Source organism: Lepidochelys kempii, chromosome 19 (genome assembly GCF_965140285.1).
Source record: "Lepidochelys kempii isolate rLepKem1 chromosome 19, rLepKem1.hap1, whole genome shotgun sequence".
NCBI classification, from domain to species: domain Eukaryota; kingdom Metazoa; phylum Chordata; order Testudines; family Cheloniidae; genus Lepidochelys; species Lepidochelys kempii.
Genome location: NC_136398.1, coordinates 7,869,124 through 7,938,148, shown reverse-complemented (window position 1 = coordinate 7,938,148; position 69,025 = coordinate 7,869,124). Strand labels below are relative to the sequence as shown.

The 69,025-nt window shown below is 51.9% G+C and overlaps 2 protein-coding genes and 1 long non-coding RNA gene across 6 annotated transcripts in view; 1 reads left to right on the top strand and 2 right to left on the bottom strand.

The window, feature by feature from the left end:
• MFSD2A (MFSD2 lysolipid transporter A, lysophospholipid) overlaps positions 1-18,380 on the bottom strand; it is a 23,230-nt gene extending 4,850 nt beyond the window's left edge. For 2 of the 4 annotated variants that reach the window (XR_012155618.1, XM_073317657.1), the window contains exons 1-9: positions 18,195-18,380; positions 15,276-15,401; positions 13,383-13,507; positions 5,374-5,497; positions 4,703-4,781; positions 3,755-3,927; positions 3,115-3,205; positions 1,386-1,507; positions 491-574 (exon numbers count right to left, since the gene is read on the bottom strand). Coding sequence is in view for 3 of the 4 variants with exons in the window: in XM_073317657.1 (XP_073173758.1) it covers positions 491-574; positions 1,386-1,507; positions 3,115-3,205; positions 3,755-3,927; positions 4,703-4,781; positions 5,374-5,497; positions 13,383-13,507; positions 15,276-15,401; positions 18,195-18,284 (1,014 nt within the window). In the remaining variant the exon portion in view is untranslated. Of the gene's footprint in view, positions 1-490; positions 575-1,385; positions 1,508-3,114; positions 3,206-3,754; positions 3,928-4,702; positions 4,782-5,373; positions 5,498-9,315; positions 11,438-13,382; positions 13,508-15,275; positions 15,402-18,194 lie in introns of those variants that run through there. The other 2 variants (XM_073317658.1, XM_073317660.2) reach the window with 2 other exon arrangements.
• Positions 18,381-57,188: 38,808 nt separating this feature from the next.
• Positions 57,189-60,806, bottom strand: LOC140900410 (uncharacterized). Its single transcript, XR_012155619.1, has 2 exons — positions 60,357-60,806; positions 57,189-57,480 (listed from the first exon to the last, which is right to left on the bottom strand). It is a non-coding gene; the product is annotated as an uncharacterized LOC140900410 (long non-coding RNA).
• On the top strand, positions 59,668-66,741 carry MYCL (MYCL proto-oncogene, bHLH transcription factor). Its single transcript, XM_073317661.2, has 3 exons — positions 59,668-59,800; positions 60,323-60,852; positions 64,078-66,741. The coding sequence occupies exons 2-3, from the start codon at positions 60,339-60,341 to the stop codon at positions 64,638-64,640; spliced, it is 1,077 nt and encodes a 358-aa protein (XP_073173762.2). The 5' UTR covers positions 59,668-59,800; positions 60,323-60,338; the 3' UTR covers positions 64,641-66,741.
• Positions 66,742-69,025: the final 2,284 nt, after the last annotated feature.

Sequence of the window (69,025 nt, the reverse complement as noted above, 5' to 3'; positions counted from 1 at the left end):
CCCACACGGCTTTTATTCTCCCCCCTTTCGTGGTCAGCTTCAAATGCAGACAAAGGACTCGCTGTTCTTGCCAACTGGCCGTGTCTTTCCAGGAACCTCGAACTCGTTACCCCTCCCCCCGACTCCTGTGGCAACCTCCAGTCACCTTCTCCCACATGCCAGCCTCTTCCAGCCCTGATCTCCCCTCACCAGCCTGCTTCTCACCTGGGCACCCCCCCCCCCATCTCTGCTTTGGGCTCTTAGACCACTACAGTCAAGTCTCCACCCCCACCAACCAGTGGGCTCCCAAGTAGATAAAGGAGGAGACAGCCAGGTGAAGGGGACAGCGATTATTATTATTCATCATGTTTATTACTGTATTGCTAGGGACCCAGGGAGATAAGGGCCTCATTGTGCGAGGCACCGTACAGACAGTCTCACTGCCTCAAATTGCTGACAGCCTGCCTAGCCCAGGCAGACAGGGTTGGGGGAAGGGGTGCCATGTACTCACCATGATGGCCAGCAGGATGTTCTGGAATTCGTTGCGGAATCCCAGGGTGTAGGTACAAAACAAGGCAAAGTTCCCTTCCAGCAGCTGGGGAAGGAAACAGACACGGGAGGTCAGCAGAGCAGAAGGGAACAGGGAGATTCCCCTTTCTAGGGGGAAAATGTACTGAACAGCCCCCCCATGGAGAAACCAGATTCCCTGCAGCCCCCCAGACCCAGCCCACAGGGAAAACACTAAGCGTTCTCGCTGGACTCAGTGCACGGACGTACTCAGGGCTGGGGGCTGTATGAACGCAGCCTGCTGCTGTAGGCAAGCCTTGAGTGTGTTGTAGCGGGAGGGAACCCCCCTCCGCCCCTCCCTCCAAGGGGACTCAGCAAGCAGGTCTAGTCTAACACCCCTTGCCCTCAATGCACCAGCTCAGGAATTCCCTCTCTGGGCAGAGATTGTCCTGACTCATCCGTAAACGAGACCAAGAGCGGCAGGGCCAAAGAAGGGCTAACAGGCCTAGGTCACAGGCCTAGGTCATCATACTGCGAACGGGCCCGATAGTTATGGCAGAAGCGTGCCGGAGATGGGAGGAAGATGGAATATGGATCCCATCAGTCCTCTGAGCAGAGGAAAAGAGCGAGCAGGCCCAATCCACATTTACCAGCAGCATGAAGAGAAGCACATATTTCACCTCCCATCAGGGCAGAGGGCCCACCTCGGCTGCTGCAGGGGATGCCACAGGCCTTGATGTTATCTGCCTCTGTGCAGGTTTCTGGTATTTGACATCCCCCCCCCCCCCCCGCCCCGCCCTCCTACAGGTGCAGCTGACAGTCTTCAGCCAGTTCTGCATTTCTTTCCCCCCTCCGGGCGGGCTCTAAGCCACATTGTCCCTCCCCAGGCAGTTCCTCACCATGAAGGCAAGCGAAGTGAAGAGGAAGCCTGTAATCAGCTTGATGTAGGCACCGTGTTTCATCACCAACTTCAGCCCCTGGAAGAAAGAGATGGGCTCATCCGACTGGAGCTGAGAGGTATCTGGGGAGCAGAGCAGCATCAGCAGGTGATTAGAGACCTTTCTAAAGGCACCCTGGCATAACGGGCCCCAGTGCTATAACAGGCAGGGGGCCCATTCCTGCAGTACACTGAGTATGAAAAAGGCACCCGGAGACTCAGTTTTAGCCAGCCTTGGCACCTCCCCTGACCCCCATAACAGTGATCTTCCCAAGTATGGTGAGACATCCTCACCACTGTGAGGCAAGTCCCCATTTTAGAGATCGGGAAACTGAGGCACCGACCAGTTAAGTGATTCACCTAAAGCTACACAGCAAGCCAGTGGCAGAGCTGGGACTAAAATTCTGAAGTCCCCAGCACCCAGATCTTTGCTCCCCTTTGTCCCGTGATCAGCAGAGCGCTGCTCTAGTGCGGGTGTCCTGTTAGGGGTGGGGAGAGTGGGACGAAACCCAGCTGGGCTCAGAAATAAATCCCACTCCGCATTGTTATCGCGGCTATGGAATAGCCGGAGTCCAGCCAGCATGCTGGAGGCTAGACGTTGTCCGCCAAAGCCAGGCAGCAACACATTGACCCGGGTAAATACTGGGCACGAAGACAAGTTTTCCCAGGTGGTTTCCTGCAGTAACAGGGTCCCCTCGAGATTTTCCAGTGAGACATTCCGTCTTGCCACTGACACAGTCTTTCCATGGAGGTTTACACACATGAAATGGGTCTCTGAAGCTGCGTATCCCCCACCCCCACTCCATACCTATCCTGGTTTACAGTAACCTCGATTCCCACTTGCCCTAGTTTTGACTGATAAGCAGGTGTCAACAGCACCAGCCGGGAAGAGAGGAGTGGGAGCTGCAAGTGTGTCAACTCCCAGGGAGAGTTGGGATCCAGGCCTCAAACTGGGTGAAGAAACCGAGGCAAGAACCCATCAAGCCCAGGACAGGATCCTTTGCATTCGCACCATACACCCCGCCCCAGCCTTCGCCCTTGAATGGAACCCTACCCCCTCCAGGGCTTCATCTGTGTAACAAGCGCCCTGTTCTCTGCTCTTCACACTGGAACATGTTGGTTTAGCGCAGATGCTGCAAGACTGGCAGCGTCCCCAGTTCGTGCTGAGCTGAACTTCCTTCCCAGATCTGAACTAACTGCTTAAGAGCAGGGTTGGGAGCCAGCGTGGGGGGTGTTTGGTTAGCATAGCAGGGAGAGTGCCTGCCAGGGGAGGGGCTGTTTGAAGAACGTGCCTTTTAAACACAGCTCAGGTTTGAATGGCCTGGATGACTTCAGTCCAAAGGCACTTGGCTCACAATGGGGCCCATTTAAAGAGATCAGCGTTGTCATCTGCTCCTGGCCCACTGGTTAAAGCCAGGGTGTATGACCCTCCATGCAGCTTAGCCTAAAGCAAGTGATGACAGCTTTTAATAGGAATTCCCATCTCCTGCAATTTCCCTTTCCATGTTTGTTTCCCGCTTTCTGCCCCTATTATTAGGGGAGAGACACATGGCTAAGGAACCACTGTTCTAACCTCTCTGAAACAGGCAAGATGACCCAAGTACAGGGTCCAGCCTGGCCTATTGCTTGGGAAACCCTTCTGGACATTGCAAATGCCAATGTAAGGGGCTCCCTCCACTTCCCGCACTCACCTCGCTTCTCCTGCACGCCCAGAAACAGGACGACGGCGCAGAGTATGTAGATCCCACCAATGACTCCCGCTGCGATCATGTAGGCGTTTCTCTGTGCAAGACAGATGCGGATCCAGTTAGCAAGGCCGCTCCACCAGGCCCCTTCTACCAGTGTCTCTTGGGGAGCTCTAGACAATGGCGCAGCCAGTGTCACGCGTGCCCCAGCAGAACGGGACGGAGCTCTCGCTACAGACTGGGGTGGGACAGAGTCGATGCTGTGCTATGGATCCACATAAAAAGCTCCCTGCTGCACCCCCGCCAGTGCCAGGGGATCCCGAACAACAGGCTCCCCTCTTCGCAGCCAGTTCCCACCATAAACGAAGGGACCGTGCACCCTACAGGCACCTGGATTTGCTTCTGTGACAGAATCCAGTTCTGATGACCCACGAGGCTGTACTGTATTTCAGCCCCATACCTGTTGCAGAGTGATAGGTACCCCGAAGTTCCTATGGTTCCCCTAGGTACCCCTAAGTAAGTTCCTTAGTTACACAGCAGCTAGTGAGGCCCAGTCTCAGCCTGTAGGGATTACCCTGAAGCTGCAATGAAAGAGCAGAGTCCCTGAGCAGGGCGAGGATGAGCGGCCAGGGTGCCACAGACCTACCGTGTCTGTGAGGGAGCCGGCGTCACGGGTAATGTTCACCTCCTCCACGGCCACCGAAGAGTTAGTGACGCCGAAGAGGCGGGAGTCCTGAATGCACGGCGTGTCCACCTGGCCCACGATCTGCCCCTGGATGGCCGTGCCCAGCACGGTGCCCAGCACCTCCACCGTCATACCTGAACAGAGGAGTCAGGCGGGTCATTATCGCGGCAACGCCCTGGCCCAACAGAGCGAGGAGAGCGGTTGCTAACGCCTGCTCCTCCAGAGGCAAACATCTGGGTGTCGAGACATTCCTAACGCACTGCACCCACCCAGCCAGCCAGAGACGAGAGCAGTCGCTTCTCCAGATCTCCAAGCCTGTGGGAGGAAGATAACCCCACTGAGGGAAAACAGGCACAGAGAGGTGAAGGGATTTGCCCCAGGTCAGACATCAGCTCAGCGTCAAGGCTGGGAACAGAACCCAAGAGCTCCAGATTCCCAGTCTCCTGCTCTAGCCACTGTGCTGTCCAGCGGACAAACTATCAGCAGGCAGAGTCCTGTCCAGACCAACTCATGCCACAGGGCTGGTTAGACATGGGCATTAAACCAAGGGTCCCTTTAGTCTAAGAAGAGGGATCTGGTGGCTGAGAGAGCTGCAATGCAAAAGAGGCACAGGGAGCTTTGGAAGACTTTCAGAATGGGATCCTCACTGCTAATGTGTACATGTGCAAACACGCTTTGACACTTGGCTGTACACCTGCAGATGGTCTTACACACATCCTGCAGGAGCAGCAAGGGACACCCCCACGCACATGCCTGCACACGTAGTGGACAAGGTATGTAACGGAGAAACCTGCTGCCTCCCAGCAACCAAACCCCGGGAGCACGTATACTTCTGCAGCTGCACCCAAGCCGTGGGAGGGGGAAAAGCACTGATACTGCAATCGTAAGGGAGAAGGGAGGGGCTCTTACGATAGGCGGTAGCGGAATCCCGTTCGCTCTGCTCCCTGCTGATGAACATAGTGAGCGCTGAATAGGGAACGTGGAAACACTGCAGTGAGAAACAGGGCGGGGGGGGGGGGGGGAGAAGAGAGAGAAAGTTAAGCCTTTGGTGCAAAGACATTCATGGAGGTCAAGGGAATTCATGCTACAGACCGGAGTGAGATGCCTACAGCAGGCCATAGGTTGAGTGGGTTGGAAGAGTCTTTTGCGGGAAGGAAATTCCATCCAGGTACAGACTATATAGAAGAGTAAATAGGAATCCTCGCTCCCCTCCGGAATGCTCCACCGCACTCAGGGCGGGCCTTGTAGGGGTCCCCCAAACTGCTGGAGGGAGGAGGAGATGAGCTATGACTGGTCTCGCCTCTCCAATCCCCGCAGCAGGTCAGCCAAAAAGCTGGCCCCATGGCGAGAGACTTGTCTGAGAGTTGTAGAATCAGGACTGTGGGAAACCCAGACGACACTGGCGGTCCAAGGACAGCCTTTACGGATGCTCTCAGCCTCACTCCTTTCAGGATGGCTTATGCCGAGCCTGTCATTGTGGTACCACTCCTTGGCTCCATCGGGCAGGTGAGAAAAGGTTGGCCTCTTCCCCCCACCACCCCCAAAAGGAACCCAATTGTGCCCATGGAGGGCGGACTCACCGTCACAAGGGTCTGGAACGTGCAGTAGAAGAGAAGATACCACATCACTTGGCCACTCGAGATGTCTGGCACAAACCATACCAGGAAGTAGGAGATCACAGCAAATGGAGTGGAAAAGATGATCCTTTGGGGGAAATGAGAGAGAGAAAGAAAATAAAAAAATTAGGATGGAACAGTGACAAGCACCCACCCTCACCACAGCTAGGCTGATACAAGGGCCTTGCTCCTCAAGCTGCAGGGCATGAGCCAACCCAAGGAGCAGTTCCAGCCGTTGGGAGAAATATCGTGCAACTGGGTGCATTACATCAGGGAGTTCGCTTTGAAGTACCCTGCATTGACCACCATTGGAGACAAGATGGTCTAGTTGGACCACTAGTCCATTTCTTGGAGGTAGGCCTGTAAGAATTGCTGTATCCAATCAAACAGGAGCAGCTTTTCAGGCAGAGTGGGAACATGGGCACTTCTAACAGAGTCCTCCAGCCTGACTGATCACATCCTCTGAGGCTTTCCTCTTGCCTCCACCTCACTACACCAAGTTAACTCAAAGCCAGAGACTACTGAATGCCACATCACATGAGCCCTGTGGGAGGATGCAGGTCCCAGGATACCCTAATATTGTACTGCGACTGAGGACCTAACTTCCCAGGCAGATTCCCCTTCCTGACTGCTGGCTCATGACTTGATGTGCAATTAGGCACCTGACTGTCACGGAATTTCAAAGGGATCTGGGCACCTAAACCCCTTAGGCTCCTTTGAAAAGCTTGGTCTTAAATCTTTCCTCTGGCTCCCTCTAAACTCTGTGCTGTAATCCTGATCTCAGTCCCCATGGCCCTCTTCACAAAGGAGCTATTTAAAACACGACAAAGTACAGAACTCCAGGTCATTCGAGATGGGGAGGGAAGAAGAGAGCAGAGAGATAAAGAGCTGACTGAGGTTTGCAGAGAAAGGCTTTGATCTCAGAGACCAAATCCCCTGCCTGGAGCAGCGTAGGGCTGCTGGGCGAACAATCAGAGGGGATGTCAAGTCAATGGTTTGTCTATTTGGAGGAGGTGAAATGATGTGGGGCTGGAAAGGGGTGAGGGATGGGGCACAGCAAGGAATTGAGAACCCATCTGCTCCCACAGAACAAGTTTAAATGATTTAAGTTGTAAGCTTTCTGGGACCATCACCTACTTTTGTAGACCACAATGGGGCCTGATCCCAATGAAGACTCTAGATACTACCGTTACAAAACAGCACATGCAGCTGGGAGACTGTTTCCCAGCAGAAGCAGATCAGTGTCTGAGAGCCCCTGAAACAACTTGGGACCCTGTAGGGTGCACGGTCCCTTCGTTTATGGTGGGAACTGGCTGCGAAGAGGGGAGCCCATTGTTCGGGATCCCCTGGCACTGGCGGGGGTGGAGCAGGGAGCTTTTTATGTGGATCCATAGCACAGCATCGACTCTGTCCCACCCCAGTCTGTAGCGAGAGCTCCGTCCCGTTCTGCTGGGGCACGCGTGACACTGGCTGCGCCATTGTCTAGAGCTCCCCAAGAGACACTGGTAGAAGGGGCCTGGTGGAGCGGCCTTGCTAACTGGATCCACATCTGTCTTGCGCAGAGAAACGCCTACATGATCGCAGCGGGAGTCATTGGTGGGATCTACATACTCTGCGCCGTCGTCCTGTTTCTGGGCGTGCAGGAGAAGCGAGGTGAGTGCGAGAGGTGGAGGGAGCCCCTTACATTGGCATTTGCAATGTCCAGAAGGGCTTTCCAAGCAATAGGCCAGGCTGGACCCTGTACTTGGGTCATCTTGCCTGTTTCAGAGGGGTTAGAACAGTGGTTCCTTAGCCATGTGTCTCTCCCCTAATAATAGGGGCAGAAAGCAGGGAACAAACATGGAAGGGAAATTGCAGGAGATGGGAATTCCTATTAAAAGCTGTCATCCTGTCTGTACAAGATGAAGAGAAAAGGGACCCATCTCCATTCTGAGCTTTTCCTTCTGTTCCTGGCTCTCATCCAAGTCGAGCAGTGCTCTGCACAGGACGAGATGCAAGAGCTTGTTCAGCAGCCTTCTCTCCCTTCCCAGCTAAGCAGCCTGCAGGAGCAAGGGTGAAGGAACCAGTTCGGGCAGCAAACCCTCCCTCCACATCCTAGCCACCTGGAGGCTGAGCAGCAAGCAGCCTGGCTTGTCTTAGAAGGCAGAGCTGCAAGGATTCCAGAGTATTTTACACACACCAATCAAGCCTCCAGCGTGAGGGAGGGCAGGATAAGGCCCATTTCCCCAAGCAGAGACAGACATTGGTTAGCAAAGGAAGAGTGAACCTTCAGACCCCAGCTGGCTCTTTCCTTTGGTCCTGTCCAAAGTGGGGAGAGAGGGAAGTGGAAGTGGACCAGAAAGCAAGAAGCCTGTGCCTGGCTCCGGGAGAGACTCCCTACATTACCCGCTAGCAGAGCTCCAGGGAGCTGGTTCACTCGCCATTAGCCAGAACAGGAGACGGGAGCTGTTTTTAGAGCCCAAATCCTCCCCTCTACCCTGCGGAGTCAGCTGAGCAGCCTGGCACTACCTGGAGATACTGCAGCAGCTCGGAGGCTGGGCATGGCCCATCAGCCCCAACACACACCTTTTCCCTTTTCGCTCGGCTGAGCCACACACATCGCTGTCGCCTGGACCCAGTGCTTGGGGAGCGGCCAGCCTTAACAAAGGCGCTTATGTTAATGGGCGGCTAATTAAATGGCGGTTAAAAATCCCTCCAGCATAAACCTACCCAGAGAGAGCAAAGGAGATTCCCCACATCAGGAGAAGGGCAAGGGTGGGGGTCCTCCAACTTCACAATCATGCGAAAGGAGTGATTGGTCCCCTACCCATATGTCACCTGCACTGCAGGGACGGACAGACCACTCCCAGCGGCCCATTGGGGTTCAGGCCGTAACAGGGATAAGGCCTTTCCAGTTTCCATTTGGTATCACTGTATCCCAGAGGGGAGTGGGAAGGGGGGCGGGGGAACTGGTTCTGAGGGAGGATCCCTGTGACGGCACCACCAGCAAGAACCCACGAGGCGACAGATGAGGAGAATCCCCCTACATCAGGAATTTGGTACCTTGATCCATCCCACGTTTCTGGGAAGGCCTGAATGGCCCCCCCAATAATGTGGCGTGGGTGGGAGAGGGGGAAAGAAGCAGTTTCTTCTTTGGAGTAAAGCGACCCCCGCCCCGAATGTTGCGGCTAGGACTAGATCAGTCCCATGGGGAAATGGAGCCCAACACTCAGGCTGCGGGAAGGCCTAGAAGCCCCCCATCGCATTCAGTGCCCCATTGGGGTAGGTTTTGTACTGGCTGCTTGACAGTCCCTGCCTTGGGGTGTTTACAATCCCAGAGGAGTGCGAGAAAGGGACAGGATTTATTTTTCCCTGCGGTACGGAGAGGAGAACGGAGCTCTTTCCTTTCTTGATTGACCTGGCAAGAAACAGAGTTTAAATTTCAACTCCCGGGGTGAGACACACTGTACAGCAGCCACATAAGGGGGAGAGAGGGGGAAATACATGACACGATATTCACATTTTCCCCTGCATCGGTTATTTCCAGGCGGGGCGGGGAGCAGGCGAGCGTGTGATGACGAGGCCAGGAAGCAGTGGAAAGCACAGAGTCCTGCAGCCGCTCCTCTCCCATCACATGCTCCTCTCCCATTGCGCCTCGCGCACGTTGAGTCATTCAGAGTTTTCATAAACTTGTACGCAGATCCGAAGCTGCAGGAGCGAGCACATTCCCATGCCTGCTGCGGCAGGGCACCCGAACAGCCCAGCAGGGTTACAAACAAGGGTACATTTCTGATGCCTTCACCACCCTCCCCCCCCCCGCCCTCCACACTACTTGGACATCTGGGATTAGAGCCATGTGCCTGGCTGGTGTAGCTAAGGAATCAGTAGATCGGCTCACCCCGCCTGCCACCCCCAGCCACCACTCACGCTGCAGCTTTCAGCCTGGAGACTGACTCCTAGTAACCCCTGAGCAGGACTGTGGCAATTAGCTGAGACATCTGAAACAGACTCCACCAGGCTATGCCGCACACCCTGCCTCCCCATTGGCCAAGTGGGGATGGCATGTTCCTCTGAAAGCGACACACCCCCGGGCCCTTAATCTTTAACTCTTTCCTCTGCTTGAGCAGAATCATTGCCCTAGTCACGGCCTGGGAATGGGACACAGGACCTCGAGTTATCTGCAACTGAGGTTTGCAACAGGGCCTCTTAAATAAAGGGGATGCTGAGAGCCCAAAATTCCCCAGAAGAAGCGAGAGCAGGGCAGGGCAAGAGCAGAGTGAGCAGATCGCTGGCTGGGCACAGCTGTTAGGGTGACTTCAGTGAACAGAGAAGGAAATCCATGTGGGATGAATTTGGGGGCGCAGGGGAGCATATGGGGAATCCAAGCTTAAGAGACCAAAATTATAACAAGAGGGCACCAGAGAGGGACATTTTTATTTATTTATTTTGGTAAGTGAGCTATCAAGCCATTGTATAGCTTACAATTTTATCCTGGATTCCAGGGACACAAGCACTGCCCCTTGTCACCAACTCAGCAGAATTACAGCCAGATGTACCCACCAAGTGGACCTTATTCCACAGATTAAAAGGGTACGGCTGAGAGGGATATTTAGAATGGTCTACCAAGGAATTTATTGGTAATCTGCCTTGTTTATGAAGCAGGTTATAAGAGGATGTTGACGGGTGATCAGGGCTCATTAAAAGCAAGTCGTTCAAACTAACTGGGCAGAGATCTCAGGGCTATACAGATGAAAAATTAAGTATCATTTTTTTTACAGATAGGGAAACTGAGATACACAGTGATAGAGGGCCCAGCAGCTGGGCCACCCTTGCCCATGCACAGGGAGTCCTGTTTAAGTCAGTGGGACTGTCTATAGTTCTAGCTATTTAGGGTCACCAAAAGGTGGCCCAATCGGGCACCCAGCTACTTGCCCAATGCCACAGAGCAAACAAGCGTAAAAGCCATGACTTGAAGCCACCGTGCCCAGCTACTAGATGTGCTGCTTCCCTTCTGTAGCAACAAGGAAGGATTCCTAGGTCTAAGGCCCAGTATAATTTGAAGGGTGCAAGCATTGTGCATATTAAGTCCCCTGTGGCTGTTCTCCCTCACCCCAGCCTTAAAGGCACAAGACTGTAGCACACCAGAGGACTCTAAGGATGTCTAGATGTTCAAATATAGAGCAATTAAAGGACAGCCCTCTGCTAGCTCTGCCTTGGAACACATCCAGACAGCTGCTCGCTGCTTGCGCGCAGCCATTCCTCCAATTCCTAAGAGCTCACAACAGACGCTGTGGGGAGTGAAACTATTTTTGGTCTATGTGTGAAGCCTGGTTTAGATCAACAAAAACAGGACACCATGTTTTTCATTCGAACCCCAGGGAGCAGAGGGATGCAAGCTCCACCTGTGGGGGGGGGGGGGGGAAGGACCAGTCCCACTAATTTCCACCTCCCCACCCGCCCCCCTTCTCTACTTGACATTTCAGCAATGCTGCCAGGTGCTAGATCGACTGCCCTGGGGATGGACGTTAGCTCTTTACCCACAGGGCAGACGCAGGCCAAGCCTCCGAACCCTGCATGGGTAATGTGCCTCCACGCTCACCCGGAGAGGCAGCAGGTGGAGATCAAGGCCCCGGACACCGTCCTAATTTCTCTGCCGACCCCTAGTGCTATCGTGGTGCCGTTTTTGGTGGGCAGATACCTGCCTGCATGAAATCAGGTTAGGACCGGCTCATTCAACAGAGACCAACGAGCCACGGTTTTCACTTGCTAGCACCCTGCAGCGGACTAGAACCCGTGCTCCTAGAGGTGGAAGGTGCTGCATCCCCTCACCAGGCTCTCAGTGTGCTGAACCATCTAGCTCCTGTCCACTCCACACCCTGCTTCTCTTGGATGTATCCTGTCCGTGCCAGTGCCTAGCGTCCCACTCTCCAAAGTGGGAGGGCAGAGAAGCGCGGAGTGAGAACATCTAATTTTGTCACTGCCAGCTCAGGCCTGGTCTCCAGTTGCTTTCTCCCCCCTCCCCCCAAATCAGCTATAAATCATGTGGCTTCCTGCAACCCACTGACCCTGGCTGCAGGAGTCACAGGTGCAGTAGAAACAATCTTGGCTTCCCCCCACCCCTATACGTACCCCCCCAAATGGCCGGGAGGGACAATACTGCAATGCCACCTGGTGCTCCGGAGACAAACAGCTCTTACTTTCCAGCAGCAGAGCGGCTTCATTCCCAACACAGGGCAGATTTGCCAGGAAACCAGTCTGGACAAAAAGTCAAGCCCAACACCCAGCACACACGCATCTGAGCAAAGCCCTGCGGCTCCATCCCCCGGAGACAGGAGGGTCGAATGGGCTGCCCATTCGATAAATTGAGGGCCTGGTTCTGTTCTCAGCGACACCGGTTTTACATCGCCTCCAACGGAGTTGCTCCTGATTTACACAAGTGAGAGGCCCAGTGCGTGCTGGGGTGGGGGTGAGCTTGGTTTGAACCATCTTCGACTTCCTATCCTGACTCCTCCCCACCCCCATCCTTCCAAGTCAAACCAGCTCCAGGGAGAAGAACATAAAGTTAAAAGCTCTTCCTGCTCAGAAGAAGATTCAAAACAGGCTACAGCTCTTGGAAACCCCCCACCACTGCCAACACAGATTCAGTTCCAGCCGCGGTAGCAGCCCTGGTGTCCACAGATTTTTGGCAGGGTTTTCAGATATTGTGTGGATCAGACACGCGGGTCGGCTAGGACAGCCAAACAGTCCTGCTGCTCGGGATGAACTTTGGACGTTTCCTTCATGGGGACGCCTTCCCCGTCCCGCCAGGGCAAGTGGAGATAAAAGCAGCTGCCAGGGGGTGGGGCCAGTTACACCAACTTACGTTTCTCACCAGCTGCAGAGCGTGTGCGTGTGTATCAATACACAAGCCAGAGGGACCTTCCCCTCCTCTCACCCAGCACTGCGACAAAGGAACACGCTGTGCCTTCCGCCTGACAATTCACATGCCAATCTCCAGACACGTGGTCCCCTCCCCCGCAGCCTACTTTACAACGCTCTATCTGCCCCCCCAGCCCCTCCCGTCCCGTGTTCATACAGCACCTAGCGCAATGGAATCCTGGTCCACGACTGGCATTTCCTTTGGGTGCTACCACAATGCACAAATAATCAAGGGTCTGACTTATCAAGAGCCAGTTGAGTGCTCAGACTACCCCTTCCCCGGAGAGCTGGGAGGAGTGGCCGCATCAGGGTGGGGAAAAAGAAAAGCCACCCTGAAGATCCATCAAAGAACCCCCCACAGGAGCATGCCCACCACCAGAAACGCATTGTCTTATCGCTCAGGGCCACAGAGCTCGGCACTGCTGCAAGGCCTTGCCCCCGACCCCACACCAGGGAGTCCCATACACTCAGCTGCTCGTGAGTCGATAATCACAGCAAGGCACCTCAAGCACAGGGGCTGAGCTAGAGTTGTTTCTGGGCGAGTGAGGCCCACTTGACTATCCATCACTGGGTTCATCGATTCCCACGCTACAAGGTTTCCCTCTCACCTATCTGGAGGCTGCGAAAGGCCGAAGGCTCAGATAATAGAGTTTCCCTCCTTGTCCCTAGGGCCACTTCTCATCAGTCAGGCATTTTTCACAACTTGTTAAGCCATCTAGGGATTACTCAGCCTTCAGCTGACTGCCAAGCCTCTGTTCCATTCCATTCACTGCACAGACTTGAGATCTATTCCCAGCTCGGACTCGCCGTGTGACCTCAGGCAAGTTCCTTCCCTTTTCTGCACCTCTGGTTCCCCACATGTAACACAGGGATAACATTAACCCTTCTTTGGAGCACAAGAGGCAAATGCAGGGTAGCCAATGTGAGCCTCTACTCTCTAGAAGGCCCCCAGGATCCTAATGCTGACCTGGAAGGGCCCTGCTGCCGTTGTGGCCAAGGGAACCCAAGCTAGACCATGCTGAGCTCCAACCTCAGGCCGGGACGCAAAATCCCCTGCTCCAACAAGCTTCCCTTACCAGGGCATCAGGCGTCCAAGGCGGCTCCAAGGGGTTTTACTGATGAAGAAACCCACCATGGGGTCGGTGATAGCATCCCACGCTCGACCCACAAAGAGGATGATGGAGGCATAGAAAGGGTCCAGCTGTTATAGAAAGAGAGGACAGAATTCACTTGGATAGCAGAGACCCCATGACCCTGAGGCGGTCAGAGCCCCTTTCCCCAGCTGATTGCTTACCCTGAAGATCTTAGCCTCGACCTTTAGCATTTGGAAACAGAGCAGGTGCACATGGGCCCCTCCTCCACACATTTCCAGGGTGCCTCAGAGGCAGGGGGACTATCTGATCCCTCTCCCCCTCTTTGAGATGGCTACCCTAGGGGCTGGTTGAGGCTGGAAGTAGAATTTCAGTCCATCTCATCTTACCCATTCCACATTAAACTCCCGACAATTTCATTGCCACAGACACCAACTCAACACCTCCAGCGTCCTGTGGCAGCTTAAGTCTGCCCCTGGGCCTGCCCACCATCCCATTTGGAGATAAGGATGTAGGAGAAGCCATCACCTTTCCATCCCAGCTCCATCCAGAACATGCCACAAACATGGCCAGCAACAGCTTCCTTCCCAACCCGCTCCATCCATCATATCAGTATATATAGCTCTCTGCAGGTACCAGTCCCAGCGCCAGACCCTCCATCAGCACTGGAAGCAGAAGAGCGTCTAGGCCCAATAATACTACTTTGCATGTGCATAACAGATGTCATTAGATCTTAACACTCAGAGAGGAGGGTCAGTATTATCCCATTTTACAGATGGGGAAATGGAGGCACAGAGGGGTGCACCAGGTCACACAGGACAACGGTGGCAAAGCCGGGAGTAAAAACCCAGGAGACATTGCCTCCCAGTGCTGGCAACTGTAAATCCAGCTCTAAGCCCTCTGAAGAAATCACTCCAATCTGATCCATGCTTCCTTTTTTCTGGAGGGGAATTTGCTAGCATTTTAGAAATGCAAAGCAGAATTTTCAGACTCAAATGCTTGAAGTTTGGCACGTAAATCCATATGTAGGCACCTGAATTTCAGATCACTTCCCCCCCCCCCCCCGGCACTCACCTGATTGCATTCAGTGAGAATTCTGTACTTTGCAACTCATCCCCACCCAACCAAGCTTCTTCTACCTTGGGGTGAAAATGAGGGGTCACATGGCTCACTTTAGGCACCCAAGTTTGAAAAGTGCCTTTACTTTTTTTTGACAAAAATCCTCCCTGCTAAAAGCCCATCTGAAAGGGACACAGCACTGACTGGTGGGGGAACAGGGCTCATCTACGACTTGCAAGACTCATTCTAAGCCACCTTTATGGAACACTGAAAGTTACCGTGTGGGAAAGCCAGGGGGTTCCCTCCATATGACTCACAGCAGCTGAGCTCACTGACCACAAGAGCACCCTGTATTTAAATCTCCCCTCTCACCATCAGCTACCTCCTAGCAGTCAGTGGATTAAGGCACTGGCCAGCTCTTACACATGCAGCCCTCAGTGCTACACCTCCTAGGAAAGGAAGCTCCTCAGCTATAGCCAGACAGCCTGGGGGCATCTCTCTAATCAGGCACCTGCTCTATTTTATACATAGAGGGAAAGTCACTCCACTGGGCAAATAGAAAAATCCATCAGGGAAACCCCCTCCACACATCTCTCTCCATTCAATGCTTCTGCTGACCAGAGACCATAAGAGCGCTAAGCCCCAAACCTTTCCTCATCCCGAGATCAGGTCAGAGTAAAAATAGCCAAAAAAGACGACCGGATCACAGTGGATGGGTTTTGGGTCAAGAGAATCCCATGCTTGCATCCAGAGCCCCCAGGTATTACCCTTAGGCTGGCTACTCAGCGCCAGGCAAGCAAACCTGGCTGAAAGAATTACCTGCGCGACATCCAGCAGGTAGATCTGCAGGAAAAACCCCAGGGCGCAGCCAGTGATCTGGTAGGGAGCGCCGCCGACAGCATAGCAGAGTTTGTTGCACACAGACAGCTTCTCTTTGCTTTCCTTCTGCAAAAGCAATGAAAGGCAGCAGCTTAGTCGGTCTGGTCCTAGACAGTCAGATCAACAACCACCAAGTGTAGGGAGCTCCCCCACCCCCCCATCACTCCCCCATGTCCACCTGCAACCTAGGACCACAACAGAGATTACAAACAGCCCTCCAGCCTCCGCTGCAGATGAGTTGCCCACAGGTCTCCGCTTCGCTCGTTAAGAACGGAACAGCCCCTCACATTTCGGTTTGACAGTGGAGGAAACGCTGAACGTATGTTTACTCATCCAGGACAAAATGCAGCTCTTCCAAACTCTGCTCGTTTAAACTTCCAGCCCCCCTGTTCTTACCACTAGACCGTACTGCCTTCCACGGTCAACGATCAGCGTTTCTGACTGAATGTGCCAAGAAAGGGAAGCACAGACAGCAGGTTTCCACAGCCTGATTCGGTGGCTTTTAAGGCCCTGCTAGCACTGAATACAGACTGCTGATACCCTGCTTAAATTCAGCCCAACAGGCAATCCATCCTACTGCCATCCCAGGCTCTTCATTCCCTGATCCGTCTGTGTCTGTGTCGGTCTCGCAATCCAGAATCTACCCCAACTAGCCAGATCCTGAACTTCAAACAGAGGCCTTGGAATTCAAGGAGTCGTCGAGCAGCATCCAAATAATTTCCCCCACTATTCATACTCCGGAAGGCTGTACTGTATTTAACTGCTTGTTTAAGTGACCATACAGGCTCAGCACCTCCAGATTTACAGCTAACAGGGGGTTGGGTTTGCCCACCCCACAGAGTAAGCCGGAGCGGTTTCCATTAGCGTCTCACATCTGGCGGAATCTCTGAAGCTACAATGATCGGCAGGCGAAAGGGACAGGCGATGCGTGTGCAATTCCTCAGTCTCCCAATAAAAGCCTCAGAATCAGGAGAGTCACACCAGGGCGCCTGCTCCCCACCCCATCGGTTTGTGCGCCCTTCTCAAAATGATGGGTCTTAACTAAGAGCTGAGGGGTCCCCTGGGGAGGAGATGCAAACAAAGCCGAGAGCCACCAGGGCAGCTATGGACAAGCAAGCTGTTGAAAAATTAATTCTGCAAACTGATACCATCACCAAATTAGATCTACAGCTGCATCGAAACATACAGAGAGGGGAGACAAAGCCCCGGGGAATTTGGGTTAAAATAAAACAGGGAGCTTTGGTGGCACATGCAGAGTTCTCCCACAGGGAAGTGGAATTGCAAGGAGTGAAAGAAGACGGATCAACAACTTCCCTGGGGATGAAGTTGCTAGTTCACCACTTTACACAACTCAGACACACAACACAGACTGTGGCTATACCCTTAGCAGTACCGTTGGGAGAGAATCATTTTCATTAATTGTGCTACCAGACAGCTTATTATTGGACCAGGGCCTCATTGCGCCAGGTGCTGTCGGAACAGAACAAAAAGTCCTGGCTTCCAATCAAAGTATAAGACAAGGGACAGACGGATACAGACAGACAGGGAATACAAGTGAACAATCAGACAATCCTGGTCAGCATAGGGTTTCCGGTTTTGGTGGGACGCGTTCCTGGAGACTCAAGGACAATCCTGGAGGGTTGGCAACCCTAGCTAGGCAGTCTATTGCCCACAGGAGCATCAGGGACTCAAAGCTACAGCCAGCTGGGATGGTGATTCACCGTGTGGCCTGGGGCAAGTGCCTCAGTTTCCCCTTTTGTATCAAGGGGACGGGGATTTATCTACGTCGCAGGAGTGTTGCGAGGATTAGATGGTGCTTGCAGAGCTCTCTGAAGATAACAAGCGGTATATAAAGCGTTTAGTGCTAGGCTTACCCGCTGCTAGGAGCGGGCCGGTGTCACCACCTCTTGGCACGCTTACCAGGCTGCGTAGGGGATCACCTCACACCTCATTATAAGGGGCCCATCAGACCAAGCCTCTGGGTGCGCCAGGGAAAAGTGATAACACAGCCGGCCCCCTCCCACACACTCCGGGAGGGCTTGTCCAGAGACTGAAACTTAATGCAAACAAAGCCCCGAAGCGGAGGCCAACAGCGACCAGCGCCTCAAGCTCCAGCGCAGCCCCGATGCTGTCCCCAAGCCCAAAGAACCGAGCCGAGCCGAGCCGGACCGGGCCGGGCCGGGCGTGTGTGTGGGGGGTGGTTCGTTTCCAAGCAGCGCTTTGAAGCCCCTCTCCCCACGAGCGGGTTTGGCTCGGAGAGTCTCAGATCATCGCCTTGTGCCTCCCCCAGGACCCCCGCCCGCCTCCAGCCAGGGGGAACCGGCTGCTGACCCGGTGGAGGGAAAAAGGACGCGGCTCCTTTAAGAAAAGTTTGCCCTTGCCTGTGATGAATGAACTTGGGCTCGAGCCAGCGGCGCGCCTGATCCCCGAGCTCCAGCCGGCCGGGTGCGCCCGGGCGCGGCCAAGGGCGAGCGGGGCTTCCTTGCACCCCCGGGGCGAACGAGCAGCCGCCGGCTCCCGTCCGGCCCCAGCCCGCACGGTTCCGACCCGACGCTCCCCGCCCAGAGGTGGGGTGCGGGAGGGGGCTACACACCGGGGCGTCCAGCCGCATCCTCCCGGCCGGCTCTCCCCCCACGGCCGGCTCGGGTGCGACCCCACTCGCGCCTGCCCCCCCACTCGCGCCTGCCCCAGGGGCTGTTCCGAGGAAGTTTATCCCCCCCCCCCATCAATCCCCCCCTTCCCCGCATCAGGCTCGCTTCCCTTCCCCTGGATCCGCCCCGCCCCCCAGGGGATCCCTCCCTCCGCATCCACCCCCCTCTCCCCGGACCCCGCGTCCGAGCCCGGAGCGGCTGCCCGCACCTTGGCGTGCCGGAGCTCGTCCTGCTTCAGGAGACCCGGCTGCAGCAGCCCGGTGGACGACGCGCTTTCCGCCCCTTTGCCTTTGGCCATGGTCCCACGAAAGTGGCTCCGGAGGGCGTGAGCGAGCTTCCAAGCGTGGTGCGGGGGCGCGGCCCTGGGAGGAGCGGGAGCCAGGCAGCCGCAGGATGAATGAATGGGCCGTTTCTGTGCTGGGTGGTTGCATTTAATTTCTCTCCCTCTCACCTCCCCTTTTCCAGAGACACACCCCCTGCCCGGCCTCCCAAGCCCAGCCAACCCCCGACGCTGTTCACCTTCCCCTTGGCGAGACCCACATGTAACAGACTCAACGCTACACCAACCCCCCCCCCCCCAATATTCAGCCCTAGGCAGGCACTGGGCGTGGGAAATTTCAGCCCAGAGCGTCTGGTAAATAAGCAGCGGAGGACAGGCTCTTCTAGGCCATAACCTCAGTACAGCTCCGCTTGTGTAAGTTGTAATATACATACAGGCCCAGGGACTGTCTCTTCTTTCATTCACACCCTTGTAACTTCAGCAGGGTTTCTCCCAGTTTGCACCTAACTGAGAGGAGAATCAGGATCTGCAGCCAACTGACATAAGAAAGGCCAGACTGGGTCAGACCAATGGTCCAGGTAGCCCCATGTCCCATCTGCTGACAGTGGCCAAGGCCAGGTGCTTCAGAGGGAATGAACAGACAAGGTGACCATCCAGGTGGGAGAACCCAGGATGGTGAGGGAGGTAGTTCTGAAAACTTCCAAACTTTCCTTTAAGGGTGGGGTTCTTTCTGACACAGACTACAAATGAAAACAATGGTTCCTTCAGTTCTTCTAACCGTGACTACGGCCTATGGAATTGAAAGTTTGGATGAATCCTGAAACTCAGATTTAATCTTAAATGGATAATTAACATTTCAATGCAAACCAAAGGGAAAGGCCTCCGGGCATCTAACAAACTACAACACAACAGCGGCATGCTCCACAAAGGCAGATACTTCAGTGATGGGGCCACCTAAGTACCTAGATATAAAAAGGATTGAGTATGGCACCGAATGCCCAGCAGTCCTGAGTTCTAATCCCTTCTCTACCACTGATACAGTGGGTAGCCTTGGGCATATCAGTTAACTGTTCCCTTGTATCTGTACAAAGGGGATATTAATACTTACCTGTTTCCAAGGGGGTTAGTTGCTTTCTGAAGACAGGACACTGCTATGAAGTGTCCCATTTTAGTAAGACTCTTTGGCTTTGAATATTTTTATGTATTTTATCTCCAGAGCAGCTCTTTCCACCTTGTGCACCTGCTGCAATGGTTTGGCTCAATGGAAGGTCCCAGGTGCAATTGTTGGGGGGGGGGGAATTAGTGATCCCAGGTGGAACAGAAGCAGTGATAGTGGATTGGTTTGGAGTGATTTAATTTATCAGTGATAGTTATCTCACCTGCAGTTGGTCGGGTCAGGGCTAGGTAGGGGTTTCATGCCTGTACTAGGAAGTACTGGTGAGCCCTCACCTGTAAGAGGATATGACATAGGGAACAAAGATGGCTGGGAAATTTTAGGGAAAGCTTTCTCTTGATGCTGTACTGTCTGACTGACTCCGAGGGACAATTTGCATGAGTGCAGATTCTGAGGACTGGTTTCAGAGTAGCAGCCGTGTTAGTCTGTATCCGCAAAAAGAAAAAGAGGACTTGTGGCACCTTAGAGACTAACAAATTTATTTGAGCATAAGCTTTTGTGAGCTACAGCTCACTTCATCGGATGCATTCAGTGGAAAATACAGTGAGGAGATTTATATACATAGAGAACATGAAACAATGGGTGTTACCATACAGACTGTAACCAGAGTGATCACTTAAGGTGAGCTATGACCAGCAGGAGAAGGGGGAGGGGGGAACCTTTTGTAGTAATAATCAAGGTGGGCCATTTCCAGCAGTTGACAAGAATGTCTGAGGAACAGTGGGGGGGGGGGGGGAGGGGGGAAATAAACATGGGGAAATAGTTTTACTTTGTGTAATGACCCATCCACTCCCAGTCTCTATTCAAGCCTAAGTTAATTGTATCCAGTTTGCAAATTAATTCCAATTCAGCAGTCTCTCCTTGGAGTCTGTTTTTGGAGTTTTTTTTCTTGAAGAATTGCAACTTTTAGGTCTGTAATTGAGTGACCAAAGAGAGTGAACTGTTCTCCAACTGGTTTTTGAATGTTATAATTCTTGACGTCTGATTTGTGTCCATTTATTCTTTTACGTAGAGACTGTCCAGTTTGGCCAATGTACATGGCAGAGGGGTATTGCTGGCACATGATGGCATAGATCACATTGGTAGATGTGCAGGTGAACGAGCCTCTGATAGTGTGGCTGATGTGATTAGGCCCTATGATGGTGTCCCCTGAATAGATATGTGGACACAGTTGGCAACGGGCTTTGTTGCAAGGATAGGTTCCTGGGTTAGTGGTTCTGTTGTGTGATGTGTGGTTGCTGGTGAGTATTCGCTTCAGGTTGGGGGGCTGTCTGTAAGCAAGGACTGGCCTGTCTCCCAAGGTCTGTGAGAGTGATGGGTCATCTTTCAGGATAAGTTGTAGATCCTTGATGATGCGTTGGAGAGGTTTTAGTTGGGGGCTGAAGGTGAGGGCTAGTGGCGTTCTGTTGTTTTCTTTGTTGCACCTGTCCCGTAGTAGGTGACTTCTGGGAACTCTTCTGGCTCTGTCAATTTGTTTCTTCACTTCAGCAGGTGGGTATTGTAGTTGTAAGAATGCTTGATAGAGATCTTGTAGGTGTTTGTCTCTGTCTGAGGGGTTGGAGCAAATGTGGTTGTATCGTAGAGCTTGGCTGTAGACAATGGATCGTGTGGTGTGGTCTGGATGAAAGCTGGAGGCATGTAGGTAGGAATAGCGGTCAGTAGGTTTCCGGTATAGGGTGGTGTTTATGTGACCATCACTCATTAGCACCATAGTGTCCAGGAAGTGGATTTTTTGTGTGGACTGGTCCAGGCTGAGGTTGATGGTGGGCCCATCTGCTCTGCTCACCTGTCTTATCTATCTTAGCAAGTGAACTGCATCCATGGGCAAGCAAACACTGCAATCACATGTTGCATTTGAGAGCTTTTTCACATGTCAGATGAGCCAGACCTTCTTTAAGGCCTAATGTATGATCCACCCTTTTGCACAAGCCTTCTTTCAGTGACCATGGCAGAAGCACAGAGTCTGTGGAGGTTTACGATAGACCAACGGCAGCAAGGTAAGTAACGGGCTAAAACAGGACATGCTACAGAGTGGGTGACCTTTGCACATGGAATAATGCAATTCTCCTTTCTGACCTTGGAGCCTAGATGTTATAGGGATGATGCTTAAGAAATGCCTAGGACGAGACTCTCTGATCTGTCCAAGTGTTCTGCAATCCTCAGTCCTAACAGCTGCTCACTCTTCCTCCCATGTGAATGGATTATGGAATGGATTATTCCCATTTTGCCGGTGAGTACAATGAGGCATTAAGTGACTTTCACATGGAATCAGTGTGGCAGAATCAGGAATAGAATCTAGGAGTATCGGACTCCTAGTCTACCCCCTTCTCTAACCACCAGATCCCACGCCTGCTCCCACAACCCAGGAATAGAACCCTAGGGTCCTGGCTTCTAGTCCCCTTCTCTAACCACCAGATCCTATGCCTCCTCCCACAACCCAGGAATAGAACCCTGGAGTCCTGGCTTCTAGTCCTTTTCTCTAACCACCAGCCAACGCACACACTAGATCTCACAAATGCATTGACTATGTCTACACAGCTTTCTTTTTTGCTAAGAAGAATCCCAATGTCAAAAACTAGGGATTTTAAGCATTAACTCCTTTAGGAATATTTCCGCTAAAATACCCATGACATCTGGTTTCCCCTTCTTTCCTTCTCAGTGAGGCTACAGCCCGATTGTACATAGGAATTTGGAGAACCGTTTCTGGGAAAGGGGTAGAATGTGACTTTGTAACAACCCCAGGCATTACTGCTCAGCCTCCGCCGATCACATTCCGTGCTCTGAGCACCTGTCAAGGGTTAGCAGGTGGCTCCTGGGAGGTTCATCTTTCTGTCTTTTAGCTCTGCAAAGCTAGAATTTCCACTTGACGTCAGCCAATGACTGTGCCCTCATCCCCCACAGTTCTTCTATTGAAGACCTGACCAGAATGTTCCACCAGAAAATATGGAGTTTCCTCCAAATGCCTGTTAGTTTCACTTGAAATTCTGCTTTTAACTGCAGTGAAGCCTAGATTTTTGTGCCAAATGCTTCTTTTATTGTGGTCATCGTGCATAAGTGGGATTCTTTTTTGGAAGGGTGACGGGATAAGGAGAGACAGGGCAGGAACGGGAGGGGATCTGAAAATATTTAAATTCAAATTCTTTATTCTCTGCGATGAAATGCTCCTGCCACTTCCTAGTTCAGAACACATCAGCCTGTGACAACCATGAATGACAGTGAGATTTCAGTTACCCAAGACAGCACAGAATGACGTGGGCTGTGTTCTATTTAGCAATCTAGGAAATGAGCCCATTTCAGAGGGAAGTGAAAATGGATGATGTAATAATATCTAGCTCTTTATAGAGCACTTTTCATCACTAGATCTTACAAAGGTGATATTGTTATCTCCATTTTACCGATGGGGAAACTGCGGCACAGAGCTGAAATGAGTTGCCTAAGGTCACCCAGCAGGCCAGTGGCAGAGCCAGGAATAAAACCTAGGTCTCCTGAATCCCAGTCCAGTGCTTTACTCACTAGGCCACACTGCCTGAAACCTGTTTGTATGCCCATGTCCCTGCAGAGCCCGGGCAGTGGGGGCATTTGGTACATACACCTGAGTTTAACCTCATTTCCACTCATCTCGAAGGGCTGGTCTGCAGACATATGCTTTCACATGGCTTCGGCTGATATCCCACAGTGCGGAAATGTCACCCTGTGGGCTGGGTGGGTCGTGACTGCAGAGGCCTCAGTGAGATCAAACCTCCTGGAAATATTGCCTTCTTCATTTGTTGGTACTGTGTGCATCTATCTGTCCTAATTCAGGAAACATAATTGGCCCAAACGTCAGCCCAGACCCTGAACCTGAAATGTTTACAATGTTCAGATTAGTTTGAAGAAAGACTCTCTCTTCTCCCTGACTTTCCACATGGCTCTGACCCTTCCCTAGACCTGTTCAGCAAGCTTTTGGCTTTCTCTGGACCCTCTCATGCCCTTCTCAGCATAAGATCCCTCCCTGGTCCCCCCCCAGTGAGCCTCATGTTCCTTCAAGCCTACTTGCAGGTGAAGATCCCACCTCTAGTGGCCTCTGAAGGGTGCGGTGAACAAAGCTTGAGTTCTGGGCTAGCTGGGAGTCTGCCAGAACTACCATGTCCTGCAGAAAACTAATTAAAGGTAGGAGAGGCCTGTGTGGAAGGGAAGGAAAGCTCTATGGACCTGTTGATAGGTTGTGCATTGGGAAGAGCTGGGACTTGTTTGTGGGATGGGAAGGAAGCTGAAGGCATTTTGGAGGATCACACCCGAGGAGGGGGCTGGGGCAGGGGGTCCGTTAGAGAAGGAACGGAAAGGGGCCCAGGAGCTTCATGAGGAATAAGGGTCCAGCTTTAGAGCCACAGCCGAACTTTTGTCCACTAAGCTTACTGGAAGCAACACAAGTCTCATGAGCGTCCCCCTTTGTCACTAGTTCACACAGCAGATCGTGAGGCTTAGTCACCAAACCTATCTAGGAGCCATCAGCTTCGTTCTTGTTGGTGAGGAGCCAGAGGAAATCACCGTGACTGGCGCCCAGTTACAAGAGCAAAGAAAACCTGTGAACTCCTTCAGGCTGAGATCTGGCCACGTTGCATTGGGGTCTTCCTCAGCAGCAACCGCACTCACTCAGCCGACCTGCTGCTGCAGGGGCCCTCAAGGCTTCAACTGGAGACTCTGGTGTGCTTAGAAAATAGCCCACATGCAGCATAACAGGTGGAAGGTCAACTGCAGGGTTCAGCACAGCCGGGCTGAGGTCAAGCTCCAGCACAGTCCAACTGACCATGCTCCTTTTATAGTCCACAAGAAGGTCCAAGGTTTGCCTCAGCCACAGGCCTGCAGTGACCGAAGAAGAAGATGGTGACGCTCATCGTGCAGCCTGCAACAGAGAGATGTGCTCCCTCTAGCTTCCAGTTCTTCCTCCTTCTCAGCACCCTTCCTCTAGACTGGCATCCCCTGTCCCACCAAAGAGACTCATCAGCACACCTGATGGGAACACCTGCCCAACCAGCCATTGCTGGCATTTGGCCGTTGACATCTATAGCCCCAGGATCAAACTTCCTTTCAGCAAAATATACGGGTGGGAGGAAGAGAAGTTTTGACACCCTCCCCACCCCCCACTCCTTTCCAGAATCTGCCTGGGGTCCTAACAACTTGCTGCTCTCTGTGCTGTTGTCACGTGTTGTTGCGGCCATTCCGGGGAACCATTGCACTGTTGTACGGCCTTTTTTAGCACAGTGGCCGTGGCTCTCCCGCAGCATTCCAGCGAGGATACAGTTTCTGAGTTGTGAGAACTCAGCTGATAGAAAGCATGCCGCTGGGAAGAAAACTTCCTCTCGCTCCCCCCTCACTCCCCCCTGCCCCCCCCCCCCCCGGCACACACAAAGCTTTTGTTTCAATGAGGCTCAAGGATTTATTTTTCAAGTCAACTGGGGATTACGTCCCTTCTCTTATCATGGTGATTTCCCAGGGTTTAAACCCAGCTTGGCTCAGATTCCATGCTGATCTCATTTCCAAGAGATGGATGGACTGACTGACCAGCGAGGGTGCACGTGTGTCTAGGGGCCTCTCTGAAATAGGCCGGGGGAAAATCCCTAGCTTGTTGGATGTCAAAGGAGGGTGATGGTAGAATTCCTGTGCTTGTGAAAGGCTCTGGTGGCAGTCGTGCCTTAGAACCCGCGTCTGCGCTGTGATGCCTGCCAGCGGACCCTGGTCCATGGGGGATCCAAGCGGGCCCATCACATTGCAGGATCAGGGCCTTAGACTGTAATCTCTGCAGGGCAGGGGCTGCATCTTCCCTTGTGCATGTACAGAGTCGAGTATAATGGGTCCCTGTTCTGGTCTAGGGCTCTGGGCGCTACAGCAGTAGAAATGACGTAACATTAATACTGACTGGGCCAGACTGGTTGAAGTCTCCATTTCATCCCTAGAGCGGGGATGGCACAAGCCGTGGCATTGCAGACTCCTTCACACTGCCCCTCTTGTGCGTCATCCCTGCTCTGCAGAGACTCCTCTAGGGCTGAGCTCCATGGCCTTAGGCCTCTCTGCTGAGTTATGCAACAAGGGGAGCCATGAATGCTAACTGGGATGGTGCAATTTGGGAGGTGGGGTTGGCCTCTGAGAACCCGGCTGAGACGCACCAAACTCATGTCACGCAGGCCCCCCCCCGCCATCAGAGGGTAAGGGCTTGAGGTAAAAAGGCTCTTCGGAGCCTTTTGTCTGGAAGGATCGTGTGTGTGTGCGTGTGCGTGTGTGTGTGCGTGTGCAAATGTGAATGGGTGGGTGCACTTGTGGTGGAGGAGGGGTAGCTCAGTGGTTTGAGCACTGGCCTGCTAAACCCAGGGTTGTGAGTTCAAGCCTTGAGGGGGCCATTTGGGCAAAAATTGGGCGTTGGCCCTGCTTTGAGCAGGGGGTTGGACTAGATGACCTCCTGAGGTCCCTTCCAACCCTGATATTCTATGGTCTATGGTCTATGGTCTGGAGCCTGTGTGTGTTTGTGAGTACGGACTGTCTGAATGTAGAAAAAGGACCCCAGGACAGACTGGGGTGGTGCGGGACACAGGTTGGGATGGGCTAGTTCTGGGCATGGCAGTCGCCATCTGGGGTGACCAGATGTCCCAATATTAGGGGCTTTGTCTTCTATATGCAACTATATCCTACACCCCGAAAAAGAAGGTGTCCTGATTTTTCACACTTGCTATCTGCTCACCCTATAGTTGGGACAGGATTCCTAGTGCCTTCCTTTTCGCTGCTGCGTTTTGTACCTGGGAACGTTGTCTCTCCACCCGGCTATGTGCTCCTTTCTCCTCCTGATAGGACCCCCCCCTCCCAGCCTGCAGGCTTGGAGCACGGACCCCCTCTTTCCAGCTCCTGTCCCAGCATCAGCCCCATAGTGCTGGCAGCTGACAGCCCCGCAGGGTCTCTTGCCTAGGCTGAAGGGCTGGGATGCTTGACGCTGGACTATCCAAGCATGGTGGTTGTTTGGATGCAGTCGCGCCTGCAGGACTGGCCTGTGACTGGGCCCCATTTGTGCCAGGCGCCGCACAGCGAGAGACAGTCTGTGCCCAAAGAGCTCCCAGGAAGCATTTCTAATGCACCCTTCCTGGGGTACCTGGGCTTCAGTTGGAAGCCCCCTGGCCTGATGTCCAGAGGCATAAGCTCCTTCCGCCCCCGAGCCATTCCCAAGTGGTGCTGGCTCTGGGAACGAGAAGACGCAACGCTGGCCCCTGTCAATAGAGAATTTGCTTATGTTTAGATAGTTCTGAATGGCTTACGGTTTGGACAAAGGGGGCTGCGGGAGGGTCAGCAGAGAGTTGCTGGGAACCCGCTTCAGAGCCTACCTTATCACGCTACCCTCCCTTGACACGGGGACGCTGCCCTTTGTCCTTCCACCTGTCCCAGATGGCCATGTGTGCAGTGAACCGCATGGTTTATCTCTGGTGAGCTCGTGCAGCGATTTGTTGATCAACCAGCCAGGTATTTGTGTGGAAGCTCCTGCTGCTGTCTTAACCCCGTGTCAGGAGGTGGAAGCTTTGCCACGCCGAGCCATGATAATCAAACTCTGCTCAGCTCAGGCCACCGGAGTCCAAAGATCCCAGCTTCTGATTTGCTGAAGATTTGTTAGTGTAGCGCTGGTGGCGGGGGGGGACAAAGACCAGCCTGGGCTTTGTGTGTCAAAGATGCATTCACCTAGTAGGTCAAAGTCAAGCTCCTGAAGGCTCAAATCTCCCTGTGGGATCTAAAATACCCTCTAATAATGTGCTGGAGCCCTGGAGAGGCAGAGGGTCGAGTGGAGGGGAAGGCAACACTCTGGGGCTGGTTGCGTGATGAGTAGGAATGGAAGCTTGCTGAGATCTGGCCAGCTTGCAGAGTGCTATGAAGACTCTTGTCCCAGCAGTAGGGTGGGTGAGGGTGGGATTCCCTGTGGCCTAAGCCGTAGGTCATAGGTGTAGCTTGACTTCTACATCTGGGGGGGCAGCTCCAGCCAGGCCAACAGGATTGCATGTGGGAGGCAAATTCTGCACCTGCCCAAGGCTTGCACTTTGGGGGGAGCAACACCCACCCCCCATGCCCCTCCCCAACTACACCCATGCCGTAGGTGTATGCTTGTGTGCTCATCCTCACCTCTAACCATGGACATAGGCCAAGAGCTCTCCCTGGCATTAGCCATGGGCATAGGCAACATCTCGCTCTTGCCCTAACTCAAGAATATGCCAGGAGAGACTAAGTCTTGCTCCTCCCCATGGTTGGATGCCCATACAACATGGCCAACCTTTTCGGAAGCAGCCACTGATTTTGCAAGCCCGACTCAAGGTGCTTTGTACCGCAGTAGCATTTACAAACTCCAGCCAAGAGCAGGGCCTCGTTGTGCTGGGTGCTACAGAGACACACAGAGACGGTCCCTGTCCCAAGGAGCATCCAGTCCTGGCTCCAGAGTCAGGAGCAGTAGACCAATCCTCTGTACAGAGCACTTTACAAACCCCGAGCAGTTAACCCTCGCAGCACTGTCCTGCGTGGTTAGGTAGATAGCACCCCTACTTTACAGATGGGGAAACTGAGGCACAGCATGCAAAAGGGATCAGGAAGAGAAGTCCGGCATTCTAGTGTCCAATCCTAATGTCCAGGGACCAGAATGTGCTGTTAAAAGTAAATTGCTTTATCATTCTGAACTTTCTTTTCCCTCTGCTGACCCCACCTCCTCCGCTCTTGTGGTTCCTGCACTGTGTTAACAGAGGAAGCATGCGTTAGCCGTTAAAGCACAAGTCAGCAGTTTCCAACTCTGGTCTCGGCTCAGCTACCGATTTCCTGTGTGACCTTGGGCAAGCCATTTAACTGCTCAGCCCCTCAGTGGCACTGGCCGTGGAAAGAGGATGAGCCAATACACGGGGGGTTATGATACTTAACTGAATTGGAATTAATTTGCAGATTGGATACAATTAATTTAGGCTTGAATAGAGACTGGGAGTGGTTGAGTCATTACACAAAGTAAAACTATTTCCCCTCGCAAAAAGAAAAGGAGGACTTGTGGCACCTTAGCGACTAACCAATTTATTTGAGCGTGAGCTTTTGTGAGCTACAGCTCACTTCATCAGATGCTCACGAAAGCTCATGCTCAAATAAATTGGTTAGTCTCTAAGGTGCCACAAGTCCTCCTTTTCTTTTAACTCCTCAACGTTGCTCTGAGATCTTCTGATGGATGGTGCAATAGGCTGGAGAGGTATCGACTATGTTGTATCATTCCTGCAAAAGGTCGAGGTTAGAATTCTGCATCCCTCTCATTGCCCTGGAAGCAAACTTAGCTCAAGGCCTCCTAGCTCCCAGTGCTTCAATAGGGAAAGCACCTTTGAGGAGCTGGCTGAATGACTTGAGAGGCCCAAGCTGCCCAATGGATGAAATTAACACCCAGTTGGAAACCTCGTTTTGTATGTTTAATAATTAGACCGTAAACAAGTGTAAGAAGTTGAACTGCCTCTTGCGACCTTCACCGGGCTTGAATTGCGCCATTCATTAATGACACCCAGGTTGCTGGAACAGTTGACGGCGAGCACAAAACCCGAGATCTCTGCATCTACAAACTTACACATGTGAACAGCAGCAGCTGCTCCCAATTCTATCACTTTCATCCCAAAGGATCCCAAAGCACTAAGGTCTTTAATGATCAGTGTAGACAGCACCTCCACCAATAGGAAGTGTTGTACCTTTATCTCGGTACTAAGTTGTTATCTTGTTTCAATATAATGTTGTTGTGTTTGATGGGGGAGAGGGTTAATAAGGAGCTTTAGTCCTGCCTGTGAGTGCTGGAGTTGATACCGGCAGTGTCCTGTTAATTCCTTGATGTTTATGAGCAAGTATTACAGATTTCTTCATTCACTACTTCTTGGGTAAAGCAAAGCAGCTGTCTGTGTGATTAGAACTAGTGAGTGGGAGCCAGGACTCCTGGGTTCTTTTCCTGGCTCTGGTACTGACCTTTGGCAAATCACTTAACCTCCACGGCTCATTTCTTTCTTTCCTTAGTTCCAGTCCTGGCTCTAGCACTGATCTTGATTGGAGTCCTTGGACAAGTGCCATAATCAACTTGTGCCTCGGTTTTCCCATCTATAAAGCAGTGATAATGAGACTGGAGAGCAGTGAGGGAATAACCAGTTAGTGTTTGCACAGCACTTTGTGAGCACTGGGTGGAAGGTGCTGCAGAAAGATCAAATATCCTTTGTGTTAGGGTACTCATTTTATTTGCACTCGTTGTTACTCCTGCGATTCCCGTGCCACATAGACTCGTCAGCTCGTGATAATGCTCTTAGCTTCATTTATTAATATTGAGCCCCCACAGTGCAAAGAACCAGCCCCTGAGGTTAATGTATCTGCAACTGCATCAGATCTAATGTATAAAGGGATAGAAACGTCCCTGCCTCAGGAAATAAACCAACCACTAAATGCATGGGATTAGAAAGTAACTTCTCTCTTGGGTCTGCTGTTGCATAAATGCCTATTGAAGGGGTTTCACACCTGAGTCTGAAGCAGCTGATGCTCCTTCAGAGATTGAACTTGATGGTTCCCCGGTCTGATCTGGTCTGGTTGTACCTATGTTCCCAAGAGAACAAGCAGAGGAGGAATAGGCCTAACCATAGGCCCATGCTCCGATCTGGAGGCAAAATTCCCCCCATAGTTCAGAGGAGCTGGGGGTCCTGAGCCATTATGAAGCCAGGTGACAGCCACTTAATTTGGATTCAGATCCTGATCTGATTATCCCCATAAGTCAAGGGCTCAGTTTTGCAGATCCCAAGAAATCAAAAATCATGACTCACAAATAACATACGATGGGTTCCTTTTATTTTCTGAACAGGTAGGGCCCTGTTCTCAAGCTTTTCTTTGCAACTATAAAGCCTAGAAGCTTTTTGGTTTGAACTGAAAGATGAGAGTCCCATCCAATCACATGCCTCCAGGAGCTGGGGCTTGAAAACAAACCCCAAATACCGTGAGAGTTGGCAACACTGGGGGAGGGGTGCCCTTTTGACCTAGGCCGAAGGCAGCCAGGAGACACGGGGATTGGTATGAGCTGGAGGTGGTGAAGGAACTCGCCGAGGTCCTTTCTGAGGGGCTCCAAGACAGCCACAGTGCTGAAAGGGAGGATTTGGAGAAAGAGGAGGAGGTGGTTTGGTGCATGGGACTTGTTCACAGCATAGTGTGGCTGTGGAAGGGTTAAGATCCCTTCTAGTCTTTCCACAGCCCTGTGGTTAAATGCTCCCCGCACCCTCCTGACTCCACCCAGGGAGACGGGGCGGACTAGGATTGGCTCCCCTGAGGGGATCGTCTCCATACCAAACATAGACAGGGCAGGGAGCAGACACAGGGCAGGTGCTCAGAGGCCAGGGAATGTGCTGCTAGGCTGGGTTTGGGTGGAGGTGGCTCTTTGCCAGGGGTGATGGGGAAATGACAAACGCAATTCCCCTGACCAGCTCCCTCCTCCCCAGCTCTGCACACTAAGGACATTTATTCTGCTTTCTGCAGCGGAAGTGGGGGGCATGTTTACCTGCCCTGGGGGCCTGTTTCTTGGTGGGCCGCATTATCCACAACAGAGCCGAGCCCAGATTCTCTGGCCTGGGCAGGCTGCACTTGATGCAAGGAGCAGAGAGGGCGCAAAGGTAGCCCTAGGTCAATCCTAGCACCATCTGGGTGCCAGGCTGGTCCTTGGCATAAAGCAGAGCTGCCTCAGGACTTCTCTGTTCAACACTTGGCTGCCTTTGCCCGCAAGGGGTCGTTCTAGGAGCTGGGGATCATCAGAGGCAGGGACACCGATCGACACCTGTCTTTCCTCCAGCCGCACGCCCTGGAAGGTTTCTGTATGGCGGGAGAATCCTCCCCCGGCCTTCTAAGGCTGTTTTGCACCATCAGCAAAGTGCAAAGCAACCCTCAAGGGCCGGCCAACGGAGCCCTGCTCCCCCTGTGAAATCCGTGTGCAGCCGGTGGCTCCCCTGCGTCCCAAGGCAGAGCTGCCATTGCGTACAGTCAGCTCGGTTTGAGGGTACCTTATTGGCTTGCCAAGCTACGCGTGCATTGGGTAGGAAGCGCAGGTACCTGTCAGAGGCAGGTGCGGTATATGCCCCCGTCTCCATTTGTTAACACTGGCCAAGTCTGATCCAGCGGCAGATGCCCTGCGAGACCCTCTCGGCAGCTTCCTCCCGTCCCCTCGGGTTAGGCACAACCCGGTCCCCTAAGTCTTTGGCCTGGAAAGTCTCCTCGCACTTCCGGTAGGATGAATGACTAGCGCTGGATCTTCGACAGGGGAAAGCACGCACCTGAGAACGCTGAGCGCTGTCCTGAATCAGGACCAGAGGGGAGCTTTCACCCCAGAAGCTCAGACCTCTGCGGCTGCTTTGGGTCTGTGCAACGTGCCTCAGGTGGCACCTGACCAAGGTTCCTCACCGAATTTGATCCGCTGGTTGGATCATTAGCTTGCTCGGGCCGGGTGCTGACAGGGAGCGTGACGTGACTGCTGAGCCATGCCCCCCGGGGAGCTGGTGCAGAGAGGCAAAGCAGCTTGCCCAACGTCCCACCGTAGCAGAGCGGGGAGTAGAACCCGGGTTTGCTGGATTGCTTAGGGCAGGGGCGGCTCTTCAGAGGTTAATCTGCGGCTCCTTGTAGAGGCACCGACTCTGGGGCTGGAGCTACACGTGCCAACTTCCCAATGTGCCGGGGGGGGCTCACCGCTCAACCCCTGGCTCTGCCCCAGGCCCTGCCCCCACCCCACCCCTTCCTGCCCCCTCCCCTGAGCCTGCCGTGCCCTCACTCCCCCCCCACCCCAAGCCTCCTGCATGCCACGAACCAGCTGATCGGGAGGTGCGGGGAGGGAGGGGGAGGCGCTGATCGGCAGGGCTGCCAGTGGGCAGGAGGCACTGGGAATGGGGGGTAATGGGGGGCTGCTGACCAGGCGGCAGCGAGGCCAGGCAGCGGTTTGGCTTGGGAAAGCAGCCCGGCTGGCTGCTCCCTAGCAATCGATGGTGTGATCCAGCCAATACTGTGGCTCTTTGGCAATGTACACTGATAAATTCTGGCTCCTTCTCAGGCTCAGGTTGGCCACCCCGACTTAGGGGTTCCGGTCGTGGCCAGACCCCATTTGGGCACATCCGGGAACTGCAGGGCGGAGGGTCGGTGCAGTCTTTGCTGAAGACCCTGCACCTCCCACATGTATTTGTGTCTCTTTCATTCATCCATTTGCCTGTGGTGGCTTTCCTCCGCTTCCAGGCTCCGGCGAGGAGGCTGGTTGCAGGAAGTGTCAGGCCAGCGCACAAGCAGAGGTGAGGCAGCTGTGACTGTACAAGAAACCAGACAGCTCTGTTGGCAGCCCCGGAGGGATGGGTCGTGCGCAGGCCAGGGGAAGTGAATAATGAGTAGAGCTGGGCGGGAAAAGGCTTTCCTGACCCATGAGAGCTTGCAAGATTTTGAAACATTTTCCTGTCCCGAATAGGGATAAAAAGTCAAAAACCTCAACGTTTTCACGAACGGATGAAAAATGGCATCCGACTGAGCAAAACTTTTGTTTCAATTTCAACCTTTTTTAAAAAAATACTTTTTTTTTTAGTATAAATTAACTAAAAGTTCAAAACAAAGTTGCTTTGCACTGAAAAAAAAACCCCAAGAAACTTTTCATTTAGAAAACGCCCACTTTTTCTTCTTTTTTTTTTGGAATTGGGAGATTCGTTAGAACCGGCCCTTTTCTGCGAACGGTTCTGGAGTCGACGAATCAGCGTTTTCTGATTGGGGAAAAAAACCTTTCATCGGAAAATTCCCAGCCAGCCCCGTTAATGAGCAAAGGGTTCTGGGGCAAAAAAAAACCAGGCGGCAGCTAGGTCAGGCAGCGAGTTGGCTTGGGAAAGCAGCACGGCTGGCTGCTCCCGAGCAATTGATGGTGTGATCCAGCCGACACGCCTGCATCCTGGCTGCTGAACTGGTTGACCAGCAGAGTCTGACTCTGATACTTGAAAGTAAAAGTTAAAGAAGTCGCTTGGCAACGGAATCATTGTTATAAGTAATAACGTTAATCCGAAGTATTACCTATATGGCACCTTGGCAGCATGCGAGGTGCCATAAACACAGGTCCCTGCCTCAGAGAGCTTCCAGTCAGTCACTTCAAGGCAGTTACTCTTGATTTACACCAGTGTAACCTCCATCAGGATCTGGCCTGAGATGTTTCATTCTTCCACCCTGTGTCCAATTTAAAAATCAAAGACCAACCTGCCTTCCTTGCTCCTTTTGTTTGGTGATTTCTAGGAGGTCATTCCTGCCCCCTTGCCTCCCAACTGCCCGATGGATTGTAGCCCCAGACCCATGGTTATATAGACCCAGATTGGAAAGGGATCATTTTCCTTTCTTGCCCTTTCTTAATCACAGTGTAGCTTGAGTTTTGCTTTTAACTCTTTCCTGTGTAATTAATATTTTCTTCCCTATGTAGCTAATGTTTTCTTTTTTCATTAATAATTTGTTACCTTTTCCCTCTTTTTTTTTTTTTTTTTTTTTTTAACATTTCCTAACATTTGCCAATTTGTTAGCCCTTTCTCGGTAAGATTTTTCGTTTTTCTTGTCTCACCCTCTTTACTTTTAGTGCTGGTTCCGACATCAGCCTCCCCCGCTTCCTTCCTGTTGGTTCTGCTCTGTCTTCCACCATAGTCAAGGCGACTTCCATTGACTTCAGTGGGAGCTGGATGGCTTCCTACGTGGATGCTGCATGATCCAGTGAAAATGGGCCCAACCATTGTCCTAGCTCCTTCCCTCTTAAGTCAAGTGGAACTTTGCACGTCTAGGCCTGTGGGTTCAAGGTGGCCGAGCACATTCGTGACTGACCCTCATCCCCCTTTGGTAGGGGTGGGGGGGCCGGTGTGAATTAAGATCTCAGTCTGGTTCTCTGTGGGGGCAGGCGTGTCTGCACTGCAAAAACCAGCCCCACCGGTGGCACTAAATGGCCCCATTTTAGCAGCCTCAGCAAAGAGACCCCAGGGCTGAATGAACCCTGAAGGCTTAACCCCAGACCACTATTTAGACACGTTGCTGGAGTAACTTCCCCGTGGGGCTGGGGGCGCGGAGGGTGACAAAAGAAGTACCCAACAGAGGGGATAAGAATGCACCTGAAGGGGATCCCCTCCTACTTTATACTACACCTGCTGTGGCCCCCTGCCATAAATTACATGCCCTCAGACTTCCTCCTGGCTACACATGGTATCTCACACCCTCACCTCTGGAGTTAGTATTAGACGCTTGTGCTGTCCATCCTATCCCTGCCCTGGAGTCTGCAGGGGGATGGGTTGTAACCTTTTCTCTTACACAACAAGAATAATGTGAAGAAACCCCAGGAACGCAGTTGGGTCCCAAAGAACCGGGTTTACTAGCTATTCACAAACACGCCATGTCTAGCCATGCGCACACCGAGTGGCTCTGACTGGTTTCTGGAGGCTTCCAAAATATAGAACACAGTCAAAGTCTAGCCCCCCACCACCACACACCCACCCCGTGCTCTGGCGGGTTTCTGACAGCTTCTAAGACGTAGAACACAGACCGCGCCATTAGAGGGCTCACAAACTATTTAAAGGGCTACTACCCTTTTCTGATGCACTCCAGGATGTCCGCACGAAACGTCAAAGGAAAAATGTCTGTCCCGCTGCCTGTTGTTTTCCATCATTTAAACGGCGCGAGTCATGGGGTCTATAGTACCGGGCGTTGAGGGACAGGGAGTTTGCTTTGCCGTAGAAGGGAAGTAGAAAGTGTGAAGGGGGGAAGCGGTGTTGATGCCGATTGCTGTCCCAGACCCTCCCGGCTCAGGCTGGGAGCAGAAAGATGCTGGGTAGACTGTACGGAGGATCCATCGTGTCTACCCAAGGTAGGGTGACCAGAGAGCAAGTGTGAAAAATCAGGACCGGGTGTGGGGAATAACAATGGGACATTTGGTCATCCTAACGCCAGGGCTAAAGTCCAGATGCCTCCGGAGTCCCTGGCGCTTGTCCTGGGCGGTGTTTGTTTTGGTGGCTAAGGACCCCTCCCTGGGACACCATGCTGGAATGCTTGGTTATAGCCAGAGTAAATAATTCAGTCTGTGGTGCAATTTTTTCTGGGAAAGCATCATTTCCTGCACCAATCAGGGCCTGGGCATGTAGGTCATGGGGCCCTTCTCCCCACTAATGTCCAATGGCAATTGAAAGAGTTTTCTCTCCTCCTGGCTTGTTGGACCAGCTATTTCCAGGCAGTCCCAGGGGCCTTCCTGGAACATGCTGCCTGGGTCATTGTGTCCGGGGAGCTGTGTGTCCGGGGGTCTGGCAGAGGACGCTGTAGGTAAGGAATGCAGGCCACCCTCTTCCAGTCCTATTGCAGAGAGTGGAACGGTCTACCTCTCTGGGTGGTTGGCTGGTCTTGTTAAGGCACCAGACTGGGGATCGGGAAATGTGAGCACAGTTCCTGGCTCTGCCGCTGACTCCCTGTGTGGCAAGTCAGTTAAACTTCTCTGGGCCTGGGTTTCCTCTCTGTAGAATGGGGATCTGGATAGTTCCTTACCTCCCAGGGGCCATGTGACAGATTTATCAGTTTGTGAGTTGCTCAGCACTGTGGCAATGGGGGGGCCCCTATGAACAATGTAGATAGATTCCACGCTGCCCCCCAAATACCTGCCACTGTCACGACCTAGCTGGGCTGGCTTTAAATCAGCACCAGGGCTAGAGGCAGCTGCCCCCAACTCCAGTTCCCTGTATTTTACCCTATCTATCTAAAAATAGCCCTTAGCTGCCATGTTCCAATACAGATCCCAGCTTTCCCCATATTTGAGGGTGCTGGGAGTTGTGCCCCCCTCCCAATAAAGCTGGATTAGGATCTGAACCTTCCCAAAGTTTGGAGAGCCAACTCTGGGGTCCTGCTTTGAGCCTATCTTTAAGCACACCAGGGCTGGGGTCTGTGACGTAGCCGTGAAACCGGTTTATGGCCTGAGCCCGTGCTGCTCTGTGGGATGGATCTGACAGACAGGAGCTAAAAAAACCTGTTTCATAGCCTGTGAAATTGGCTGCATCTGTCACTGTCCTTAACAAAGTGGTGAGACACCAGAGCGGGTCTTGTGATCAAGGTGTAAAGAGCAATGCATGGGCCCGGAGCTGCCCCTACTCCCATCCCAGCGTGTGACAGCTGTGATGTGGGACGGGACCCGAAAGGGACAGCGGCCAGAGAGCCCCTCTGCCAGGTGAATGAGCCAAAGGGAGAAAAGGGGGCCTGGCAGAGGGGATGAGTGAGCGGCGTAGGGAGAAGCAGCATGTCAGGGGAGGGATAGAGGCAGCAGTGGGAGAATTGTACAGTACCAAGCAGAGGCTCCAAAGTCCCTCCAGACTGTCAGCCACCTTCCAAAGGGCACCGGGAAATGTTCAGCGCTCAGAGAAGACGTATCATGTAATAGCTCTAGCTCCTGGGGGCCTGGCGGGACACTGGGCTAACGAAGCCGCCTCGCCTCCTATGCAAATCCTGGCACAAAAAGCCCCAAATGAAATGGATTTAATGGGCACGTCCTACCCTAGCATCCTCAAGGCTAACGCCCTCCAGCCTCCCTGTCCTTCCCCTGCACAGAGCTGGCTGGGTGCACCCTGGCCTGGAAGCGTGGAGGGGCTTCAGCTCCAGCACTGGGGGCCCCAGCAGAGCTGCACAAGGGGCTCAGGTTGGCCTAGCAAATAGGGTTGCAGGGCAGGGGTCAGGGGCAGGGCATGGGGAGGCCCAGTCGGGACCAGCAAGGGACGCGGCAGGTCAGGACTGAGCTGCCTTGAGGGAGCTTGTGCTGAGCCTACCGGAGGCTGGTGCTACTTGACCCTTCCTTCCTCCTCCCTGCACTTTTCACTGCTGCTGTCCTTGTCCCTACTGCGGCTGTTTCTCCGGGGTCACGCGGCTCGACCTCCCGCTCCTGTTAGCTGAGCTCTTTAGAGATGCCAGTGCTATTGAAGGGGGAGAGACCTGTCCCAAGGACTGGCCCTGAGCCACCCCAGCCTGTGAGCTGGAGAGGAAACGCTGTGCCAGCTGCTCCCAAATCCTGCCGGGACGATCAATCAGCAGAGGCAGAAGCTGGTCACTGAGGACCCTTGGAATCTCCATGCCAACCCAACTCCATGCCTAGGCCGGTGTCCTGCCGGACAGCCGCCAACCCCGGACGGGCACTCCCGGGAGTGAAGACTTCTGGGTTCCATGCCCGGCTCGGCCGCCATCTTGCTGTGTGACCTGGGGCGAATCACACCTGGAGGATCCATTAGCCAATGTTTGCAAAGCCTGCCGAGTGCTCTGCAAACAGGCAAATGCTCCTCACTGCACTGAGTGGGAAGCTCTCTGGGCGGAGGTTTGAAAGAGCTCTGAGAGGCTGGGGGTTGCTTTGAAGTAGCTGCTTGATCCCCTGGCGGATGCTTCGGCACCTTCAAAGCATTCCAGGGCCCGGCACAAGTGTTCAGAGAGCTTCTCCTGCCCAGCTCTGGGCTGGGGGGCCACACCCCGAGGAAGGCATCCCAGAGGACTATTCCACACAATCCCCAAGGTCTTTGATGGGCTGGGGATGAAGGAAGCAGAACTGATAGCAACAATAACGCTAATCATTAATTGTACTTCTAAAGTCTCTGCCCAGAGCCCATGGGGTGCTAGACTGGCAAGGAGAAGGAAAACCGAGGAGTAAGTAAATAGCATGTGCTCCAAACTCTAGACGCTGGCAGAATCTCAGCACTGCAAGGCAGCAGCCTCCTCTGGGAAGGGAGGGAAGGGGAACATTTCTGTCTCCGTCGCCCATTCGCTCCTTGACCCCCCTGCTCTGGGGGCAGATGAGCCCGCCTGCCAATTGACACCACACCTGGGCTGATACCCCCTGATGGCCGCTCACGGGGGGGGGGGGGGGGCGGCGTTTTCATTCATTGCTAGTATTGACCTGGCCTGGATTAGAACCACCTGCAAGGGAAAGGTTCTGGGATGCACGTTGCTGAGAGAAGGCGGTTGTATGGTGCAGGCCGGGCCTGGGAGTCAGGAAACTGCCTTCAGTTCCTGCCTCTGCCACACTGTGACCTTAGGCAAATTCCTTAATCTCTTTGTGCTTCTCTTCCCCATGGGCCGAATAGGGATGCTCCTTCACTTCTCCCACTCTCAGGCTAGTTAGGCTGTCAGCTTTTCAGGGCAGGGACCGGCTCTTCTGAGAATTTATGATGGATCTGTGCAGCACCTCCTAGCACAATTGGGTCATGCTCAGAGTCCGGGGCAATGCAAGTAATGAAGACTCTAAAATCAGTCCCATTCTCAGGCTACGTGGGGCGGTCAGTTCCTCTGAGCCAGTGTTTAATACCTAAGCAAAGTCTTTACTCTTTCAGCTGTCGGGGGCTGTCATTGCCGTGGCAGGATGGAAACTGACCCTGGGCTTGAGGACGGCTGGAGTGTCAGGGAAAGGTTCAGGGGTGAGGTTTTCTTCTGATGTTATTTGAGCCCATCTCTCCTTTGGCTCCTCAGCAGAATCTGCTACAGGTTAGGCAGATCATAGAACTGTATGTAACCAGTGGCTGGTACAGTTTAGGCATGGAATAATTCTGCTGGACAGACCCCTAACATAGCAGCTCTTTGGCTGGTTGACAGCAGCTCATTCCCTTCAGTCAGCGGCTGGCTCGCTCTGTGTTTCTCTGATCACATGGCCCTGGGTGTGTTGTTGTGTCATTGTTCCTTATCTCCCTAGACACATCATCACACAACTTGCCAAAGGTTATATTGCTCTCTGCCCACTGACCTGTTTCCTTTTTCAAAGACCGGGGACGGGATTCCTGGGACAAACCTGGAGAGTTTGTTTAGCCTAGGCCCCTGTCCCAGCAAGAGAAGCATGCAGCCCAAAGCCTGGCCCTGGGAGTGCAAACAGAGCCTCGCGCTCCTGCTCAGCGTCCTGTCTTTTCAGGGCTGCACAGCAACCAAGGAGCAGGTCAAATGGAGCTGCGGAAAGCAGCGTGGCTGCTCCTTGGGTTTGCTTTCAGCCAGAGCCTCTCGGCTACTGGAGATGGCCACAAGGTTCATTTAAAGGGGACCTGGGAAGGGAAGGAAAACGAGGCTTGTGTCCTTCTTCAAGGCTTCTTTGTCGTGGCTAAAGAAGGGCCTGAAGATTTTTCATACACACACTCTCACACTCACTCACTCTCTCAGAGGCAGGGATGCATTTTGTCGGTTTTCGCTGAAGTTCTCCTTGGAGGACCTAGAGAAGTGGACCGGGAGATTTCACAGGCCTTAAACCCAGGGTTGTGAGTTCAATCCTTGAGGGGGCCATTTAGGCATCTGGGGCAAAAATTGAGGATTGGTCCTGCTTTGAGCAGGGGGTTGGACAAGATGGTCCCTGAGGTCCCTTCCAACCCTGATATTCTATGATTCTATGGGCAGGACTTTGAATCTTTAACAAAGAGCTTCCCTGCCCAGTATCTGTTTGACATTTGAGTTAAATACAGTAGAACCCTATTTATCCAGCCCTGCATTATCGGACTCTCTGTGTTAACCGAACAGCCAGTGCATACAGGATCGTTACAAAGCATGAAAACATCCCCCCTTCTTTACTGACAGTACACACGTGCCATTGTTTTGAGTAAAGCACCTGTCCTTAAAAATGCAGAAATGATAAGCTCGAGCAACTCAAAACTAGACCCGTATTGCGGTTGTTGCCACTTCAAATGATCATTTAAGCATTTTTAAAGGGGGTGGGGTGTGTGTGTGTGTGTGTGTGTTAGGAAGTCTTTTACCTGCACGAATGTGGGGGCGGTGGGGGAGAAGGGATAGCTCAGTGGTTTGAGCATTGGCCTGCTAAACCCAGGGTTGTGAGTTCAATCCTTGAGGAGGCCATTTAGGGATCTGGGGTCAAAATTGGGGATTGGTCCTGCTTTGAGCTGAGGTCCCTTCCAACCCTGAGATTCTATGAATCTGGCAGAGAGGTTTTGGGGCCAAGATTTTCAAGAGTGGCCACTGATCATTAGGGCCTCCCTGCCTGAGAGCCCATCTTGAGACCCCTTAAGGGACCTAGTTCTCAGAAGCACGGAGCACTTCCACTGACACCAACTTCTGCAAATCAGGCCTCTCTAAGGTGTCACAAGCTGAGCCCCCAAAATCTGAGGCCAGTTCTACACTTACAAGGCTTTGCTGGTAGAGCTACACTGGTGTACTATACTGGCTAAGCAACGCACACCCAGTGTGGACACAATTTATACCAGCCAAACTGTGCTGCTTCCAGTGTTCCAGCCCCTCCCAGTGGCCTAAGACAGACTGGCAAAACTGCAGTTTTGCTGGTATAACTGTGTCTACACTAGGGATTTCTACCGGCCCAGTTGTGTCAGTCAGGGACCCCACCTCTTCATACCCCAACTGACACAGCTGTGCCAGCAGAAGTTTGCCATGTAGTCCTGGCCTGAGGCACCCAAAGGTGGGTAGAAACCAGATAATTTCAACCTTCGGCCCAGATCCTCTCACGTGTTTTGGTGCCTAACTCAAATTGATTTCAAAGGGAGTTAGGCACCTAAGTATCTTTGAGAATCTGGGCCCAAATAACTTGTTAGAGGCTCCAGAAGGAGCAGCAGGCTTGGAGCCAGGATTAGAATTTAGGATCTCCTGGCTCCCAAGCTTATGGTCAGCCCACTGGGCCACCCTTAACCACAGCCAGGGGATTTCATTGTACACAGCTAAACTGAGGTGGAGAAAGCGCCAAGAGGGGTGTGTTCAAACCCAGGCCATTCTAAATATAGTCCTGACCGTAACAGGAGAGATGGCACCTCAATCAGGGACGTCATATCAGATTTTCTCTGATGGGGGTGGGGCAACTTTAACTATGTTTCCAGGGGCTACTTACGCACCTGAAAACTCAAGGGGTTTTTTTGTTTTGTTTTTTTTCAGATAACTTAGAAATTAGCTGACAGGAGCATTGTATCTAATTCCTATATAAAGAGAGAATTAAATAAATATTAGACCCACTCAGCTCTAATATTAACATGTTCTCACATCTTGTGCCAAGTCACTTAAGGGACACTGGTTAGGTTTAAAATTTTAATGTATATTCTTACTTTGTTACTAGCTCTCGAATACAACTGTAGAAAAAATCTAGATGACTTTCTATCACTTTTTTCCAGTTCACTGAGCTTGGACTAGATCATTTAACTTTGGAAACACCCTACTAGGGCAAGGCCCCGTGAGTTTCCCCTGCACCTTCCTGGGATCTAGGTGTGTTACCTCACGATAAATGATAGACTAGAAACTGACCTTCAACAAGAGTGAAACTGAGTACTTGTGGCACCTTAGAGACTAACCAATTTATTTGAGCATAAGCTTTCATGAGCTACAGCTCACTTCATCGGATGTATTCAGTGGTATTTTCCACTGCATGCATCCGATGAAGTGAGCTGTACCTCACGAAAGCTTATGCTCAGATAAATTTGTTAGTCTCTAAGGTGCCACAAGTACTCCTTTTCTTTTTTCCTCTCCCCCTAGGGGTTCCTCTTTTACAGGCTAGACTTCCAGATCCTTAATTTAATCACCAGCCCTTTCTCATCTTAATCACCTTGCCTCTGTTTGTAAACAAAACATTGCCTCCCTGCCCCAGGGACATCTCTCCTCTGCAGAACTTACCTTTCTCACTAATGCTGGGCTGTAGTTAAGAGATCCCCCTGGGAGCTCCCACACCTCCTGTAGGAACCTCGGGGGAGGCGGTGGGGAGGCTTTGTCTGTAAACTTTTTGGGGCAGAGACCATCTTTTGGATCAATGTTTGTCCAGCCCCTAGCACCAGGGAGTCTTGGTCCTTGGCCAGGGGTCCTGGGTGCTACAATAATGCACATCATAAATCATCATCACGTCTCTGGCAGCAACTTCCTGCCTTTTGCCTGCTCAGGGGAGCTCCTATTAATACTCCTCATGAGGACTCTGCCCGGTGCTTAATTTGTAATGAAAGAGGCATCAGGGCTTAAGCAAGTCTTCTACACTCCTAACTGATGCAGCAAGTGCCAGGGCTACGAACTGCCAAGCCTAGAGGTGCCGGGGCTTAGGCCTGGCACAAATTAAGCCCTGACTCTGCACCCTGCACGTTGAGGATCTCAAAGCGTTTGACAAGCAGCAGGAGATAGGATGTCTCAGCAGCTGTTAGGGGTGGGGAGGGGCTCATCATGTCATTAGCCCCGGAAAGCTTCAAATAAAAGCACCTCCTGGTGAACTCAGTGTGCACGAGAAGTGAGCGGCTTTTTACCCTGCATCGCCTCCTAGTGGCCAAGTACATGAACTAACTTCAACCGCCTCTTCATACTCTGCAAGGTCATGCTGGCTAAACTTTCCTGGAGCGCTCTCTGCTTGCAAGGGGCCTCTGCTTTCGGGAGTCCAACCTGAGGCACCTAGGCCCAGATCCTCAAAGATATTTAGGTGCCTACCTCCCATCTTGGAGGATCTGGACCCTACTGCCTGGCATTTGGCATGGCCCACGACCTGCGGCTCCCCGTCCTCAGCCAGGCAGGGTGGGTATCAGGTGCAAGAGGCCAGCTTGTCAAGTTTCCCCACCTGTAATTGGTGCTCATCCCCCACCAGCTTCACTACAGCTAGCTTCTTTGAAAATCTGGCCCCGTGTCCGAAATGGGGCACCCCAGAATCAGTGATCACCTCTGGACATGGAGTTGTAAGCAAATGTGGTACCTTCCTCCCCAGCAAACCCGCACCCAGGCTGGATTCAGAGCCACATCTCCTGAGAGTAGGGACTATGGTGAATGTTTCTTGCTCTTTGCTCCTTTGAGCCCTGCAGACCAACAAAGGGAGACGAGAGTGAATTGGAGCCAGATCCTCAAAAGTATTTCGGTGCCTCACTCTCATTGAAATCAGTGGGAATCTGGGCCTCGGAAGAGCCTATGCCTTCTTGTGCAGCATCAGGCAAATTGCTGACAAAGTTCCGGTCGCTGGGCTAACCTGATCCACCTGCGCTGTCCGTGAAGGGGCCGCACAGCTGTAAACAAGCCAGGATTTGGGGAGCAGAATCTCTAGAACTGGTGATGATGAGTAAGGAGGAAAGAATCCAGCTTCATTCTCCAGCAGGAGGGGGAATTGTGTTATTTGCAAGCAGAGCGGGTGTGATTGGGAGTCCCTGAGAGACACGCAGCCCAGGTCCCTCCAGAGGCGGTTTTGCAGAGTCACTGAGGAGCAGAGCTGTGTTTTGATTTAGAACGTGGAATCAAAGGCAAAAGAGGAAGAGCGCTGAGGGAGGAGGCCTGGCTGTATGGAAGAGACAGGTACAGTTAGAGTTCCCATCATTTCAGTGGCTCTGGGACACTTTTAATAGTGGGGGTGCTGAAAGCAGTTTTTACTTTTTGCCTCCTGCCCCTCCTTATTCCTGGGTCCGGGAGCAGGGTTGTGTCTCCAGGGGGACCAGGACAGGGTAAGGGGGCTGAAGCTGGGGATTGGCACAGGGCCAGGAGTGGAGCCCTGGGTGCAGGGCTGGTGACTGGGACCCTGGGAGTGGAGCCCCAGCTGCAGGGCCGGGAGCGAAGCCCTGGGAGCAGGGGACTGGTGCAGGGCCCTGGGAGCAGAACCCCAGGAGCGGGGCGCGGGACTAGGAGTGGGGCCCAAGGCACAGGGCCAGCATTCGGGGAGCGGGGCTGGGGCCCCAGGATCGGGGGCCCAGGAGCAGAGCCCCAGGTGCGGAACTGGGAGCGGGGTGCTGGGCACTGAGTCCCAGGCACAGGGCCAGTGGATGGGGAGTGGGGCGTGGGGCTGGTGACCAGGGCCCCGTGTAAAACCTGCAGCACCCCCCGCATCCCTAGTTCCCATGCCTTTGCATCACTTAAATAATGATGGTGTATAATCGAACAATAAGAGAGTTCAAAGGAATTCTGTTCCCTGGATATAATAGGTCTCTGCTCCCAGGTTTGCTGTCCTAACTGCTAGACAACACTTCCTATTTATGGAGATAGTTCCTCCTGCTGACTGCAGCACGGGGAACCAAACGGGTGTGGTGATTTGAAATATCACAGGCCAGATTGTCTGTACAAACTGGCTGTGAGACTTTCAGAAGCTTTGTATCGCATTGCAATAAAAAAGAAATTAAATGCATTTTGCATGGGTTTTTTTTTTTTTTAAATAAAACGAACAGGATCCACTTTTTTTGTAGATGGTCTGTATCTTTAGATGCAAAGGCGGTGTCCTGTACAGCTTAGGAGCCTGGGAGCCAGGACTCCTGGGTTCTATTCCCAGCTCCTGGGGTCATTGATTCTGTGAATCTGGGCAAGTCACTTAACTCTGTGCCTCAGTTTCCCCATCGATAAGGTGGGTTATACTCATGCTCTTGCAGGGATGCTGGAAGGGCTGAGGTTGCAAAGTGCTTTGAGATCTTCCAATGAGGCGTGGGATAATGTGATAATACTGCCTAGCCGTCAGACAGGCTGCCAGACCCCGGCCTGTTCTCTCACTGCGTGCTAGGACTGCTCACGTTCTCCACCTAAGAGTTTGATGCCAGTGTGTTTGAGGTGGCTGTTCTAGGCTGCGGCTGCTGCCTGTCTGATTCTTGTTGTAACGTCTGCTCTTTCCACAGGGTGCCAGCAGGTGGCGTGTCTCCCTCGCAAGTCGGCCAGCTCTGGCGAACTGGGCACCAGTGGCCTGGGTTGTTTGGGGGCCTGTGTGAGCCTGAAGCCTTCTGCTCTTATCCACCCCGTGTCTCTAGCTCCTAGCTCGCACTTTTCATCGGCAAGGCAGCATGCTTCACAACAGACATCAGTGTCATCATCCCCATCCCGCAGAGGGGGAAACTGAGGCGCGGGGGGGACTTGACTAAGGTCACCCGGCAAAGCAGTAGCAGAGCTGAGAATTGACTCCAGGTCTCCTGATTCCCAGTGTGGTGTCCTATCCATTACCATGGTACCTCCCCAGGCTGGGCTGGAAGGACTCAGGCCGGTAGGCCTCACTGACACTCAACCTGTTCTGCTCCAGTACGGCAGGGGACAGCCTGATACCCCGAGAACAAGCACCTCTAAGCTCTACTCTACACGCTGTGGGCTGCAGCTCTGCTCAGCCCAAAACTCTGCCCCAGAGCCCAGTGCCATCTGCCTCCTGCCGCTTGAGATGCCTCTAGGTCACGATTGATCTTTTCCCCCTCCAGGGTAAAGAAGCAGTTTGACTTGCTGCTCACCCCTGCACAGCTCGGCGCACTGCTGCCCTGGCAGCTGCCGGCTGGAATCCAGACCCGATCGGCCGAGTGAAACAGTTGCAGCAGGAATAGCAAAGGGGCTGGCGAAGTGGTGGAGCTAAATCTCAACTGCGCGGACTAAGCAACGGGGGGAGAGTGCTCTCAGAGGCCTCTGTGAGGGACAGGATGCTGCGGGGGAGAAGCTGTAGGAGTCCCTGGAGCTGCATGGTCAACTCTCCGCCCTTCATCCTGCTGAGTAGGGAGATAACCCTGCAGAGCCAGGGCCCCACGCTGTGGACAATGGGGCCATGGGCTGCATTTCAGCAGCACTGTCTGTAGGGAGGGGGCCGATCCTGAGCCCAGCGGAGGTTTTGCCCTTGACTCTGGTGGGATCAGGATGGGGCCCAAAGGTTGTAAGGTGCAGTGGGAGACAGATGTTAAGTGGCCTCTGTTATTTGTCAGTCTACACATCTGTCTGGGCTAGTGGTCGTGGGGGGCGCGGAGCTCGTGTATCTCGCTCGTGCATTTGGGGCAGGGCAAGGGGGGGGCGGGTGTCATCCCTTTGACTCCTTGTTAGTGCGAGACAAGCTGACTGCCTCACAGGCTGCCAAGGACAGTTGGCCAGAACATCAGGCCGGATTCTGCCCCGCCCCCGTGTAACGCGGCTGGTGGCCACGGCGTCCCGCCTGGTTCTCATCAGCTGAACTGGGTCCAGCGCCTTTCTGTTTTCACACTGCCCCTTGCTCTAGGCAGGGCTCTGTGCTTCCTAAAGCGAGGGGGGGCTTTGTTGTCCCCTGGCCTGTGCTGGAGGGGGTCTCTCTGCACCCACAAACTGTTCTTTTTTGGAGCCCTTATAGCCAGTAAATGGAACCATGTCTGGGGTTCAGGCCAGGGCGCCAGGCAGGCTGAGTGGCATGCATCTGGACACTGCTGACTGGGCTGCCTCCCTCTGCCGAGAGATCTGTCCTGGGGAGGTTGGGGGTGGGGTGGGAGAGAAATCGGGGAGTGGTGCTGAGCTGGAAGTGTCTGCCCAGGTGGGAGAGGGCCAGTCGTCCCGCTTGGGTCCCAAGACAACGTAAATTTTTGCTTTAATATCCAGCACACCCTGCCTGAGCAGAAAGCAGGGCTGCTGGATTGGTGGACCTAAGCGCCGACCTGGCCTGACCCAGCTCAAGCTGCAGCAATGAGAGAGCCCCTGTCCTCTCACTGGGGCCTTGACCTGCGCCCATCTCTCCCGGGAGTCTCCAGCAGGGCCCGAGCCCCGCATTCCTCTGGTCTCCTGCCCTTCCTCCCTGATGGATGGGACAGGCAGGGGGAGGGGCAGGGGGAACAGCTCCTCTTCCTTCATGTGCCATTGTTGGTTCCCTTTTCTCCAGCCAGCAATCTGCTCCCTGCATGCCAGCAGACAAAGGCTCTAGCTCCAGGGCTCTTCACTCCCCCTATTGTGCCCTGGGGAAGGCATTTGGCCATAAAGATTTACCGTTTGCATCTCAATGCAGCCTCCTTCCCCACCCTCCATCTCCCACCACAGATCCTGAGACGCAAACCCCCAAGATGGGCCTGCAGCCCAGGGGAACCCCAGCAGGAGGGTCCTTTTCCATGGAATCAGGACCCTGCGGCATGGAACAAGCCCAGGACTCAACCCACTGTGCCCAGGAGGTTGTGGGTGGGCTGGGTCATCAGCAGGGACTTTGCCAGCTGTGAACCCCCCAGATCCTAAGGGATCAGTACAGGGGAGTCTTGTGAGTCGTGTTTCTGCTTAACAAAGAGCTTGACCTGAAGTTCACCTGCTTTGAAACCGCTGAGAGTCAGTGTTGCTGAGCTGTTAGTTCTGTCTGTGTGCGCAGGGCCAGGGATAAGGGGAGGAAAATTCAGAGGGCCTTGGTCAATATTTCCCCTCTGCCTAACGTTGGACAAGGTGCGGTGTGCCTGTTGACTTTCAGCTGCCCCGCCCCAGAGCTGGCTGCATTTCAGTGGTGCTGTCCGTAGGTTGCGAAGTGCTTTGGGATCTTTCGGGATGAGAGGCACAAGAGAAGTGTGTAGGGAGGGTGGGGGCAGGGGAGAGACCAAACGTTCAGCTCATTACAACACATAGTGACAAGCTACAAACTTCGGGACAGGAGCCAGGCGTTCCCGCAACGTTTGGAGGGGAAGGGGATTGGATCGGGGGGATGGATTGGTTTGGCCCACCTTTAATATTGATCTGTTTGTATATTTCATGTGTGTGTACGCAGGTGTAGATTGGAGTGTGTGTTTGTGCTGGGGGGGTGTTTATACTGGGGGGCTGAAAGGCTCATGTCTTTGTTCTTCCCAGTCGGTTGAAATACAATCTTAACCTTGTCGGCCTTGACAGCTCCCCCTCGGTTTCTTTTTGAGCCCTTCAGTTTCAGTCTTGCTGGGAGGCTGCTGTTCACGGATCCCACTAAAAACCAAGCGGATTAGGGCCATGCCTGCCTGGGCCACCCCTCGAACCCCGTGTTCTCAGAGCTCCCAGGGGGAACCACACTGCATCCTGGGAGTGCACGGTCTGCAATATGTTGGGGCTTGTTTTAGGCAACATTGCTGCTCAGGGACCCCGAACTCCATGGCTCTGCCACTGAATGGTCCCTGGGCACCGCGTTGACAGTGGGCGTGGTCACAGCCTGCTTCCATTTCAGAGCACAGACAGACCTACCCACACTGAAAGGTGTTTTCAACACGGCCAAAGCCTTGGTTGTCGCCCAGGTCTCACTCTCTGCACAGTTCAGGGAGCACGGTTAAGGTGTCTATGGGTCTGTGCTGTAGTTGCTTGTGGACCGTTGCAAAGAGTGGGGCCACTTATTCACAACCACCAGCTTCTCCATGAAGTTTAAACCTTCAGTGCTCCCAGATTGTCCTGTCCATGCTCAGACCGTGATTCTCATCAACGTGCTTGTTGTCTCTGGTGGGACGGTCGCACAGTTCAGACTACGGGCGAATTGCGGACTGGTGGGGGTGGGGGTGTCTGTTCCTTGGAGGAGTCGAGCCTCACCATTGTGTGTGGTTTGCCTGTGTTTCTGTCCTCTGATGGGAAGATGTAACCTTTTGAAACAGAAGGAAGATCTGCTGAGACAACCAGATTTTATTCTCTCAGGGAGAGGAGTAATGGAGGGAGGTGATGCGAGACTCGGGTGGTGGGGGCAGGATAAGTAGCTAGATAACAGGTAATTAACCATGCACATGAGATTTTCTTTTCTCAAGAAATTATTTGCCTCTGTGGATTTAAAACCCCTTGGAATCTTCCCTGACACAGACACAGACGCACACACAGATGCCACTGAAAGGTTTATTTGTTAGACTTCACACTCCCCCGCCCTCGTTGCTTTCACACAAAATAACTGCATGTGTCTTTACATGCCTAGTTCTATGCATGAAGGATACTCAGTGGTCTCACAGCTGTATCTCTTCTTTGAATAATTATCTCAGTGCTGGGGGTCTGGCCGGGGGTTTTGCAGACCTGCTATGTTCAGGATCCCACCCTATTTGCAAAGGGATTGCTTGAATTGTTGGTCCCTATCAGTCACCTACCATCATTACTGCAGATACTTCAGTAGTTTGTTCGCCTAGGAATTTATATTACACCCATCAGTGAGGAATCCAAGTGCTTTCCAAAGGGACTAGAGCGTATGCATGATAATAATTAGCACAATTTTGCAAAGGGGGTAGTCACATCTCTTTGGCGCTATGCTTTTGGCCAGGGAGAGCTGGGAACCGGCTGGGTGTGAAGCTGTCCATGCCATGCACAGCAATCGCTCTTTCACTTCTCTCCCTTTTCTGTTACATCAGCTCTGCTGGCAGGGTGGCAGTGAATCACCCATAGTTGCATCATGGTTTGCTTTCACTCAGTACAGATCAGCTTGGGCTCCATGCTCTGCTCAGCCAGCTGTTCAGAAAGCGTGAGCGAAAGGGATTGTGAATAACATCTCCAAGAGAATGCGGGGTGGGGTGGTGGGGGTGGTTTGATTCAAAAGCATATTTGCAAATACCGGGAGCAGCATTCACCCACCTCAGTGATAAGTATAGTGTGGATGGGCCCTTGACTTCACTGTGCCTCAGTTTACCCATCTGTGAGGACAGCTAACGATTCACAAAATCGCTCTTGAGATGGTTCTCCCTGATTTGGAAGGCTGGGTTTGAGCTACTGCCGTCCCCAGGGCCTTTGTCAGTCTGCTGAAAAGCCCTTATGTTATCGCCTAGACACACAACTATTTTAGTGTAGTAAATAAATCCCTCCTCCCCCTCCCTTTGCTCTCTTCACCAGTGAATTGCCAGTCGGAGTGGATTTTACAGGCCCTGAAAGTGATGGGGTTGTAAACTGACTCCCAGCTGGTGAGAAGGAAGAGTTTCCCCTTGATTATGCAGTACACAATTGGGTGCATTATAGCAGGGCTGGTCCTTTCCTTTTTAAGGGACACTGTCAAATTAAAAATGACACATCTGACTGAATATTTAACTCCTGTTGTTCCAAGGAACCCCTGTGATCTTTCCAGAACAGTGATTTTTGGTCAGTTTGTTTCCTTTGTGCATTTGACAGCACTTTGCCTGCTGTCAATTTCACTGTATTCCCCTGTCTGGTCAGTTACTTTCCCTAGTTTGTGTGGGTCTTTTGCACAGTCATAGGGGATAGTAAAAACCATTTAAAAACAGGATGGTGTGATTGCAAAACCACAAAAATTGGCTAGGAGGACTTGGGGCAGGTGAAAAATTTGCGACTACTTTCAACTTTCTTTTCTTTTTTCCCGACTAACCATTAAATTGATGGTTTCCCTTTAAACCATCCAGTGCTGGTGGGTGGGTCGTTGTCAGAGACAGAATACCAGATCAGAGAGACAATTGCTCTCTCCCAGCTGGCCAATTTTATGGCTTTAAAGAAACAAACATTAAATGCAGATATGTAAAGCCGGTAAATGATCAGAAGATCAGTTGAAGGTCAGAGTGTCTTGGTCTCCCACCCACCTTGGTCACCCAGCCAGAGCCCAGCAGGCCTGGCCAGCTTTAATAAGCTGCCAAAAGTTACATTTAGAAATGCCTATGTTTGATTTAAATGTCAGGGAATGGGGGGTTTGTATTTCTAATCTGTAGGTGGATAGGTGAAAATACACCCATGCAAGGCCACGTGAGGTCTTTGAACCATTGTGAGCTTCAGTGTAGGTCTTACTTGGATTTAAGAAATACGTAGTGTATAAGCATCTTCTTTCTAAGGTAATTAACTTGGCTCCCGTAGAGCAGACAATCTGGTCATAGTATCAGATCGTGCTGTAGGTCTTTTCTAAGCTAGCTAGCTGCATGGGGATACAGACTGAATGAGACCTTTGTATTACAGCAGTAACCCTTCGTGATGGTTTTCGCACGGCTCGGCTTCCAGGTGGCTTTGCGGCTATGATCTAATAGCTCTATATCACCTTTATCCTACTCTGATTAAATGTAACCTAATGATCAGACATTTGTGTGTGAAGCAGATTGGTATGTGCCCTCACCTTTGATTGACCAAATATATCAGCAACTAGCTTTGTTTATTTGGAGGGGAGAAAATAAACCATGTGAACTTGGTACCCCTAGTCGCAATATTGTTTATGTTGTTGTTGTGCCTAGGAGCCGCATTGTGCTAGGTGCTGTAGAAACAGAGCAAAAAGACACTCTGTGCCCCAGAGAGCAATACGGGATTCCTTTCTCCCCTTCGTTCTGCCATGTTGAAAAGATCAGTCTTCTGTATCAGTGGTCTCCAAACTGCGGAGGGCGGGTGCGTGAAGTCTTCCGGTCTTCTTCCTTCGGCGGTGCATCTGCGGCTGGTCTTCTGGTCTTCACCCTGGGGGGGTGCGCAAGCCAAAAAGTTCAGAGACCACTGTTCTCTATAGATGCTTTGTCACCTTCTGGAGGAGCAAGCATTATCACGGATGTATATGTCATTATTAATGAGCCCTGGCCTGGAGTGTTCTGGAGGGTTGCCACACACCATCTCCAGTTGCTGTGCTCCACCCCAGCAATGGTTGCATTTCAGAATCGGTCAGCGTTGTGGCCTCTGTTTGCATGAAAGGGCTGTAGTTCGCTTTCATGTTCTGGAGACTTTCCGCCTGTATCATTCTAACTGTGACAAAGCCTGAACTGGTACTGACTGACATGGCATCTTCTTCCTGGATACAGTGCCTGTAATTTAAAACGATACCTTAGCAACAACTAGTGATTGAAAGAGGTATCCATGGTCTGTTCTTCTTGCTCCAGGTGGACTTTATAATCAGACCCTGTTTAATGCTCAGGATATAGTCATCATCATTAGCTCTCCTTGTGCATGAGGGTGAATCCCCTTTCTCTGTTTTCACAATAACCGTTACAGTCATTGGCCCCAGTCTGTCAAGAGGCTCCGCCCGGATGGACCCTGGCACCCACGCAGAGCAACCTGGGTTCACGTTGGGTGCGGCTTTGGCTCTCTGAGATGTGGTTAAACGTCAGTGCCTCTGGAGGCCAGGTTTCAGTAAATGAGCTGGGATTGGGGATGACACAGCTGCCACCGGCATTCCCATCTCCAGGTGCAAGCAGGATCCCAAGTGTTGGATGCAGGAGCGGGTTGCATTTAATTCCTCCCTCCCCACCCCAGCTTTACTGATAAAGGCCTGAAATGGACTCGTCGTGGCTATGAGCTTATTTGCAAATGGACATCTCCTGTTGCATAACATGTGCCTAATGGGCCACGTGGGATTATTCTAATAGATGCATTCAGCTGCCAGTGTCATGGGGTCTTCAGGCACCATGGTTAACTTACTACTCAGTCTCCCAGCTTGGTCTCTTGCGGCATCAGTGGCCAAAAATGGACTCTTGATACACCACCAGAAGAAGTGCATGGAGTAGACAGAGCTCTGGCTGTTACAGCAGATGATCCTAGTTCCTGAGCCCTGTCAACACGAGCGCTCTCCCCCCCCCGCCCCCGTTGTTACCAGCAGGGGTAAATTGCGGTGCAGATTGTGAGCGAAGTAGGGGAAACGGTCTCAAATGTGCCCGTATTGGATTTCCCGGCTCCGGAGGATTTGTGGCTCGCAGGTGTTTGACAGGAGGCTGAGGTGGTACAGCTGGCCCATGTGGGTGGGGGGGCCAAGGGCCCTCAGGGCTTCGGCCGTAGGGTTTTGGTTTTTAACCCCGTGCCTAACTGAAGTCACAGGCAGCCCCTGAATGCAAGGTCCTGTGTTCCCAGGCTGCGCCTGTGTGGCTCTCTGGATCCAGTTGGTCTTCTGTTCTGTACGTCAATAGACTCCATTGAGCTCCTGGCTATGGCACATTATCCGTTTCTCCACTTGCCTGCCTGGGTATTCCCAGTAGCTACATCCCTCCTGGCAGCTCAAGGTTCCCAAATGTGCATCCGATTCATGTTTCAGAGGGCCAGTTGTTACATTATCACTTACAGATGTGGTCTCTCTTCTGGGGGGACATGACGGGGTTCCACACGGTTCTCTCTGCTGCCCCCAAATGCCTCTCATCACGGCAACCCCTCACATGGCTAAGACTCATCCCCATGGGGAAATGTACCATCATGGCTAGATCAGTATAACTACCCTGACGACAGATCCTCCTCTCTGCCCTACCTGACACCACCTGGGGATACAGGTAAGAGCCCCCCACCCCCATGGACTCTTGTAACAGAATAAGAGTACTTTATTCCATGGTTTGTCACTTTGTAAGTGGTATAAGCTGAATCAGAAAAAGGCCCTCTTATTCCAGAACAAGTGTGTCCACACGGGGGGTGTCACCAGCAATGCCATGTTGATATAATTATACTGGTATAGCTAGTCAATTTCCGCACGTAGACAAACCCTAAGAAGAGCTGCTGGCTGTTAAACCAGAGCCCATTGAGGCAATTACGCCTAGGCTAAGGGGGGAAACTAAAGAGCAACGTGATGTTACTGCTCCTCGCCGAGCTGGGAGATCTGCCCATGTGGTTCTGTTGGCCCCTTTCAGCCTGGAATACTTGGAACAATGTCCAGGCCCCAAGACAGCGGCGGTGCCTGGAGGCACATGCTCTCCTCTAACCTTGATCTGCCCTCCCCGCCCTGAGACCACGAAGTCCAACTGTCCAGCCCCTGGGACCATGCAGCCTGGCTGGACCCTACAGAGGCAGCCTTGAGAATGCAGAACCCTGGACCTGCTACCTCTGAAGAATTATGAATGGGCCAAGTCGCTCCGTGGCACCTCCCCTTTGTAGTTGCACGGAAACTGGTTATTCGTGGAGCTAATTAGCAGGCTAATGGGAACTGACAAAGGAACAGTCCACCCAGTCCTGATCCTCGCTCCAACAACCACCAGCCTTCAGCGGAAGGCAAGGCAGTGACACTGTGTAGGGCCATAGATGGAGGAGGTGGGGGATTCCCACCCCATGTCCTGAGGCTTTCTTAGCCCAGCTCGGGTTCAAGCAGCTGTTCCTAGAAATATTGCTTTTCTATCTGACTCTCTAAGGCCTTGTCTGCACCAGGGGAATTCTCAATAAACCTTCCCACCATTCGATTCCACTGTGCTTAACAACGGTAAGAGCCTTGCTGGGGTTGGGCCCCTGGTTTCCTCTGCTGCGTGCCCACACGACCTGCTTTGAGCAGTGTTATGAGGGGTGGTGTTCAGGGCAAGCCGTCTGTCAGGCCTAGAGTCCCCAGCATTGCTTGGACGGGTGCCACTGGACTGGGGTTAGCAATGGAGGGCTTCAGTGTCCCCACTCCCCTAGGGAATCCGCTTGTGACTGCCAACTGCTCCCCTCCCCCATTACAGGCTCCAACCAACGTTCTTCTGTAGGGATCTCAGGCAACAACTCCTTCTCTCCGCCAGTCGCCAGGCCTCAAGATTTGGGGACTGATCCAAAGCCATTGAAGTCCGTGGCAAGGCTCCCGCTGACTCCACAGGGCTTTGAATCAAGCTGTCTATGCAGTACTAGATCTTACTTTCCCTTCCCAGGCCTGTGATCAGTGTTGTTCCTTCCTTCCTTCAAAACTGTGTCCAGTTTTGGGCCCCACACTACAAGAAGGATGTGGATAAATTGGAGAGAGTCCAGCGAAGGGCAACAAAAATGATTAGGGGTCTGGAACACATGACTTATGAGGAGAGGCTGAGGGAGCTGGGATTGTTTAGCCTGCAGAAGAGAAGAATGAGGGGGGATTTGATAGCTGCTTTCAACTACCTGAAAGGGGGTTCCAAAGAGGATGGCTCTAGACTGTTCTCAGTGGTAGCAGATGACAGAACGAGGAGTAATGGTCTCAAGTTGCAGTGGGGGAGGTTTAGATTGGATATTAGGAAAAACTTTTTCACTAAGAGGGTGGTGAAACACTGGAATGCGTTACCTAGGGAGGTGGTAGAATCTCCTTCCTTAGAGGTTTTTAAGGTCAGGCTTGACAAAGCCCTGGCTGGGATGATTTAACTGGGAATTGGTCCTGCTTCGAGCAGGGGGTTGGACTAGATGACCTTCTGGGGTCCCTTCCAACCCTGATATTCTATGATTCTATGATTCCTCCTGGCCCCCAGCTTTCCCTCGGTGCCTCCCCAATATCTGCCACTGCTCCTGGCAATAACAGCAAGTCACGTTCACTTGGGTGGATCAGCAGCAAGAAAGTTACCGTCGGCCTTCAAGCTGTCACTGAGATGAGTGGGTGCACGTCACACTTCCCGGAGCTCTTGTGTCAGGGTGTCTCCAGCCGGCAGGGTTTATCTCCACAGCCAGAACAACAACTTTTAAAATAAAATACATTCTGCAGAAACGGATGGGAGCTGAGGTCATCCAAACCCCCAGCATAGCACTGTCCCGGTGAAGAAGGCCAGTCATTATGACTGGTGCAGGTAGCGATGCCTGGAGTTGAAGAAGCCTGACACTTTCCGTTGCAAGATCCTGTTTTCAGATCCTTGATTGTAGTCTTGTGCATTCCCAAGCATTAGTGTAGTCTTTGATGGTGTGAAATTTACCAGATGATGCTGGTGAGTGAATCTCTGCCAACTGCTCTCTCATATGGGCCTCCCCAGGAACACCACGGGCAGCTCATAAATTATAAATCACCCTGATGCTTCTGGTAGGGGATGTTGCCTGGAGGCCTGTCTTCTCCTGCTAAACTGTTCTGCTTATAAAGGTGAAGCCATTCAAATGAAGACTCCCCATTCCAGACCTTGAGGAAGCAATTAAGGAGCAATGATGCAAATATTTGTGCTGCAGTCGGAGGGGTTGGCTAATTGCCTCCCCTTAAATCTGTTATCCCAGGCTTTTGTTCTGGAGTCAAATTAACTCTTTGCACTCCCAGCCCCCTCCTGTTAATGAATAAAGAGGAAATTGTGGAGCAAATGATGGAAAGATTTGAAAGAGATAGAGGCTGCCCTGCATTTGCTAGCTAGACCTGGTCTGCAGCACTCCTGCAACACCGATGCTAGGATGTAGTCAGGTGAACCATCGGTGTCCTCTCTCTGTGGTCTAGATGAGCCTAGGGCCAGATCCTCAGCTGCTGTAAACGGACGTAGCTTTATTGAATTAAGTGGAGCTGTCAGGATCTCACCCACAGTGGTTAAAATACTGGTGTCCTGCCTGTAACAGCACTCCCACCATCCCCTACTGCGCCAATGGGAAAGCTGAAGAAAAATGCCAATTATAGGCAAAGCCAAAGTAGGTTTAGTTCCTATTTTGTGACAATGTTATGAGCTTCCTCAGGGAGACTTGCTGGTATATTGCATTGCAACACTTAACATTTGAACCCCCAAATGCAATGCCCGTCTCCTTCCTACCGAAAATCCTCAATGAAGGTAATGTTACTGATGACGTTATTTAATCTCAAAGGGCTTTTACCTTCCATGTTGGCTCACAATCACTTTCTTTAAGATTTAAATATTCCTCAATTTCTTGCGACTGTTTAATCTGCCTAACTTTAAACTTCTCATTGCTTAGATACTACGCCGATGGATAGATATAAATACTGCTGCCAACTGTCAAGACAATGAATGAGACAATGCCCCTGATAAAAATGTAACACAGTATTAGATAATAAACAGTATTAGATAATAATGGTCCCAAATGCTTCCTATTATATTGTGGTGATCTGGGGCTAGAACACTGGAGGGTTTTTTTTAAATAGAAATATGGGCCTTGAATGAATTTGGCCTAATGTGCTAATTCAGATTAAGATCTTTCTGGTATGGCTCAGCCTTCGCTTTCCAGAGCGTGTCAGTTGAGGGCCTGCCAGTTTGAGACTTTAACATTCCATGCTCTGTCTGCTGTCCCTGGATGTTTAAAAATCTCTTGGCAGTTTTCATATTTGTAGCGGTTTGTCCAATATTTACCAAAACATTTCCCTCCTACTCCTGTTCTGTAGGGTGTTCGTGTCAGTTGATCTCCTGGTTGGTGCACTCCAGAAGTGGGCAGCCATTCGGGGTGGTTTCCTCAAGTCCCTGTCCACTTTGGGGGTCCAGAAGCTAGAAAGCGGCTATGTTTATTTAAACTAAAAATCTTATTTACCTCTCCAATTAAGTTTCTTTTTCTCTTTCCCCTTCTTTCTCTTGTCAATGTTATTCCTTCAACCAACAGGGAGTTTCCATCCCATCTCAACCTAACTTTTAGAATTAACTGAAAATAGTTCTTTGGTAACATTCACTTCCTTTTTTGTGTGACCAACTTTTTAATTAACCTTATGTAACTTCAGTTACAAAAGAGGAACCTTTTGGGGGGTGCCATTTCAGCTACTTGCCAGGTGGTGGCGCTTCTTAATACTGCAGTCCTGTCTGGGATAAATCAGAGATGCTGATCCAGTAAGAAGTTTGGGGGTGGTGGTGGGTATTGGTGGGATTTGTTCATTACGTTGTATTCCATGTAGATTTGATTGTAAATTGGTTCTGGATTCAGTGTGGGGTCTTGATCTGGTACGGGCCATTTTAGTACCTGCCTGTTGCTCTGTGAAAAATAATGGAAGTGGGATTAGCTTGAAGTGTCCCCTATACAGCAATGTGCATTGTTCAATATAAAGTAGCTGAGATCAGCTGCGGGCAGTACCCACGCTCTATATTCCCTTGAGTAGGTGATCATTTTTCTGGCTGTCTTAGGAACAGGTTTATATGGCCCCTCTTATCAGCGAATCTGAGCGCTTTATGATCTTTTAAAATATTTGATCCCCACAGTACCCATGAGAGGTAGGGATTATTGCCATGTTGCCAATAAAGAATTGAGGGACAGAGGGTATGTCCACACGGGAATAAAAGCCTCGGAACCCAAGTTAGCTGACTCAGAGCAGCTGCCGGATTTTTATCCCCATGATGATGTAGACATACCCCGAGAGGCTCAGGCTCAGAAACCAGTGGGAGCTAGATGCCAACACGCCTTTGAGGATCTGGGGTCATGCATAGCGCTCTAACCGCTGCACCATCCTCCTTTCACCTCCCACTCTGGAAGCACTGAGAGTTCTTGGACCCTAGTTCATCTTCATGACAGGACATTAGCTGCATTTGAGAAGAAATTTAGGTCTTTAGTGGAAATAAGAGTATTCTCTGGAAGGATGAATGGACATAAAGCAGAAGGCTTCCAAGCATGTGTCAGTCCAAAAGTGAATGGGGAAGAGGGTGCAAATGACAGCTGGAGCGTGTTGCCTGAGTTTAAAACAAGACAGGGAAGTACCAAAGTGTTCTTTAGTATTTAAAGGTTTCAGAGTAACAGCCATGTTAGTCTGTATTCGCAAAAAGAAAAGGAGGACTTGTGGCACCTTAGAGACTAACCAATTTATTTGAGCATAAGCTTTCGTGAGCTACAGCTCACTTCATCGGATGCTCAAATAAATTGGTTAGTCTCTAAGGTGCCACAAGTACTCCTTTTCTTTTAGTATTTAAAGAACAAATCAATATATGCTCCATGCACAGCATTCCACCAAGAGATTTGCCTGGGAATTTGCAAACTCCATCTTTGTATTAATGGGAGAAACTTCATGCCTTGATGCCTTTCCTCTCTAACTACTGTAATCCTATGTGTTTGTTTCTTAAATGACATGCTACATCCAACAGCCTCTGATATTCAACCAACCAACCACGCACCATGCAAATTTAAACCTTTTTACAAAAACAAATACACATGATGACACAAACAGTCAAAAAATATTAAAATAGTGTCATTTGCAAGCTCTATTGCGACAGCATAGGCTCCGCGGTGTAGACATAGGCGTAATAAGTGTCCCTTGACTATGCTGCCCTAGAAATGTATTCTGCCACTGTGGGAACGCCGCCTCCCTGAACACAGTTAGCTAGGCCTACAGTGCTCTTCTGTCTGCGGAGCTGCGTCTACACTGGGGGCTTTGTCAGCATGGTTATATTGGGCAGGAGGGTTTTGTTTTTATATCCCAGCCTGACAGAGGCTCTGTAGTAGACATAGGCTATGTACAGCCCGGTGCACAACAGAGCCCAGCTCTCAGCTGGGACCTCTCAGTACAATATAAACAATCAACTCATGAGTAAGTCAGGCAACTAACTTTGCAGAAAAGTGAGTATACACCGAACACACTACTCTGAGGCAGGATCCACCGCTCCCACAGCATCAGCCGCTGAACTGCAGGCTAAAAGTCTCTCAAACGCTTGCTTTTCCTTTGCAGGCCTTCAGCGCTCCTTAGATCGCCAGGTGTTTTGTTTGTGTTTTTTTGGAAGCAAAGCAAAGCTAGCCTTGTTTGTAGGGAGGGGAAAAGGAGTCACAGACAGGTCAAGCCCGAGTCGGTACCAGAGCTGGGGAAGAGGACTCAGGGCTCTTTCATCCACAGCTGCCCTAAATCTGCTAGGGCTGAAAGATTAGCCAGGGGGTTTGTGTCGGGGGCGGGGGGGGGGCACTTCGGGCGTGTTTCTAGTGCAGGGGAGAGTCAATTGCTCTTTCAGTGCCGGCGAGTAAACGCTCCCTGACGCTGCCCCCGGGAAGTGGGCTGCGGTGGGACCCCCAGGGCCGGCCAGGGCTTGGGGCAGTCGGCTGCTCCGCCGTGCCGCGGCCGGGGCCAGGAGGGAGCTGCCGCCGGAACAGCTGAGCTGGGCGGCGCGCCGCGGTGATTTACACGGGCGCGCCCCGCCCATTATGCAAATCCCAGCCCCCTGGTTGGGGGTCCGCTGGCCGGTGGCGGGGCCAGCCGCTGCAGACGGGATATAAGGCGGTGGGGGAACAATGCACCCGCGTCCCAGCTCGGCCGCTGCGATTGCGGGAGGCGGCCCCGGGGGTGCAGGCTGCAGCCAGCGCGAGCCGCCGCTGGGGAAAGGTGACTCCAGGGGGTGGGTCCTGGGGCTGGGGCCCCCCCGCTCAGGGGCTGTAGTTTGGGGACCCTGGGAAACTTGGAGGCAGCGCGGCCCCCCCCCCCCCGCCTCTGCCTTGCTCCAAGCCGGGCAGCAGGGACCGACCTGCTTGTCACTTACCCGCCCCACGTGCGTGGGGGGCCGCTGGGCGGCGGGGGGGTGGGAGCAGCTCCGCGCGTGGGGGTGCGCAGTGGTCTCCATGGGGGGGGTGACTCCGGTTTAGGGCTTTGGGGTCTCTTGTGGGCGCGGTCAGCTCCCCGGTGGGTGGGGGATTGGGACCCCCTTGGTGGCTGCCTTCAATGGGGACGTGATGACACACGGGAAGATGCCGCGAACGCCCCGTCATTACAGATTGGGGGGTGGCCACGCGACAGTGGCTGATGTTGGGGTGTTTCCCTGCCTGGCTTGGGGCGGGGGCTTACCCCCCCCGGGGGTTAGGAGCGTGCCCTTGCCTGCATGATGCTGACCCTGCGCTTTGGGATCCCCAGGCGTCCCGCTCCCGAGATGGAGTTCGACTCTTACCAGCATTACTTCTACGACCACGACTCGGAGGAGGATTTCTACCGATCCACCGCCCCCAGCGAAGACATCTGGAAGAAATTCGAGCTGGTGCCCACTCCCCCCACGTCGCCCCTGTGCAGCGCGGCGGGGAAAGCCTGTTGCCCCGGGGCAGAGGAGAGGTCAGACTGGCTCTCCCACTGCTGCCTGGCCGGGGAGGAGCCGGAGTATCTGATCGGCACCGGGGAGATCTTCGGGAACCTGAGCGCCTTCGTCCTCCAGGATTGCATGTGGAGTGGCTTCTCCGCCCGGGAGAGACTGGAGAAAGTTATGACCGAGAAACTCTCCACGGGCACGCAAAGGGTTAATCCGCCCAAGCCCTCCTTTGCCCAGGAGTTCGGGTTCAACAACTCGGTGAGCGAGTGCGTGGATCCTGCTGCCGTCTTCCCCTGCCCCTTGGCCGAGAACAAACCCCCCCCCGCCGCCGCCGCCCCCGGGGCCGAGAGGCGCTGTGATTCTGGTAAGGGAGTAGCAGAACAACCCACGCGTTCCCTTGCTCCAAATCAGGGTGTGGGCTGTTCCCAGTGAACTTCCCGCTTTCTCCAGCATTGCAAAACCGCTCTCCCGTTCACACACGGGTGTTGGTAAACAGTCTGGGACCGGCGCTCTGGAAGCCCAGCCCCCTTTTGTGGGGACTCCAAGCTAGCGTAAAGCCCACGGACAAGAACAAAGGGAAGCTGAACCGTCTCTTTCCTGCTAGGATTTTTGCTGGGGAAACCCCTGCCCTTTGCAGGGAGGGGGTGGCCCTGGAGGGACCCCGGATTCCAGATTTCTGCTGCTTTAAAAAAAAAAAATCTTTCCCTCCTGCTGCGAGACAGCGCTGGGGAACGCGCTCTGAGCCTGGAAGCTCGCTGCCTGGGGAAGTTTGCAGCTCGCTTTAGATCCTGTTGCAATGCTTTCCATCGCAGCCATATTGCTGTTCTTTCGGCTTGATTTGGAGCACCCAGCCTGAGGTGTTCTCCCATGACTAGGTTTCAGCTGATCAGGCCGCTCCCCTTTGCAGCCTGGCAAGGAAAGTCTGTCTCTGAGGGCCTCCTAGGTCAAAAGGCAAAATCTGTTTGTGGGCTTTGGCCGTCACAAAACAATTGTTCACGTCTCTGGGGTCACCCCGCGTACTGGTATGTGGGGGGAGGCAAGCGACTAGATGCATCTCCTAATTCTTCGTAGCACCCTAGCGCTGCCTCTGCAAAAGGGTCCTGTCTCCTTGGCCCTGTCCAGTCTCCCAATCTAGGAAAACTGGTCTAAATACTAGACTGAGGCTTGAAGGTGAAAAGTGATAAAGGGAATGGTGTGTCAAGCCACCAAAACTAAGTCTGAACCTTGATCTGTAGGGGTGGAAGTTTCATGCATGCAATTCTTTAATTTTTTTTTTTTTTTTTTTAAAAAAGCCCTTGTCTTAAATTTGTTGCTTAATGGTAGGCAAAAATCCTCCCAAATCAGCAATTTTTTTTCTGCTCCTTCTAGAAATGAACAGTTGGTGGTGGTGTGATTTCAATACACCTAAACTCGGGGCAAGATTTAAATGACTGCCCTCTGAAACGAAGGGGGTATGGTGGAAGTGCTGACACAATCTTGGGGGTGCAGGGCTAGACACCTCATTATCTTGACCCTAATACTAGTCTGACTGATGAATCAGGGATGAGTAATTTGGTTATGACTCATTCCAGGGATGAGGATAGCTGGGCCAAGAAGCACCTTTAGGACTAAGATTTAATTACATTAGGATGATGGAGATAGTAAGGAGGCTGTGGGCTCTAAAGGGCTTAATCTCAATTAGTGGGGGGGATGGACGGACGACTGAATTCATTATTTCTACTTTCATCTTGCTACTTTGCTGACCTGCTCTTTACCTGATCTGAATCCAGGGCCCTTGAGCACATGCTCCTGTCCACATGGTCCCAGAACAAAAAGCAACAGATTGTAGCAAACAATGAGGGGGGCCCTCAGTGAGTGACTCAGGCATTGGCCAATGAGGGGTGGGAAGCTTTGCAGTAGCAACATTCCAACTGCCTGCTGAGGCAGCCAATGGCCACCTGGCTGGGAGGTGGGGCCCAGCCCGTCAGATTTTTATTAATGGAGAAATGATACTATTGTCTACACAATGGAAGTTTGTGACAAAAGAAGGGCATAAAAAGTGCACCATACAAAGCAACCAGGAAATAGCATTGAATATCAGGAGGGGTGGGGATGTGTGTGTTCTAAAACAATAAAACCACAGTAGCAAATTCTAGACTGCTGATCACCAAGTGGTGCAAGACCTCTGAAGGATAATCTCTCTAGCATTAGGGGCACATGGGAGACGATGCGGTCTAATGCGTAGAGCGGAGGATTGGGAGTCAAGAGCCCTGGGTGCCTCTCCTCTGATTTAACAATAATCTGTTGGCATGATGAGTATTGGCAAAATGCAAAAAGACAGACCTCCACTATCTGCTAGGCTAGAGCTTCACTCTGTGTCGAGGGTCTTATTCCCTGATGAGCTGCGTGACCCGTGGGCAAGTATATTAAACAGCTCTGCCTCCGTTTCCCCAACTGTGAAATGAAGGCAATACCCATCTCAGTGAAGTGTTTTGACCGAGTGAAAGGCATTGCTAATGCAATGTATTACTAAGCCAGTTGGAATGCCATGCGCAAGGGATATGTGCTTTCTTTTGAGCTTCACAATCTCTTTGGGAAAGACCAAGTGACTTTGGGAAGTGGCGGGGAGTGAATTTATAGTAGCTGCTGTAATTCATGGATGGCTAGAGTGGAGTTTTAAAGAGTTGGGTCTGTTCCTCTGTTTACAGCTTTGATAACCTTTCCCCTCCAACCCTTTCTTTAAGGTTGAACATGTTTAGAGGTGGTGAGGGGAGGAATGTTAAATGGTGGATGGCTTAGAGGTTCATTGAGCTGATGGCAAAATGTCCCCCCTCCCCACTGTGTAAGAGGGGAGGATTGTCTCTCTCCATCTTCTTTTCCCCTCCTCTCGCCATTCAGCTGGAGGGGGGGAATACCAGGGTGGGGGATGAATAGGATTTATAACTTGTGAAAAGTAACAAAAAGTCACTAAAGTGTGAAGCTGCAGTGAACAGGAACAAAGGGCAACTCAGCCCCCAGATCCCTCATTTACAATTCCAATGGGCCATGAAAGAGCCTGACAAGCAGGAGCAGGGGGGGGGGGAAGATCTTCAACTCTGTCCCCAGCCACTAAGGCTCTTGCTCCCCTCCTTTCTGCTGGGGGAGGTGAGGACTGGTGTAGCAGTGGGAGCTGGGGGTGCAGGAATTTCTTGCCTGTTGGGTCTTTGCTCTTAATGAGTGTTGCCCATAGTGTGTAAGGGAAACAGTAAAAAAAAATCCACATCCCATTTCCTGGGACACAGAGCCTGAAGCTAAGGAGAGATCTCAGTCCTATGACTGGGATTAGGTGATGTGGGATCGACCATTTCAATCATCCTTCTGGGAGCAGAATTGTTTTGTCCAATGCACGGCGGGATCCATGCAATATGATCCTCTTCCTGATAAGTTTAACCTAATCTCCAGAACATAAAAAGGTACTGGAGATCCATGCACCAGGCATGGTGCTGCACCATGGTCTCTTCCTTGGGCATGTCGCTGCACTATTCTAAGAGGCTGGGCCAAGGGGTAGCTGAAGGGAATAGTTGAATGATTCCAAGTGATGGGTTGTTTTGCTTGCGTCTGTTTTGAACAGAGGGTGAAGAGATTGATGTGGTGACAGTAGAGAAGAGACAATCGCTCAGCATGAGGAAGCCGGTCACCATCACGGTGCGAGCCGACCCCCTGGACCCCTGCATGAAACACTTCCACATCTCCATCCATCAGCAACAGCACAACTATGCCGCCCGCTCTCCACCAGACGCCTGCTCCCAGGAGGAGGCCTCGGAGAAGGAGATCAAGGAGGAGCCCCTGAGCAGCCCAGAGCAAGCCACAGAGAGTTCATCGCCTGAGCCTTGCCTGCTGAAAACCGGGAGCGCCCCGAGCTCAGATAGCGAGGACATGGCCAAGAGGAAAAACCACAACTACTTAGAACGCAAGCGGCGAAACGATCTGCGCTCACGCTTCCTGGCACTGAGGGATCAGGTCCCCGGTCTGGCTAACTGTCCCAAAACCCCCAAAGTGGTGATCCTGAGCAAAGCTTCAGAGTACCTGCAGTCGCTAGTTAGTGCAGAGAGGAGGATGGCTGCAGAGAAAAGGCAGCTGAAGTTGAGACAGCATCAGCTGCTGAAACGAATCGCCCATCTCAAGGGACGTTAGCTACCAAAAACTCGACACCTTTCCAATATTGATTTGCACATTTTTGGTTATTGTGAAACCTCCAAACTACATATCCCAGAATGCACTGCAGCCAGCGCACACAAATATGGCTTGCGTTCTAGGAAATTTAAACTGTGTGTGCGGGGGGTGGGTTCTTTGTCTCCCTTATCCACGTCTGGTCTTGGGTTCCTCCTTTAACAGAGCAGGGAGTTGCCAGCTGTGGGCTGAGTTAACTCTTAGCCTTTGGGGATGCTGGTATGTTGGCACCGGAGTAATGTAGACACTGGATTTTGCAAGACCCTTGGGCTGAAATTTTCAAAAGTGACTATTGAGTTTTGGGTGTCTCATTTTGAGGGTGTCCAGCTTGAAGCACCTGGGCCCTGACTTCCAGAGATGCTGAGCATCTGAACAGAGATGTGGAACAATGCCTGCTGAGGCGTACAGGAGGTGCCTCTGAACTTCAGGCCTCAGATGCCTGAAATTGGGCACTCAAAAATTGAGGCCATTTTCCAAAATAAGGGCCCGAGTGGACAACCCTAACCTAGAGATGGCAGGATCCTCCTTCAGACAGATAAGACCTCTCACTGAATCCAACTATTCTGTGAATTTACTTTCATACACACAATTTTGGGTGGATCACTAACATGGCCGTTGCTGCCATGCACCTAGTAAGTTTGATTCCACTCCTGTCATTCAACCCAACCCCAGCACCGGTTCCCCTGCTGCGGTACTCTTCCACCATCCCTTCCCTAACCCACCCTCGGTGTCTGTACTGGTCCGCCTCCCCAATCACTGGCTGGCACAACATCCCACATCCTATTCTACATCGGGGGGACTGAGAACATGTGCCCAACACATCCCCCTCCAGAAGAAGTCATTACATTCTCAAGTGGCTCCCACTCCACTGCACCTGGGTAGAGAGAATCTAGGCCAGGGTGTTCAGATCCAGAATGCAAGGGGGTTGCAATCCAGTGGTCCAGTTTGGGTCCATCTCTCTAGAAGCAGTGACAGTTAGGGACTGCCTAGAGGTGGGTTGGGGCCAGGGCTGCTGTTAAAGACCCTTTTTCTCCCAGGGGTGGGTGGATGCATGGATAAACTCCTATCACTGGAGAAGAACCAAGACCAGCTTGACGTGGGCTATACCTCACTTTCTTACCACTTTACACAGTAGCTCGGCTTGAGGTTTGTGTTCTAGAAGCTGCTGTTGTAACTGCCTGAGTCTTGTCCTGGAGGACCTTTTTTTTTTTAATACTGTATTTTTGTACAACTTTTTGGAAGAGTATTGTTAAAGATTTGTCTCTTTTGTAAACCTTTTTTGGGGGGGGAGTGTGTGCATTGTCCCTGCTGCAGCGTGGAGAGTATGTGTTTGGGGGACAGGGAGTGTTCCTGATGCCTTTCTAGGGGAGTCCAAGAAGGGGGACATGTTCTGATTTACTGTTCCTAAATCCTATGTTCTGATTTACTGTTTGGAATTTAAGTGAGAGATTCCTCCTGGGATGATGTTAGCTGGGGCCCAGCTCCTCAAGCAGTACAATGGGCTATTGAATGGGGTTTCTCTCTCTCTTGCAATGAGGGTGAAAATTATCCTGTTTGCCTGACTTTCACATATTCCCCAAAAGCAGGCTCTTAGGAGCTGTGCTGCCGAAGATCCCAGGTGTAGCCCAGGACTGACAGCAAGGGCTGATCTAATTGCTGCCTGGAGTTGCTTTGTCTTTACTAGGTGGGTAGGCGCCACCTCTTTGGAGGGATCTGATCAGACCTTAACCTCTTTTTTGTTTGCTGACCTGCAGCTATACTCCCTGAAATAGCATTTGTTCAGCTGGCCAAGTGTTGCCTTCTCTCCTCCCCACAAGTCTCCCTCTGATGTGAATACTAACCAGTTGACTCAGGGACTGGGGGGAGAGGAGTAGGACCAGTGGCCTTCGTCTCCCTTGACACTGGTGGGGCTGACCCTCTACTTTGCAGCAGAGATGCACAGAGCAGCCAGTGAGCTGTCTGGCTCCTAACTGACCTATTGAGAAACTTTAGAGTTAACACTGTGGTCGGATTTAGCACTTTCTTCATTACCTCACACTTCATAAATAAATAAGTTACAAAGACAGACTGGATTGGCTTCTTCCATAGAGTTGTTCTAGGGGGGGTAACTGCCACTTGCAGCTGCCCTAACTAACTTACTTGCCCAGCGTTGAGTCTTCTCGGGGCCCCGGAGAAGGGAACAGTGGGATTGTTATTGCATGAGCAGTTGAGATGAGCTATAAGCAATGCACAAAGCTAAGGAGGGCTGCTGTGACCCAGCTCCCTTTGTGTGGACAGTCTCACAAAATTTAAAATGTGGAATGGCTACAGCAGAAGGTCCTGGGAAACATCACCTGGAGTAATTTCTCTTTAAGTGGTTTTATTGAGGAAGAGGGGCTGAGAGCTGAGTTCCTCTAATGAGGGACTCAATGTAATTTTAAACTCTTCTAATGGCACTACAGAACAGTCAGCATGTGGAATTCACTGCCCCTGAAGGTCATCAAGATGAATATGATGATGAATTGTCAGTGAGTAACTAGAGGAAAGCTCAGATGGGGAATGAAATTGCTTGCTGGGGTGGGAGGGGGGTGAGACTTCCCTTTAGGGGCTACTAAAGAATTCCCTACATCCCCATATGCAGAGTTTGAAATATTTTTTACCTTAATTTGAAGCATGTTTATTACTCATGAACAATCCCAGGTTATTGGTTTTAACTCCTGGAGGCAAAATCCTGTACTAAATGCAATGGAGCGCAGGCATCATGTTACTGCTAAGGCAGAGTCTAGAATGGGGCCAAAATGCCATTTCAAGAGAGGTTTAGTTGTCTGAATGAAGGAAGTCTTTTAAAGAATGATTAATCAATCAAGAGCTTAAAATGCTCCTTTTGGTTCCTGAAATAGCTGTCATGTTTTACACTTCTATTGTGTGTTGCAGCAGATGAGGTCAAAGCATTGTACAGACACCAGAGTTCAACTTTCCGTACTCTGCCATGACTTGCTAATGGTTACATAGCAAAACTGGGAGTCAAACTCGGGTGTTCTGACTCCTAATCCCTTGCTCTCACCTCTCCACAAAACACTATGGTAAATAATATAGGTTCAAAGTGTCTAGATTTATTTCTACAGGAGTGTTCCAAGGGGCAGCGTGGGAAGGAATAGATGCAAAAAGGAGTACTTGTGGCACTTTAGAGACTAATAAATTTATTAGAGCATAAGCTTTTGTGGGCTTCAGCCCACTTCATCAGATGCATAGAACTGAACATATAGTAAGAAGTGTGTGTGTGTGTGTGTGTGTGTGTGTGTGTGTGTGTGTATATATACACACACACACACACACGTACAGAGAGGGTGAAAGTTGCCATAAAACTATAAGAGGCTAATTAATTTAGATGAGCTATTATCAGCAGGAGAAAAAAATGTTTGTAGTGATAATCAAGATGCACTCTTCAATGAAGCAGTAGTGGGTTGAGTTGATCCTCTTATTCATACAGAGTCTGCTTGTCCCAGAGCATGACAAGAAAAAGATGGAAGGTGGGATTTTTACATGAATCTTTGTGAGTTAGCACAAGTTTAATTGAAAGTCAATGGGGACTTGTGCTGCTAAGCCATTTAGGCACCTAACTCTGATTGATTTCAGTGGCAGTTAGGAGCCTAAATACCTTTGAGGATCTGGGGTTTTAAATGCTTTTGCAAATCTCACCCAGAGACTCCATTTAGTTCAGTTTAGCGGTTGGATCGTACACAGGCAAAAACCAACTTCTGGAGACATCATCTCTGTAAAGTTGTGCACTGAGTTGGCTTGGAAGCATAAGTGCTGGAACTAAGGGTGCTGGGGGGTACTGTCGCACATTCTGGCTTGAAGTAGAAGTAACAAGCCAAATACATGGTTTCTGCCTTCAGCACCCCCAGTATAAAAATGATTTCAGCACCACTGCTCGGAAGGCTACAAAAGTACTGGACCGTAATTAGATGAGACAACACTGTAAGACCACAGCAGTGGGGTCAGGATAACTTTTAAACCAAAGTGCAAAAGCCTGTAGAGATGTAGAAATTCATTATATGCCTGTTTAGAGGGAGAACAGCTGAGCTAGATCTGGCTAGGGATAAGTCTGAGCATATTACAAAAATATTAGGGTTGCATAAAACACTCAGACATCAAATCACAACCCACTGTTGAAGAGGATGGTTAGTGGAGTAAGCATCATGTTTGAAATAGACCCACTGGAAGCACAGGTTAAAAATACATCAGGATTAACTAAACCTGACATCTACTCAGAGCAGACAAACCAAATAAAGTGTGCATGGATGAGTGGGTCTCTTGAATGAAGCTTTCTGTGTACACATTAAAGATGCCAGACTATTTGTATAAGG

Coding starts and splice junctions, on each gene's coding strand:
- MYCL (XM_073317661.2), top strand. CDS start 60,339: ATGGAGTTCGACTCTTACCAGCATTACTTCTACGACCACGACTCGGAG. Junction 60,853..64,077: donor CGAGAGGCGCTGTGATTCTG/GTAAGGGAGTAG, acceptor TGTTTTGAACAG/AGGGTGAAGAGATTGATGTG.